At 46.0% G+C, this 72,089-nt stretch overlaps 1 long non-coding RNA gene across 3 annotated transcripts; it reads left to right on the forward strand.

Annotated features, from left to right (window-relative positions):
- Positions 1-40,388: 40,388 nt before the first annotated feature.
- Positions 40,389-43,826, forward strand: LOC119341263. Of its 3 annotated transcripts, XR_005165005.1 has the most exons (6): positions 40,427-40,458; positions 40,533-40,894; positions 40,964-41,080; positions 42,746-42,809; positions 42,882-43,045; positions 43,571-43,826. It is a non-coding gene; the product is annotated as an uncharacterized LOC119341263 (long non-coding RNA). The 3 variants fall into 3 exon arrangements; XR_005165006.1 differs by having other exon boundaries at positions 40,389-40,894; positions 43,568-43,826; XR_005165004.1 differs by having other exon boundaries at positions 40,393-40,894.
- Positions 43,827-72,089: the final 28,263 nt, after the last annotated feature.

Raw genomic sequence — 72,089 nt, forward strand, 5'->3', positions numbered from 1 at the left:
GAGTGGTGTCTCCTAGATTGGCTAGGTGTTAGTTGGGAGCCACCGACAAGATTGTGGAGTTGAACCAAGGAGTTTTTAAGGGCAAGGAGATCGCCTACTTCGTGAATATCTACCGCTAGTGAGGCAAGTCCTTCGCAGGAGACGGCCATGGTGGGATAGACAAGGTTGCTTCTTCGTGGACCCTTCATGGGTGGAGCCCTCCGTGGACTCGCGCAACCATTACCCTTCGTGGGTTGAAGTCTCCATCAACGTGGATGTACGATAGCACCACCTATTGGAACCACGACCAAAACATCCATGTCTCCAATTGCGTTTGAATTCTCCAAACCCTTCCCTTTACATTCTTGCAAGTTGCCTGCTTTACTTTCCGCTGCTCATATACTCTTTGCATGCTTGCTTGAATTGTATTATGATTGCTTGACTTGTGCTAAGATCGCTAAAATCTGCCAAAGACTAAAATTGGGAAAAGGATAAGTTTTTATTTGGTCAAGTAGTCTAATCACCCCCCTCTAGACATACTTTCGATCCTACAAGTGGTATCAGAGCTTTGGTCTCCATTTGCTTTGATTTCCATAGCTTTTGGTGGTCATAGCCTTGGTTTCACAACGTAGGAGAGTATGGCGTCTAGCGAGGGAAATTATCACCGTAGAGGTCCTTACTTTGATGGTACGAATTTTGCTAGTTGCAAGCATAAGATGAAAATGCATATTCTCGGACATAACCCCGTCGTTTGGGCTATTGTGTGTATTGGCTTGCAAGGTGAATTCTTTGATGGGAGAGAACCGAACCGTGAAGCTAGCGCGGATGAGTTGAAGATGCTGCAATACAACGCTCAAGCTTCTGATATCCTCTTCAAAGGATTGTGCCCCGAAGAATTCAACGAAATCAGCCATCTTGGGAATGCAAAGGAAATTGGGATACTTTGATTGATATGCACGAAGGTACCGACTCCATCAAGGAATCCAAGTTGGATGTGCTTCAAAGTCAACTTGACAAGTTCAAAATGAAGGATGGTGAAGGTGTCGCTGAAATGTACTCTAGGATTTCTCTTATCAAAAATGAGATTGCCGGCTTAGGAAGTGAAGAAATGACCGACAAATTCATCATCAAGAAGATCCTAAGAGATTTGGACGGAAAATATGATAGCGTGTGCACATTGATCCAAATGATGCCCAATTACAAAGATCTCAAGCCAACGTAAGTCATTGGAAGAATTGTTGCTCATGAGATATCACTCAAGGATAAGGAGAAACTTCACAACAAGTCAAGTGGTGCTTACAAAGCCTCATATGAAGCCCCCACATCATCAAGTGAGAAACAAACCTTCAATGAAGAATTGAGCTTAATGGTGAAGAACTTCAACAAGTTCTACAAGAGTAGAAGCAAAGAGAAAAGCTCCAAGTCAAGGTCCTACAATGACAAAAGATCTTCTAGTCGAGGGTGTAATTGCTACAATTGTGGAAGACCCGGACACTATTCCAATGAGTGTACGGCACCCTACAAAAGAAGAGAAGAATCACCTAAAAGGAGAAGTAGAAGAGAAGAATCACCACCAAGAGAGAGAAGGAGTAGAGATGATCGTTATGAACGAAGAACATCCCAGAGAAGCAAGGATTCAGAAAGGAAGGACAAGTCATCAAGGAGCTACACAAAATGAAGACATCAAGCTCATGTTGGTGAATGGGTATCCGGCTCTGACTCCGACAATCACTCCGAGAGAAGCTATCACTCTGACTCCGAATATACTCAAGATGAAGGTGTTGCCGGTCTAGCACTTGTGGCAACCAACTCCTACGACATATTTGATTCACCAAATGAAGGACTTGGAAGATGCTTCATGGCTAAAGGCCCAAAGGTAACACACCCCGAGTATGTTGATTTCAATAGTGATGAAGATGACTTGTTAGGTGATGATGATTTACTTGTTGACAAATCTAGTGATGAATACTATGATGAAATGTCAATTAATCATGCTAATCAAGATAAAACGAATGATAATGATAAGGCGAAGATTGAGCTCCTAACTAAAGAACTAAATACTCTTAAGTTAGCTCATGAAACTATCTTAGGAGATCATCGAGAACTTTTAAGGACTCATGAGAAGTTACGCTTTGAAAAGCTCAACCTTGAGCAAGAGCATGAGTTCTTAAAGGCAATCAATGACGATCTTCGTAAGAAAAGTTCTTCTTACATTGCCAAGCATTTACTCTTATCTACTTACATGCCTCAAGTCAAGAGTAGTAACAAGAACAAGAAGGTTTCTTCCTTTAGTAGTAATAATGATCATGCTATATCCAATGTTGTTGCTCCTAGTATTTCTCTTGATTCCACTAATGATTCTCTTAGCCAAGTTACACTTGAGCAAGAAAATAGCTTATTCAAGGTAATTATAGAGAAAGGTGTTTACAAGAGCCTTGCCGAGAGTAAGCAATTTGAGGAAATTGTACGCAAGCAAGGAAGGCACCGGAAGAACCAAGGTGTTTGTTTTGAATGAAAGTTCAATGCCAATGGAGTTGAGTGGGAAGAAGATCAATACCCCAAGACGAAGTTTGTTCCTCAACAAGAGAAATATGATCCTATTTCCTTCAAAGGGACACAAGCTCAAGATGATCTTCCACCCCAAGACCATAAGTAAAAAGGCAAGGATAAGCTTCAAGAGGAGATTGATGCATTTGAAGAAGCTCCTAAGGCCTTGGTCAAGTGGGTTCCCAAGACTACATCAAGTTCTACTTCATCAAGTACAACTAAAACTTCAAGGATTCCCATCAAGATGATGTGGATCCTGAAGAATAAGAACTAGAGAGTTCTTAAGGGTGACTCCGCCAACATATTTCACTGATATCATTTTTGGCAATAACAAGTGCAATCAACTTCCACATCTTGCACTAGTTCAAGGAGTCACAAACCCTCTTGTTGGTAAGACAAGGGACAAGGTAACCTAATGCTTTCATGGACATCATCTTGTGTGTGCATCACTCTATGTCTATGGATATCCTTGTTTGTTCCTTGTGGGACTAACCCATGTAAGTATTGAAAGTGCAACTCACTCCAAAGGATTGCTCCAAAGGATCTACATCAACATTGAGCATCCACGTCTTCAACACCTACTTGAAGTCATCATCGACAAAACCCAAGGTTAGTTCATCCCTCTTAGGGGGGATCTCACATCTAGGGGGAGCTTTACTCTAAGAATTGAGTCAAAGCAACTCTAATGGTGTGAACACATCAATGCATTATGTAAAAGTGGTAACCCCACTTGAGCTTAAACGATGAGTATGACCTATGATCAAATGTTCTCATTTGACTCCTAAGTCAATATACTCATATATAGATGACCTACCATCGCCAATTGCTTGATAGATGCTAGAATTGGTTGTGCATTTCCACATATTTAATTTGCCATTTTTCTTATGTGAGCATGTAGGTTGCTTATTTTATTCATTCGAGGACATCCACTTGTTGTTTTGATTGATTGATTTCTTTTTCATTTGCCAAGTGGATGGACAAGAATGCCTAAGAACCTTCTCTAGCTATCTATGCTTTTCTTGTCTCAAACTCTATTCATGCTACATCACAAAATTTGATCAAGTCAGATTCGAACCACTCTGTGTGAGGAGCACTCGGAGTTCCCGATTCGTCATAGACTTAAACTTCCAAAACTTCTTTGTGCGTTTCGGTCTGACCGATTCTTCCATTTCGGTCATACCGAAATCACTAAGTCGATCTAGGTTTTCAATTTCGGTGCAACTGATTTGAACTCTTCGGTCACACCAAGTTGCTGTAACTATTAGCAGTTATGCATCTCGGTGCCACCGAGTTGTTCCACTCGGTCACACCGACATGGTCGGGCTATATATACTCACGGGCAAAACTTTGGAAATTTTCTCCGAACTCCTTCGCCCGCGCTTAGCCTGCTCTGCCCCCAGGGTCTCTGGATCGTCCTCCTCGTCGCCAGCCGCCTCCTGCCGCTGGTCTTCGCCGCCGTCAATCGAAATCATCCCCGTCGTTGTCGCCGTAGCGAGTTCATTGCCGAACTAGCGTATGGACTCGATCACTGTGCTATCCCCATCTGATTCCTAGCACATTGTGTTCACCATGAATCTTGCCACGATTGAAACTATCTCATCTAGTCAAAACACTCCGTAGATTAGAGATGAATTGAAAATTTAGGGTTAGGTTTCCATCGAAACCATCTCGGACCCACCGAGTTATAGAACTCGGTTCCACCGATTCGGCCAAGGCCATTGCACATGTGATTCTCGGTCTGACCGATAATTGCAAATCGGTGTGACCGAGTTCAGGACTTTGTGAAACCCTAGCAGTCTCGGTGCCACCGAACTATGACTCGGTCTGACCGAGTTCACTAGTTTAGGTTCCAAAAGCTGCTTCGGTATCACCGAGTTTACAAATAGGTAGATCCGAAATGCTTTCTGTGGAAAACTAAAACTAAGGTTTTGACTCATTCTTTTGCAAAAACCTCTGCATTTTGTGATGCTCATCCCCTCTACCTCATCTATATCTATTCACAGGGGCAGATGTCTGTCCTTGCAAGATGTCTGATCAAAGTGACAGCCTGAACCAGTCAGAGGAGCAGATTCACATGAGTGAGGGCACTAGTCCCTCTAGCACCTTAGATGATGGCAGCAGGAGCACCCCAAGCAATTTACCCAAAGCCGCCACCAGGGCCAGAAAGAAGAAAGCCTCAGACTCTGGGGATGAAGATTATGTGGCAGAAGAGAATGAAGCCACTTCCAAAAAAGGTGGTCAAGAAGGAATATGGCACAGCTGCAGCCACTAAGCCTAGTATGAAGACCAAAGCACCTGCAAAGAGAACTCCCATGTCTAAAGCCAGAGCCTCCACTCAAGTACCTTTGGAATCTAAACCCAAAGAGGCTGCTGAAGAAGGGAAGAAAAGAAAGGAAAGGGTCAAGAAGACCATGGCCAGGGTTGTTGGAAAGCCTTCCATGATGGAAGAGGAAGAAGAAGAAGAGGTTACTGCACCAGCACCCAAAGCACAAAAGCTTACGGGTGATGCCATCAGGTCAGGGGCTGCTTCATCAAAGCCCAAGGAAGCACCCAAGGCTGCTTCCAAGCCCAAGACTGTACCTAAGAGGAATACCAGAAACATATCTGCTGCTGAGAAGAACAAGGCCCCAGTGCCTGAAACTGTTGCTGAAGAAGAAGATGATGAAGATCATGTCTTGAGAAAATTGAAGCCTAAAATTCCAGATCATAATGATGCTCATCCTATTGCTGAGAACATGAAGCTAAGAAAGTTTGCAGGACTCAGACAATGGAGGTTGACAGATCCCTATGCTGTCAGGAGAAGGACTATTGTGGACTACAGGTTCCATACAAAGGAACAACAGGATTTCTATGAGGCAGTGCTGCTGGACAAGAAGCCAATAGTATGTGACATGAGGTGGGTGGACTGGAAATACATGAAGGAGAATGAAGAAGACTATCCTGGTGTGTATGATAGCTTCAGTTCTTGTGGAGTGGCAGACTTTGTTGTGCAGAAGCTTACAAAGTGGAACGATGAGCTCATAATGCAATTCTACTCCACAAGACACTTCTATCCAGATGGCAGGATAGTATGGATGTCTGAAGGTACTAGGTACCAATCAACAATTGAAGAATGGGCAAATCTGATCAATGCACCTAAGGAGAAAGAGGATGACTTGGATGTCTATGCCAAGAAGAATATGGATCACAACACTATGGCACATATGCACAAGGAGATCCCAGATGCTGCACTCGAAACACACAAGTTTGGATCAGTACATTACCTTCTGTCAGGACTGCCAACCATCAACTGGATCCTAAGGCACACTCTATTGCCCAAGTCAGGTCATCACAACATGATCAGAGGCCATGCAATAAATCTTCTACACTTATTTGATGTGCCACAAAAGTTCAAGGTCATGAGCCTTATAGTTGAAACCATCAAGAGGATAGCTGCTGACCAAAAGAGAAGTTGTGGGTATGCCCCACAGATCCAGGAGTTGATTAACTCCAAGATGGGCACTGGCACATACTTGTTGGACAAGGATCACATACCTATCTATCCAGACTTTGAGGACAACCAAGTGGTTATGGATGAAGATGAACCATCTTCTGTGAATCACAAGCAAAGAAGGAGAAGGCAAGGACTGAGAAGGCTACCAAGATGCCAACAATGGAAGAGGCATTTTAGTACTTTTTTAAGAGCAAACAGGATCAACTTGGCTACTTGATTGCATCCACTCTGAGGATTGAGAAGGGGCTGGCCACCTTGACTCAAAACCAGGAGAGCCTGGAGAGGATCATGGAGCAGAAGTTCTATGACTTGGATGTGAAGGTAAATGAGATCCAGTCTGTTGTTGAACAATTTCAGGATGATATGCAGGAGAGGAAGGGAAAGACAACCACTGAGGCATTTGCCAGAGTGCCTAGAGCTCAGAGATCAGCTACAGTACCAGTGACAGACACCAGAGCCACTTCATCTGCACCAGCAACAGCCCCAATGCAACCAGCTCCCGCACCTACTCCACCAGCTCCATCCACATCTACTGAAGTCTTCGTCCAAGGAGCCATCTCTACACCACCACCTGAAGATCAAGCCTAAGAGACAATTTAGTGCTATGCATTTTCTATGAACTTTTTGGTAACTTGTTGCCAAAGGGAGAGAAAAATGTATAGATCATAGGCTTCGAGAGAGAGATTTGTTTTCTATTCTCTCTTGCTTTGGTGGTTGAACTTTATTCGCTTGTTTGAGATACTTTATGTTTGTGTGATACTTAGATGATCATGTGTTTGATCATATGCTACATTAATGCGTGTTGGATGACATTATCTTTTTATCTCTATGCGATCATTCACTTTGCTTGGTGCTGAGTGCATGTATTCAATTATTATCATTTTGAGCGCTCCACCAAGATGTATGTGACATGGAAGAGTAACCCATGAGCCTAACTCTTTGTGCATTTGCAGTCCAAAGCAAATATTAAACTATGCAGAAATTTAGGGGGAGCTCTTGCTTATCACATACTTCTCAAAGCGACATTGTTTTCACTCTTATTACCATTTGTCGAAGCTTTGATCTATATGTTGTCATCCATTACCAAAAAGGGGGAGATTGAAAGTGCAACTATCCCTAGGTGGTTTTGGTAATTCCTAACAACATATAGCTCATTGAGCTATCATTATTCCAAGATAAATATTTTAGGAAAAGCTCACTGGATGGCATGGCATGGATGAGAAAAGTGGACCCCTCAAAATACTAAGGACAAAAGGATTGGCTCAAGCTCAAAGATCAAGACTCTACATTTTATATTTTAGTGATCCAAGATCACATTGAGTCTATAGGAAAAGCCAATACTATCAAGGAGGGATGATGTGTTGCTTAATGAGGTTCTTGCTCCATAGTGCTTAGTGATATGCTCCAAAACCCTCAACTACTTTCCCACATCCACATATGACCTAAACCAAAAGTCAAACTCGGCCCCACCGATTTTTACTATCCGGCGCAACCGAGTTCAGATGTCATAGCCACTGCCAAAAACCCTAGGCAAATTGGTCTCACCGATAGGGATCTCGGTCTCACCGAGATGGGATTGTAATCTCTCTGTTTCTTTTTCGTAACATTTGGTCCCACCGAGATGACCGATCGGTCCCACCGAGATTGCAATGTAAACTCTCTATTTCCTTTTTGTAACATTTTGGTCCCACCGAAATGAGCGAATCGGTCCTACCGAGTTTACCTAACCAACTCTCTGGTTAGCTTATTACCAAAACCGGTCTCACCGAGTTTGTGTAATAGGTCTCACCGAGATTTTCTTATGCCCTAACCCTAACCATATAGGTCTTACCGAGTTGCATGTCGGTCCCACCGAAAATCCTAACGGTCACTAGATTTGCTGAATCGGTCTGACTGAGTTTCTCAATTCGGTCCCACCGAGTTTGGCAAGTTGTGTGTAATGGTTAGATTTTGTGTGGAGGCCATATATACCCCTCCACCTCCTCTTCATTTGTGGAGAGAGCCATCAGAACGAAGCTACAATTCGAACTTGATGTTTCTGAGAGAAAACCACCTACTCATGTGTTGAGGCCAAGATATTCCATTCCTACCATATGAATCTTGATCTCTAGCCTTCCCCAAGTTGCTTTCCACTCAAATCTTCTTTCCACCAAATCCAAATCCTGTGAGAGAGAGTTGAGTGTTGGGGAGACTATCATTTGAAGCACAAGAGCAAGGAGTTCATCATCAACACACCATTTGTTACTTCTTGGAGAGTGGTGTCTCCTAGATTGGCTAGGTGTCACTTGGGAGCCTCTGACAAGATTGTGGAGTTGAACCAAGGAGTTTGTAAGGGCAAGGAGATTGCCTACTTCGTGAAGATCTACCGCTAGTGAGGCAAGTCCTTCGTGGGTGACGGTCATGGTGGGATAGAAAAGGTTGCTTCTTCGTGGACCCTTCGTGGGTGGAGCCCTCCGTGGACTCGCGTAGCCGTTACCCTTCGTGGGTTGAAGTCTCCATCAACGTGGATGTACAATAGCACCACCTATCGGAACCACGACAAAAACATCCATGTCTCCAATTGCGTTTGAATTCTCCAAACCCTTCCCTTTACATTCTTCCAAGTTGCATGCTTTACTTTCCGCTGCTCATATACTCTTTGCATGCTTGCTTGAATTGTATTAAGATTGCTTGACTTGTGCTAAGATAGCTAAAATCTGCCAAAGACTAAAACTGGGAAAAGGATAAGTTTTTATTTGGTCAAGTAGTCTAATCACCCCACCTCTAGACATACTTTCGATCCTACAGATGGGTCCGGGCGCATACGGTCTAGAACCTACAGCCGGACACAAGTCCGGGGGTCCGGTAACACATGCCTCCTTAGAGTTGGAGTCTGTGTTCAGCTCTATCACCGATGAGTATGCGGCCTCTGGGGCGAGGTCCACCTGCCCGTCCTCGGACGACGCGATCTGCCCCGGATTTAGGTCCGGAGCTACTGCAGGTGTGATATCCTGAATATTGTCTCACAGCAGATCTATGCCGCGCTCGTCGTGACTGTTCGGCGCTCCTAGCGTGGGCCTGAATCCATCAAGGATCAAGTCTCCGCAGATATCGGCTGTGTAGTTCAAGTTTCTGAACCTGACCTGATGGCCAGGGGCGTAGCTGTCGATCTGCTCTAGATGGCCAAGCGAATTGGCCTGCAAAAAGCCGCTAAACACGAAGATCTGTCCGGGGAGAAAAGTCTCACCCTGGACCGTGTTGTTGATGATTGAAGGGGCCATCGAGCCTTGCTGCAACGACACAGAGGAACTCTCAATGAAAGCACCAATGTCGGTGTCAAAACTGGCGGATCTCGGGTAGGGGGTCCCGAACTGTGCGTCTAAGGCTAATGGTAACAAGAGGCAGGGGACACGATGTTACCCAGGTTTGGGCCCTCTCAATGGAGGTAATACCCTACTTCCTGCTTGGTTGATCTTGATGATATGAGTATTACAAGAGTTGATCTACCATGAGATCGTAGAGGCTAAACCCTAGAAGCTAGCCTATGTGGCAGGGGTAAAACAGGAATATCGCAGGGCTAAACTTTCGGGCGCGTGATATTTCAATGTGAGCGGGAAGTTTGAAAGCTTTTGGCGCCTAAAATTATAAGTATTCTACTCTCATACGGCCGATTATGATATCATGGTCGACGATTTGTTTGTTTTGCACGCAAAAAAAAGTGCAAGTTTTGAAAATCAATGTCTCCAACTCGAAACTTAGATTGTCCATTCAATTCAAATATGGATCATTGAGCTACTACAAGCAAATACCATCATACGGTCCAATTCAAATGAAATTCCAAATGTGTTTATCCTAAATATGATGACAAAAGCAAAAATGTGTATGTGTATGAATAAAGTGGATGATTATAAAGTTTGAACATGCCCGTATGTGTATATCTCTAGGTTTGATATATGAATTTGAAATCACGAAATCCCGGCTTAAAAATGTACCTCTGTTTAAATGAATTACAAAAGCTCATGATGGAGTCGAATTCCAAAATTCCAATCTTAGGTCTGTAATTCTGGTACATCAAGGTATATCACCCATGTTCAAAAGTATCATTATCTCATAGTACAAACTATGAAACAAATTGATCAACCATGAGTGCACAATATCTCAATTACGCTAAAGTCCCTCAAATATAGACACCTCACTCTTTATCTGAAGCCACCCCCCCCCCTCGCCCCCACCACCACCACACACACACACATAGAGAAGTCATTCTCTCCCTCAAACACCAACACACGAGCACATTAACACCCCTCTCTCTTGTAAAGTCCGGACCCCAATATAGGTCTCTATCACTTTGTCTCTCGGGCATGCACACATCTCTTCCCTCACTCCCTAGGTCTCCCGCTACCCAAGCACACACACTATGTAGAGTGTATATTTCCCATATACACAAAACATCGCCCCCAAACGTCTATCTCCCTAGTTATGTGGTTCTCGCGCACTCACCTCACACACCACCCCCACTGCAAACAAGCACACTTTGTCTCCTTGTGCACCACTCTCCTCTTTCTGTCTCTCCCACATGCGGACCAGCCCCAGCTCCTTCCCTATATACATATATGTCGTGACTCTTTCCATAGCTCCCTAATGTATCATCTTTCTCGATTTCGCACATTGTTCCCTACACCATCTATTCTAGATCTCTCATGAAGTCCCTATCACACACACGATGACTCGCTTCCCTTGCGTCTCCATACATAGGCCAGTTTCGGACAACATCAACATTGTCACCCTATCTATACGCCATTTATGGACACAAATGACCCCTCTTGCCCCCTCTCTTCCTCTCTATCTCTCTCTCTCTCTCTCTCTCTCTCTCTCTGTCGCTAGCTCTCTCTCTCTCGCTCGCTCTCACACCCCTCTCCCACACACACACTCGATGTCTCTTCCAAATAGTCTGCTCCCCCCGCTCGCACCCGTGCTATCCCGCTACTACACATGTCACACCATTCCCCCTTCCTTTATACTAGGTTTACATCATCAGTGGTCTCTCTACTCCACATACACACACTTCCTCTCACACACACAAACGCGTGCACAAACACACACAGACATGCACAAACACCCATTTATTTGGATCCTCATCTCTCCCCATGTCCACATGTGTATCTCACACACTCACTCTCTAATTATCTATATGTGTCTCCACGTTACACAACACAAAGCCCCATGTACATGTCTCTCTCTATCCTCCACACACATAGACACAAAGAATCTGTTATCATTGCCTTAGTCTCTAACATATCACACACGCACACTGTCTCTCTCTCTAGCAAACACGCTCAACAAGGGTTTCCCCGTGAATAACTTACCGTCTATTCATCAACAATCGTGGCAGTACGGCGAACACGAGACGTGAAAAAGAATAAATCTACATGTTCTTAGACCACCTAGTATGACAACATGGGCTCCGCACCGCCGGCGGTTTTGACCTCGCCTTCTGCCGGTGGCGGTAGCTGCGTCCCATGGCCGAGGATGACTAGGTGGACGAGCCGGAGGTAGGAAGTCACTCGGGGATTTGTGCAGACTGACATGTAGGTCCCACAAGTCATAACGCACGGTCGAATAGAATGCGTTGACTTAATGGGCGACATGGGCCATGTCAGAGGTTAGAGTTAGATTCTAACCCTGAACTAACTCTAACCAAAGTAGTGTTTGGATAGAAGGGTTAGATTGACAACAAATGTATCCAAACAGGGCCATGGGTTGCAACGTGCCTATAACAGCACTTTGTAGAGTAGTCGTTTCTTGATAGGGCTGGTTGGTAAGAGCATGTACAATGGTTGATAAGGTAGTCTTATCTTAAGTCTGCCACGTATGCAAGTGGTAGTAGTTTCTTGGCATTTTAGTGGTTTCTTGCATTATTAGGGGTTTCTTGTAAGGAACAATGTACGTACTACTAGAGACAAAAGGCGATTCTAGGTTGCTTTGTACTCCAAGGAGTACTACTAGTGGTCACGGGAGTGTATACCTTGTTTTGTGGGTTTGATCCCGGCCGAATGCACGGCGGCCTTTTTTTTTAAGTAGTACTACTACACTTCGCTGAGAGCCAATATTTTACACGGGTACTTTGAGTTTTGAAGTCAAACGGACGTGCAGCCCCACAATCTGGGTGCACTGGATAGCCTAGCCACGTGAACGGGTTTTCCTTCCTAGCATCCCGTGGCTCGCGTGCTCGCCCTAGCCACACCTCGCTTGCAGCTTCCTCATCAGCTAGTAGCATATTTAAAGTAGCGCCTCCCAACTAAGCCCGAGGAGCCGGAAAAGACTGGCGGGGCATTGGCAACTGTGCAATATGGCTCTGTACGTAAAGTGCTCTACTACTGCTCTATAGCTTGTGGCGTTGCACGCATGGACTTCACTCCTTTATCGGCTCTACTATAAAAGAAATTCCTCTTTACGTGTTTTTTTGAAACTCCAATATATATCATTCATAAAGAAGGAACTACTAACAAAGTTTGACGAGATCCATTACACCTCCACAAATGGAAGTGAAAAGCCTAGTCTCGCTGTATCAAATAACTCAAATGTTCTGCCCCCGCAGTAATCATCGTTTATAAACAGGCTGCTAGTGTGTGCGTGAGAGGAGCGGCTGAGTAGGCTAGCTACGTGAGAGGAGCGGCTGAGTAGAGCACCGAGAGTACCCACTAGGCCACTACACAGGTGTACTTTCCCTGCATTGATAGTACAACGATGGTTCTAGAGAATAGTAGTACCCTCCACTTCCAACTGTAGCTCCTTGGCCCTGAGATTCAAGAGTTCAAAACTGGTGCACTAGACTAGACTAGACTAGAAGTACAGTACATTGCACTACTAGTTGAGAAAAAGTGGTACTAATACTGCTACAGTACGAGTACGTACTCCTCTGTCACATAATGTAAGATGTTTTTTGACACTAGTTGGCGTGTACAAAATGGCAAGAACATATCCAAAATTTCTTAATCCACGCCAAAAACTACTACCTAGTGCCAAAAATTTCTTACTAGTGCTATTATTTACAGTATAATGCAATCCCATAACGTTCCATAATGCTAGTACTCGTAGTAGATAATAGCCTCACCCCTTCACTGAGGAACGATCTACAATTGGAAGGGACGAGGCCCTGCGGTTACTACGCTCTTATCTCCTCCTCGCCAGTTCCCCTCCCCCCGAAGAGAAGGAAGTTCGTCGCTGCTCCCATGGATTCGCCAGGCAGTTCTCCTCCTTGTCAGGGCTGGGAGACCTTGGACAACGATCCTCTGGGAGAAATTGCACGCTGCTCCGATGTCCTCACCGCTGTCGGTGTCAAAACCGGCGGATCTCGGGTAGGGGTCCCGATCTGTGCGTCTTAGGCTGATGGTAACAGGAAGCAAGGGACACAATGTTTACCCAGGTTCGGGCCCTCTCGATGGAGGTAAAACCCTACTTCCTACTTGATTAATATTGAAGATATGAGTAGTACAAGAGTAGATCTACCACGAGATCGTGGAGGCTAAACCCTAGGAGCTAGCCTATGATGGTATGATTGTAATTGTGATCGGCCTTCTAAGGACCAACCTCTCCGGTTTATATAGACACCGGAGAGGGCTAGGGTTTACACGGAGTCGGTTACAAGGAAGGAAATATAATATCCATATCACCAAGCTTGTCTTCCACGCAAAGGAGAGTCCCACCCGGACACGGGTCGGTGTCTTGAGTCTTGTATCTTCACGCTTCAATAGTTCGGATGATGCATATAGTCCGGCTGTCCAGATACCCCCTAATCCAGGACTCCCTTAGTAGCCCCTGAACCAGGGTTCAATGATGATGAGTCCGGCACGCAGTCTTGTCTTCGACATTGCAAGGCGGGTTCCTCCTTCCGAATACTCCAAGGTTATTATCGAACACGTAAACCGTGTTCGGATCTGCAAAATGATCTTCATATATCACCATAGAGAGAACGATATTTCACAAACGTACTCCGCTGACAACTTTTTAGACGTAACATGTCAATATGATCGGGTCATTATTCGAACCGTTTTCCTTCAACCAGCCACAACGCATATTGCGAGGCGGTTTCCTTGACACGTCTTGTCAAAGCAGAGATCGTGTCCCCTTATTACAGGATTCTCGTCAATACGGGTATGGGTAATCCAACTGCGCCGCTAATCGCAGCGAGTGGGAGGTGCGCGGGTTCCACCAGGCAAGTGGGGAGGCGCAAAAAGCCTATACCATCTCTATAAAGAGATAAGGTCTCTTCCTCTTTACCCACGCCTTCTATTTCCGCTAGCTCATTCCTCTCTGCTTGAGCCCTAACGCCCAAGCACTCTTCTTTTCCATCGAAGAGAGGTTTTCCAAAGATGTCCGGATCCGGAGCAGGAGGCAGATGGATGGCCTCTACCGTACAGGAGAAGGATATTAAGAAGCTCCGGGAAGCCGGGTATCTGGCCAAGAAAATTGGCCACCGTCTCCCACCGACGGGACAGCTCGTCCTTACTCCAGAGCCTTACGAGAGAGTTGTGTTCCTTCCCCATTTTGTCCATGGGCTCGGGTTTCCCCTTCACCCATTCGTTCATGGAGTCATGTATTACTATGGGATTGATTTTCATGATCTTTCGACCAACTCTTTCCTCAATATCTCGACGTTCATCATCGTGTGCGAGGCCTTCCTCTGGATTCCGCCTCACTTCGGCTTGTGGCTGAAGATTTTCAATGTGAAGCCTAAGGTGGTGAGCGGCGAACATGCCGAATGCGGCGGCACTATGGTGAGTAAGATTGCCAAGGTCGTTTGGCCGAAGGGAGCCTTCAACGACTCCGTCAAGGAGTGGCAGCAGCAGTGGTTCTATATCACCGAACCACGCGGCAAAAAGTGGGTTGCAGCTCTTGAATTCAGATCCAGAGCCCCACTGTGGCTCACGTCCTGGCCCAAGAAGGACCCGAACTGGTCCTCGTCCGATGATCTGTCACTGCTCCAGACGCGCGTTCAGAGCATGATTGACAAGGACGTCAAACTCATCGACGTAGTCCAGGTGATGCTAGTCCGCCTGGTTCTCCCTTGCCGGCACCGAGCCTGCACTTTGTGGGAGTTCGACCCAACCGATCACCAAACCCTTCGGGAGCTCTATGATTCCTCCCACAAGGATATCTGGAAGGTGCTCTTTAAGTCCGACAAATCGTGGCCGTGCTCCGCCAAGGACCGCGGGTATCAATTATCCCATTCTGGAAGCCCGGTAAGTTACAACCACGCTCTGTCCCTCCATGCTTCAGTTGGCATGTCACGAGGGAGACATTTTAATCGTGTTTCGTGACTTCAGGGATGGATAAAGAAGGTGGAGCAAACACATTGTCCGGCCCCGCTGCCGGAGGAACCGGACGGACCTCTTCTGATGAAGATGCTGGTCCCCGCGCCTTATGAGGCGCCAAAAAAGGAGGCCTCCAAGAAGGTCAAGAAGACCTGGAGTGGCCTCCGTCGTCGGGAGGCTTCGGACGCAAAATTCGAAGACTCCAGCGACGCTCCTTCTTCCGAAGACGAAGAGGAGGAAGCAGAGGAGGACGAGCCTCACTCTGAAGGTGGGAAGAAGCGGGCGGCTTCCCCATCCCTGGAGGCCGAATCACCCAAAAGGGGGAGAGGTTCCCATCCAGAGGCATCCACCACGGCTGCCGATAACAGCCCAGAGTGGAAATCCCAGGGCCCAGCCCCTGGAAAAATCATAAGTAACCAAAATTCGAATGCGCCTATGCATCCAGGGTCATCTGGGTACAGTAGTTTTAACTGTTGCCATATCTTGTACAGCCCGGCGAGGTCTCCTGCCAGGCAGTCTTCATCGGAGGATTCGCTAAGCTTGGATGCTGTAGCGAGTGAGACGCCTCCGGGGGCTCCTTCTCCGAAGTCCAGGTGCCACACCGAGGTGTCGTATCAAAGTGGCCCAGAGCAGGGGGCCTGTCTCTGGAGCCGGACACGTGGGGGCAGCGGCCCCACGGTGTGTTGACGATGGGGGCGATCTCGGGTTCGGCCCACAGCCGGATAAGGTCCTGGAGACCTCTAAGGCTCCAGGATCGGGCGAGCGGCCGCCTTCGACGGAGGGAGACTTGCCTACTCTGGCGGTAACCTTTGTCCACGTAGAGCTGTCGGGCAGTCTATCGACAGCGTTGAAGAACGCGTCTATCATCGATGAACATCGGACCCTCATGGGTACGGTGGTTGGGAAGATTTAGTCTGCCGAAAGCGGGCTGAATGAGTCCTGCCTTGTCCTTATAAAGGCTTTTGAGGTATGGTTTCTAAGGAACCTTTGAGGAATCATCATAATATGAGTAGTAGCCCCTGATACACTGTCCGGCGAAAGAGAGAGAGCCGGGCAGGGGATCAAACCATCTTTTGTCGTGGGAACCTTTGTTAATGATGTATACCCCTTTGTTTGAAAACAGGCGTCTGCGGAGAAGACGGCCGCTCATAATGCGGAAGTTTCCGAACTGAAGCAGAGCCTGGAACGGGCCGAGGAAGAACTTGGCTGTGTGAAGAAGCCATTAGAGGATAAGCAAGGTATGTTTAAACATTGTCTTGCATTAGGCACGAATGAGTAATTGTGCCTATTGAGAAGAATTTGTGTTGTATGCCCTAGGAGCGAGTGCCGAATATGAGGCACTGAAGAAGGCTATGGCTGATGCCAATGAGAAGGCTGCCGCCGAACAGGCGCTTCGTGAAAAACACGAGGCCAGGGTCATCACAGCTGAAGGGAGCTCCAGGAGGCTGTGACGAAAAGCGAGAGCTTGGAGCAGAGTCTAGTAGGGAAATAATCCGAACTCGCCCAAGCTCTCCAAGCCGCGGAGGATGCTCGGGAAGAAGCCCGAGGTGCTGTACGGGACATTCAAGAGGCCCGAAAATTTGCGGCTGGTAAGGCCTGTTGTATTCATGGCCATTATTAGATGATAGTGGGGAGAACTCTAAGCGACAAGCTGAATTCTTTATTTTACAGGGCGTTTGCGGATCTGCCTCGCAGCATATCGGATGCCGCACATTTCTATTGGACCGAGGAGAAGAAGTCTGCGGAGAGGAAGTTCTGGTCGCAGTATTTGGCGCCAAACTATCCGATGCCTTTTATCGATCAGCTGAAGCAGCTGGTCGAACTACACCAGGCGGCCAAACTAACCATGAAGGACTTGGTTGTCCGGTTGTAGCCTGCGGAGCCAATTCCAAGCAGTTACTTTGGACTCGTGAAGCGGATTGTGGGCGCCTGTCCTCAGCTTGATGCTATCAAGCAATCAGTCTGTATAGAAGGTGCGCGCATGGCGTTCGCCTGTGCAAAAGTGCATTGGGGGAAGCTTGATGCGGAGAAGCTGATGATTGAGGGGCCACCGGAGGGTAAGGAGCACTGCAAGCCCGAACTGTACTATGAAGGTGTACTGAAGGGGGTCCACCTTGCGGCGGATAAGTGCAACAAAGACATTATATTTCCCTTAGGGCATTCATGCCGCTCCTTGTAATATGGGATAACAACACTTTTATTATAGATTGCCTGTTTTGTTTGAACATATGTTCTTCCTGTGCGGCTGTTTATTGTATGTAAATCCTGAGAGTTGGCCAGTCGTCGGCTTCTGCCCCCACGAGAAAAAAATACGGGGGTGTTCGAGATATATCTGAACACTCTTTATCCCATGGTTGGGTCCTTTTAAGGAGGTGTTTCTCACCACGAACTAGGCAATCAGACTATATGGATTTACTACTCTCACTTAGCCATAGGAATTCGAGTATGGTCGGTGCAGCCCCTAGTGTTCGGAAGGCCGAACTAGGGGCTCTATTGGCGCCTGATCGGAAGACCTATCCGTCGCAATCTGCATTTATAATGGCGTTATGCGGAATAAATCTTTAAGGATTTTACAACCTCTCGAATAGCTGACCAACTCTCGCTGCATCATGACAGTCAGTTTTCGGCTTTCTCTACTGAGGTGCTCGTCCGGCTGAACCGGGACACAATCGCAATAGTTCTCCCAGCGCTACCTTAGCCGATGGAACGGAACGTAAGGTACCAAAACATGGGAGCCGAGCAAACCAACCAATGACCCAAGACATGATTCGGAGCTGATGCATATAGTGCTATAAGTTCGGGGTGCCAAGCGACCGAAAAGGTGGTCGGACTTTATTGCCATACTGTGAAGCCCCTGGCATAACTGGGTGTAACACAAAGCATGGCTGTCGTTTTTTGGCAAAGAGGCGTCGATGATAAACGACGGCTGGTACGTGTTATTTAAGTCTACGCATTGTAGTAGGATGATATGTCTATGCATATGAGTGCGATTTATGATTATGAAAAGAGATGGTTTTTGGCAGAACTTGTGATGGCCGGAATGGAGGGGGCTGTGAGTAGACCGAAAGTGAATCCGAACTGCCTTCTACCTGCATGGTCCTGTCCTTGTGTGTCCGGGCCAATTCCATGCCGCTAATCCTGTTCTGCATCAAACTTAGTTTGTGAAGGCAAATGTTTGGAGGCAGTCGAACGTCCTCTTGTTGTTGGTCTAAGGGTTCCTGATAGGACCCTAGTGACCCCAGCCGCTATACCGTGAAGCAGCGCGGACTCCTCAGTTGGTATCCGGATAGTTGGCTGTCATATCAAAATTTTGATAGGCATGCATGACTTGCTACTCCGGCAGCTGTATGATTTCCGCTCTAAGGGCGGGGTTCGGCCTTGCACGTAGGCGTGAGTATATCACCGGTGTTGGCCTAATGGTTTACCACATGGAATCTAGTCAACGTGGTTCATCCCATTAGCATACAGTGGGTTACCGTATGAGGGGAATGCGCCGATGGCATGGCATTTTTTGGTTATCTGAAAACAACCGTTAGAGCAGTGGGCCAATGAACTTGGCCTTTGCACCTAACATCTCGTAGAAGGTGTTATTTGTGGTTTCATACCCACGGGGGATTTTCTCGGACTACTAGGTCTAAGGGTATGGAAATTGAGTTGTTGTGGTTGGTGTGATAGGGGGCGATCGGCCGTACTGTTGTGCTCTGGGGGGGTCTCTTGACTAGACGCCTCCCTTCATTGTTTCCAGCACATGACCGGTCGCTTTGTTTTGAGGATCCGGCATTCTCTATTGGTATGCTTTGCCGTCCTTCTAGGAGTACCGGGAATTTCACATGGTTGATCAAGTATGTGGCTCGGGCCGGATAGGTTTGAGCTGCTCTTTGTCCGTTGACCGGACTGGGAGTTGCTGGGCTTGGCACCAGCTTCCTTGACTTGACGCTTATGACCGCTGCGCCGAGGCTTTAGGATGCCTCTTCATGTATCCTTCTTACTGTCTTGGACCGTAGTGATGTGTGGACGTTGGGGTGTGTGCCTTGGGTTATCCTGCTTAGGTTGAGGTGGCCAGTTGTGCCGCGCGTGCCCTTTCTTGGGGCGGTTGAGTCCGTATTTTTCGGTGGCCAGGATCTTGGTCCACCTATCCACGAGCAAATCTTGTTCAACTTTAAGTTGTTCTTGCTTCCTTTGCAGGCTCTTCGCCGTGGCCATGAGCCATCGCTTGAAGCGAACTTGTTCCACTTGATATTCAAGCACACCGAATTCGTCATTGCCGAGGCTTACCTCGTCTTCGGAGGGGGGTGTATAGTTGTCCCTCTCCAAGTATCCCATCGTGGCCAGTCCGGTCTGCTTCAAAGGTAGGTTGATCAGGGTTGTATTCATCTTCGGCACCATCCGGATTGTTTTCGTATCCAGTGCCGGTATTGTCGTGGCGGGGCTTGGAGCGGCGCTGGCGACGCCCATGCTTCGCTTTTCTCCCTGAGGGGTTATCCTCCGTTGCCTCGTCGCCATTGGTTTCCTTTGGAATATCCACCATATATATATCGTATAAAGAGGTGGCTGTCCACCGCCCTGTGAGCGGTGGCTCCTGTACTTCTCCTGCATCGTCGTCCATACCGTTGATGTCTTCGGAGTCGAAGTCAAGCACGTCAGTGAAATCATCTACCATGGCAATGAAGTGGCTGGTGGGTGGGCAGCGAATTCCTTCATTGCCTGCTCCCCACTCAAGCCAGACATAGTTTGGCTTCGAGTCTCCTGCCAAAGAGAGAGATTTTAATGAGTTCAGCGTGTCGCCAAAAGGCGAGTGCTGGAAGATATCCGCAGCGGTAAACTCCTCTACCGGAGCCCAACCTGGCTTGGCTGGCTCGAGGGTGTGCGGACCGGAACCAACAGCCCGGTACATGTCTGGGGGTCCGGAGTTACAAGCTTCCTTAGAAGTGAGGCCTGTGTTCGGCTCTACCGCCGATGAATGTGCAGCCTGCGGGGCGGGGCCCATCCCTCCATCCTTAGGCGACGCAGCCTGCTCCGGATTTAGGTCCGGGGATATTGCAGGGGTGATATTCCAAACATTGTCCGATAGCAGGTCTAGGCCATGCTCATCGCGACTGTCCAACGTTCCTGGCACAGGCCCGAATCCATCGAAGATCAAGTCTCCGCGAATATCCGTCGTGTAGTTCAAGTTTCCGAACCTCACCTGGTGGCCAGGGGCGTAGTTGTCGATCTGCTCCAGATGACGAAGCAAATTGCCTCGCAGTGCGAAGCCGTCGAACACAAAGATCTATCCGGGGAGAAAAGTCTTGCCCTGGACCATGTTGTTGACGATTGAAGACGCCATCAAGCCTCTAAGCGACGACACAGAGGAACTCTCAATGAAAGCATCAATGTCGGTGTCAAAACCGGCGGATCTCGGGTAGGGGGTCCCGATCTGTGCGTCTTAGGCTGATGGCAACAGGAAGCAAGGGACACAATGTTTACCCAGGTTCGGGCCCTCTCGATGGAGGTAAAACCCTACTTCCTGCTTGATTAATATTGAAGATATGAGTAGTACAAGAGCAGATCTACTATGAGATCGTGGAGCTAAACCCTAGGAGCTAGCCTATGATGGTATGATTGTAATTGTGATCGGCCTTCTAAGGACCAACCTCTCCGGTTTATATAGACACCGGAGAGGGCTAGGGTTTACACGGAGTCGGTTACAAGGAAGGAAATATAATATCCAGATCACCAAGCTTGTCTTCCACGCAAAGGAGAGTCCCATCCGGACACGGGTCGGAGTCTTGAGTGTTGTATCTTCACGCTTCAATAGTCCGGACGATGCATATAGTCCGGCTGTACGGATACCCCCTAATCCAGGACTCCCTCAACCGCCGCAAGACTCGGTGCTTCCTGCACCAACATTTTCAAGACGCTACTTAAACAGGCTTGGGAAAAGGCCATGCTTGTTGGTCTTCCATGCGTCCTCGAGGAGAAGGTTCTTCTATGGGACAATCCTTCGAACAGTCCACCGCTCCCTGGCCATGGTTGCACGTTGACTCCGCTAGAGTTGCCGACATTAGGAGGTTGTCGGATTTTGTCCGATGAGCAGGTCAGTAATGGAGTTTGATCATGTAGTAATTAGTTATTCCAATTCCATCCCGTAATTTCTCTGCTGCCCACCGTCTTATATATAGGTCTGGGTCGGTGCCAACGAAGATTGGCTTGCATACCTCCGGCCGGATACCACCATCATTTTGCACAACATCCACAGCAGTGTGGCCGTTCCGGTAGACCCCTTCTCCACCATTGGGATCGGCCTTTCGGACTGGCTGGGCCTGAACACGTATGATGATGCCTACATGAGATTGAAGAAGAGAGCAATTGCGGACCCGCCGACAAAGCGACACGGCTACGACAATTATTATCTCATCACGGTGTTCGACATAAGGATTGCCATCAATGCAAGAGGCAGTAACGGCAGAGGCTGCCGCATGTTGGCGGCGGCAGATTTGTACCCCTACATGTTCGAAGACGTCGTGCGCCATCTAGGACGCATCTTCGCGGTGACAAACCAGGGGACTTTTTTCATCTGGTTGCCATCCTATGGTACGGGAGATTTCAAACGGAATGCACAAACCATCATTTGCATCCCTAATGGTACTCCATTATTTTGCAGGGACCAGTCATCCCCTGATCAAAATAAGATCGCCGATCCTGGATGTGCATTTGCATCCGCGGTTCGTTCTAACTTGGAACCTTGTAGCTGACTTTGGCGTATTGGGATCAACTATCTTAGCAGTCATTACCCATGGTACCACTGATGTGGAACATGGTCACACAATCTACCACGATCGGACCATCACCATCTACCCAGGTATTCAATTTTAACCCTCTCGCCTTCTCTTTCATTGTTGTACTAGTAGTATACTTAGTAGTACTGGTAGGAGTACTTCTTACCTTGGAGGACGCGTATAGCTAGCTAGGCCCTTGAAGACTTGAACCCACTAGATGCCACCATTTTTGTTTTTCCATGTCTTACTATCTCATCCATGTAGCCAAGAGTGGCTATATATAATAAGCCGATTATTTTACTTCCTCTATACCGGAGTAGTACTATTTGCTGCACAGTATTACTGACCACCATATTTGAGCACAACATTATTATGCATGGACCTTGACTAGGTACATCACCATGTGTCTAGATCTGAGATGCCGCGTGTACCAGATGAACGGCGCTGAGTTCGACCCCAGTGATGCTACATGGGTGCCGAGGAACACCCTTGGAGAGTACTCGCTTTTCATCGGGGACAGCTACCCCATTGTGAAGCGGATGCCACCTTCCGTGCACGACGCGGAAGGTCTGCTGTTCATGAAGCATGGTTGTGTCTTTAGTGCGCACCGCTGGATGAACGACATGCTGGGACACGCTATCCCTGATTTATGCTGCTTTAGCTTGGATGAGTCTCCATCGTGTGGAACCGGACTAGAAAGCTGCGACAATGATTCCTGTTCCCACCGCTATGGACCGTGCCATCCATGAAGAACACCTAGGACTAGAACCTGGAGGAGGACATGTAGCCCATCTATAACGTGTAAGTGGAGTACGGTAATTGTGAACGGTAGCGCTGTGAATATATGTAGACTAGTCGTGCACAAATTTATCACATGAATTGGAGATGAACTTGTGTGGCATACTGGCATTTGTCCTTTAGAATTTATTACTAGTAAATGTGTTATGTGTACGTGCAACTTGTGTGGTTGTTACACGGGCTCCAACACGCTCTTTGAGAAAAAAAAGGTGGCACAGCTTTGGATATACGTGATGTGGCGGCATCATACAGTAACATCATTCGCTATAGTTGTAGTACACTCCTACTAGGACAACAACTCCTATAAAACCTTGCTCTTGGCTCTTTGCCTCTTCGGGAGGTTCAACAGTTCATACTCGTGTGAACCTTGCACTTGGCTCTTCACCTCTTCGGAAGGTCCAACAAAGATAATACTATAGTACAATATGCTTCTGGCAATCTGACACCGATTGAACTGTTGCACGTCCACCACGAGGGCGAGGGAGAGGGAGAGGGAGAAGGAGAGCATGCTATAGTCAAAACCCTCTCCTCGTCCTGCGAACCACCATGCACGTGGGAGAGGGAGAGGCGTAGTAAGCAAGCTTCTCCTCGTTCAGCGAGTTGACGGGACACATCAAAGCAGTACTTGCACTAGTAGTCCATACTGCGTCCTTTCCGATTAATATGGCTTAATTTGAAACGAGAAAAATACACTGGCGGTCAACGTATGTAACAATACTCTCTTTATGGTCACTATATATAGTTTTGCGGTGACTATATGATCACTAGCTCATCGTAGAGCATCGTATTGCACCCTACTGACTGGCCACATAGTCGACGTGGCACTTTGTTGACTGGTTAAATTATCACCTGGTTTCTGGGTCCCACCTGTCAGTTGGCAGAGCAAAGAAATCAGTTAAACAAAACTTTACGCAGGCGCGACATGAGTCCAACCCTTGCGCGCGAACCGCCCTGGCTGTGTATGTGAGTGCATGCACGTGTACTCCCTCGGTCTTCCAACAAAGAGTGTACATCGGCTATAAAACAAAGAGTGTAGTACATGATGTACATCTACACTTCCAATGCATTTAGCCTTTAATCTAAATCGATATTGATTGACTAATGCACCAACTTGTGTTGTAGGTATAGGCTACATGTCTATCCTTAATTGCAGCATGCAACAGCCTTCATTTAATCTTCTACTCTCAATGGTCGCATGCACACATAAGTCTGCTACTTTTGGGCGTTAATTATGCCCTGGCCAATGTGTAAATCTCTAAATGTACAGTCTTTCACAGACGTAGGGAGTAGGTTGGGCACTTGAGCGTGAGCGTGTATGTTGCCTCGTGTGCCGTGTGCCGCATGGGTGCGTGAGTGTTGCGTGCGTCCATGTGTACGTGTGAGTGTTGCATGTTGCATGCATGCATGCATGGGGCTTACTCCCTCCCATTGACATGTTCATATTTCAAGCTTCCTCTGTTCCCTCCATATGGTGATACTCCCTCTGTTCCCAAATACGGAGTAAATGCCTCCCTCTGTTCCCAAATACGGAGTATTTATCTTTCTACAGATTTCAACAAGTGACTAGGTACGGAGCAAAATGAGTGAAGTAAGCGTAGAGGCATAGGGATACTGTAGAAAGGAAGTCCTCACGAGCCATTATTCCCCATCTCAGTCAGAGAGAACTATTCAACTAGTCTTCGCAGCGAAGTGACAATACACGCTGCAGCAGATGGGACACATAATTAATAAGTTGAACCAGCGTGTTGGTGTTACTAAATTAGCCTTACCCAGTACTGCCATCATGTTTGCCAGTAGAGCACGCTTCCGCAAATACGCCTACGCACCTCTGTCCTCCATTAACTGACATATGGGCCCTCTTGTGGTAGACCCACATGTCATCGGTGTAACTATTTACACTCCAAAGGACGGTATATCCTGGTAGTAGTACTAGTAGAATTGAGATTTAATGCACTTTCTTCCCCGTCTTCCACTCTTCTTCCTCCTCTCTTCTTCTTCCTCCTCTCTTCCCCATTGTCGGCTGCATTCCATTTACCCCCGCTCACTGCTCGCCCGCCCGCGCCATCTTCCTTGGTAGCTCGCGCGTACCATATCCCCCCGCTCACTGCTCGGCCACATGAGGAGAAGCTTCTTCTCTCGCCCGCCCGAATCCACTTCCCCGCTGGCTCGCAGGCACCGATAACCCCAATGGCAGAACCGACTGACACGCAGAGCCGCGATTGGAATTCCCTCCCAGATGTTCTCTTGGAGCAGATCTGTAATCATATGGACCTACTAAGCACTGTCCGTCTGGCCGCATGCTCGGTGTCTTTGTACCATCTACTCGTCTGCAACCGGACGTCTCTTTTCAAGACACCCTGCTTGTTGATGCCCGATCCTCGCAGGTGGCCCAGACACCGACTTGACGATCCTACGGAGGTTGCCGTGGTGCCCCTCGACATGCTACCACTACCCGTCCACCTGTCCTTCATGCGCGGCCACTACTGGGCAGGCGTGAAGGCCAACTAGATCATCCTCATCCACCAATCCGGTAGTCTGTGGCGTCTCGTGGATATCTACACCCAGCGAGAGTTCACCCTTCCATCGTTGGATACCGTCGCCATCGAGCCTCGCGGCCCGCCGGACACTCCTGCCTACTATGCATAAGACGCGTCAAGCTTTTGGCTCGACCTCTGTTTGCTGAAAGTTGTAATCTGCGAAGTGCCCACACCATCAGAAGACTACATGGAGTACAAGCTCATTGCCTTGTTCAACATGGGATTAGTCTATCTGGAATCCGGTCGCCATACATGGTTATGGCTCATCATCAATCCTGTTGAGGCAACATTTGTGTCTGATGCTATAGTGCATGACGGCATTGTTTACGCGGTTGATACGTCTCCAACGTATCTATAATTTTTGATTGCTCCATGCTACTTTATCTACTGTTTTGGACTATATTGGGCTTTATTTTCCAATTTTATATTATTTTTGGGACTAACCTATTAACCGGAGGCCCGACCCAGAATTGCTATTTTTTGCCTATTTCAGTATTTTGAAGAAACGGAATATCAAACGGAGTCCAAACGGAATGAAACCTTCGGGAATGTGATTTTTTCACCGAACGTGATCCAGGAGACTTGGACCCTGCTCCAAGGAACGAAAGAGGCGGTCACGAGGGTGGAGGGCGCCCCCTGGGCGCGCCCCCTACCTCGTGGGCCCACCGCTGCTCCACCGACGTACTCCTTCCTCCTATATATACCTACATACCCCCGACAGATCAGAAGGGGAGCCAAAAACCTAATTACACCGCTGCAACTTTTTGTATCCACGAGATCCCATCTTGGGGCCTGTTCCGGAGCTCCGCCGGAGGGGGCATCTACCACGGAGTGCTTGTACATCAACACCATAGCCCCTCCGATGAAGTGTGAGTAGTTTACTTCAGACCTTCGGGTCCATAGCTAGTAGCTAGCTGGCTTCTTCTCTCTTTTTGGATCTCAATAAAATGTTCTCCCCCTCTCTTGTGGAGAACTATTCGATGTAATCTTCTTTTTGCGGTGTGTTTGTTGAGACCGATGAATTGTGGGTTTATGATTCAGATTATCTATGGAAAATATTTGATTCTTCTCTGAATTCTTTTATGTATGATTGAGTTATCTTTGCAAGTCTCTTTGAATTATCCGTTTGGTTTGGCCAACTAGATTGGTAGTTCTTGCAAAGGGAGAAGTGCTTAGCTTTGGGTTCGATCTTGCGGTGTCCTTACCCAGTGATAGAAAGGGTTGCAAGGCACGTATTGTATTGTTGCCATCAAGGATAACAAGATGGGGTTTTTATAATATTGCATGAATTTATCCCTCTACATCATGTTATCTTGCTTAAGGCATTACTCCGTTTTTAACTTAATACTCTAGATGCATGCTGGATAGCGGTCGATGAGTGGAGTAATAGTAGTAGATGCAGAATCGTTTCGATCTACTTGTCTTGGACGTGATGCCTATATACATGATCATTGCCTAGATATGTTCATAACTATACTCAATTCTGTCAATTGCTCAACAGTAATTTGTTCACCCACCGTAGAATACTTATGCTCTTGAGAGAAGCCACTAGTGAAACCTATGGCCCCCGGGTCTATTCTCATCATATCAATCTCTATCGCTTTATTACTTGCTTTGTTTTTACTTTGCCTTTTACTTTTCACTTTGCATCTATCTATCAAAAACACCAAAAATATTATTTATCATCTCTATCAGATCTCACCCTCGTAAGTGACCGCGAAGGGATTGACAACCCCTCATCGCGTTGGTTGCGAGTAGCTATCATTTTGTGTAGGTACGAGGGACTTGTGTGTGGTCTCCTACTGGATTGATACCTTGGTTCTCAAAAACTGAGGGAAATACTTACGCTACTTTACTGCATCATCCTCTCCTCTTCGGGGAAATCCAACGCAGTGCTCAAGAGGTAGCAAGAAGAATTTCTGGCGCCGTTGCCGGGGAGGCTTACGCAAGCAAGTCAACAATACCAAGTACCAATCACAATCCCTATCTCTCGCATTACATTATTTGCCTCTCGTTTTCCTCTCCCCCACTTCACCCTTGCCGTTTTATTCGCCCTCTCTTTCCCAATCTCCTCCTCTCTTTCCCGTTTGCCTTTTTCCCTTTGCCTTTCTGTTTGCTCGTGTGCTAGTTTGCTTGCTTGTCATTATGACTAGTCTCTTATCTTCTCCGTTATCTCCCGAGAATGAAGTTCTAAATTTTAAGCAAAGGGAGGGAGAAAAACTGAAAGACGCTTGGTATAGAATTTGCAATGCTCAAAATAGATCTACCAGGAAGCAATCTACTTCAGTTCTTCTTCAAAAATTTTACATAGGTGCTAATCCTTGGTATAGATATATCCTTGATACCATTACCAGAGGGAATTTCGTGGGTAGCCATACTTTTGATTCTTATAATGCTTTAATAGATTTATTTGGCACACCACCTCTTTTGATTAATGGAACTACGTTAACTTTGGAGCATGTTATGCAAAGACTTGAAATTATTCAGAACAAAGTTGCTACCATTGAATCAATCAAAAATCTTGATAAAAAGATCCACAATCAAATTACCCAATATGGATCTAAGGTAGGAATAACTTTGAAAAATATTAAAGAAAAAGAACCCATGGTTAATGAGAAAATAAATCTAGATTCCACAAGAATCGATAAACTTGAGGGTATCATTACCAACTTGGGAACCACTTTTTCTTCCGTTCAAAACACTCCAAGTTCTTCTACTAAAAATACTAAGCTCATTTATGTTCCTAAGAATATGGGTGAATTATCTAGTAAGGAAACTGCGGATCTTAAATCTATAAGTGTTCATCCCAATCTTTTTACTATCATTAAGGAACCTTTTGCCATGAATGAATTTTTTGATCTTTTGCCTAAAAATTGAAAATTACTAGAAAGAAAGAAAAAATTCTAAAGGAAGTAGATGCCTCATTGAAGAATTTCCTACCAAAGATGGCAATACCTAGATCTATCCTTGCTTTTATGCCTAGCTAGGGGCGTTAAACGATAGCGCTTGTTGGGAGGCAACCCAATTTTATTTTGTGTTTTTTGTTTTTGCTTATGTTTAGGAATAAATAATCCATCTAGCCTCTGTTTAGATGTGGTTTTGTCTTTTAATTAGTGTTTGTGCCAAGTAGAACCTATAGGATAACATACGATGATAGTTGATTTGATTCTGCTGAAAAACAGAAACTTTGCACGTACGAATATAATTTTTTTAAATCACAGGAACGTGCTTTTGCGTTGATTCGTTCCGCTGCTGTTCAATAAATAACTTGTCCAGGACTTCCTATTTTGGTAGAATTTTTAGAGTTACAGAAGTTTGCGTTAGTTACAGATTGATACAGACTGTTCTGTTTTTGACAGATTCTGTTTTACGTGTGTTGTTTGCTTATTTTGATGAATCTATGGCTAGTAAAATAGTTTATTATCCATAGGGAAGTTGGAATACAATAGGTTTAACACCAATATAAATAAATAATGAGTTCATTACAGTACCTTGAAGTAGTCTTTTGTTTTCTTTCTCTAACGGAGCTCACGAGATTTCTGTTGAGTTTTGTGTTGTGAAGTTTTCAAGTTTTGGGTGAATTCTTTTGATGGATTATGGAACAAGGAGTGGCAAGAGCCTAAGCTTGGGGATGCCCATGGTACCACCAATATAATCCAAGGACACCAAAAAGTCAAAGCTTGGGGATGCCCCGGAAGGCATCCCCTCTTTTGTCCACTTCCATCGGTAATTTACTTGGAGCTATATTTTTATTCTCCACATGTTATGTGTTTTGCTTGGAGCGTCTTGTATTATTTGTGTCTTTGCTTGTTAGTTTACCACAATCATCCTTGCTTTACACCCATTTTGAGAGATCCATACATGATTTGGAATTTGTTAGAATACTCTATGTGCTTCACTTATATCTTTTGAGCTTGATAGTTTTGCTCATAGTGCTTCACTTATATCTTTTGAGCGTGATAATTTTTGCTCTAGTGCTTCACTTATATCTTTTAGAGCACGGTGGTGGATTTTTTTTAAAGAAACTATTGATCTCTCATGCTTCACTTAGATTATTTTGTGAGTCGTTAATAGCATGGTAATTTGCTTAATGTTAATATACTTGGTATTCAAGATATGTGAAACTTTCTTTTGAGCGCGTTGAATACTAAGATAAGTTTGATGCTTGATAATTGTTTTGAGATATGGAGGTGATAATATCAAAGTCGTGCTAGTTGAGTAATTATGAATTTGAGAAATGCTTGTGTTGAAGTTTGCAAGTCCCGTAGCATGCACGTATGGTTAAAGTTGTGTAACAAATTTGAAACATGAAGTGTACCTGACTTGTGCATCCTTATGAGTGGCGGTCGGGGACGAGCGATGGTCTTTTCCTACCAATCTATCGCCCTAGGAGCATGCGCGTAGTACTTGATTTTTGATGACTTCTAAATTTTTGCAATAAGTATATGAGTTCTTTTGACTAATGTTGAGTCCATAGATTATACGCTCTCTCACCTTTCCGACTTTGCTAGCCTCTTCGGTACCGTGCATTGCCCTTTCTCACCTTGAGAGTTGGTGCAAACTTCGCCGGTGCATCCAAACCCCGTGATACGATACGCTCTATCACACATAAACCTCCTTATATATTCCTCAAAACAGCCACCATACCTACCTATTATGGCATTTCCATAGCCATTCCGAGATATATTGCCATGCAACTTCCACCACCATCATCATGACATACATTACTTTTGTCATATTGCCATTGCATGATCATGTAGTTGACATCGTATTTGTGGCAAAGCCACCTTGCATTATTTTTCATACATGTCACTCTTGATTCATTGCACCATCCCGGTACACCGCCGGAGGCATTCATATAGAGTCATATCTTGTTCTAAGTTTCGAGTTGTAATCTTTATGTTGTAATCAATAGAAGTGTGATGATCATCATTATTAGAGCATTGCCCAAAGAAAAAAAAGAAAAAAAAAGAAAGGCCCAAAAAAAGAAGAAAAAAAAGAAAAGAAAAAGGGCAATGCTACTATCTTTTTTCCACACTTGTGCTTCAAAGTAGCACCTTGTTCTTCATGTAGTGAGTCTCATATATTGTGCTTCAAAGTAGCACCTTGTTCTTCATGTAGCACTACAAGGATTCCAGTCTATTGCAACAAAAATTATTGCTACAACTATCTTTTGTTGCAATAAAATGCTATATCACCACGAAATTCCAGTTTGTGGTAATAGGATCAACATATTGCCACAATTTCATTTCATCGCGCTAAGTACTCGTTTTGTTGCAATAGAAGCCATGTATTACCACAAGCTGCATCGACATTGTAATATGGTAGTGATATTGCGACAATTTCGTTCCGTTGCATGAATTGGTCATTTTGTTGCAATAAAGGTTAGGTATTGCAACAAAGTACATCTTTGTGGTAATATTCAGACATATATTGCAACAACTCTGACATGTGGCACTAGTCATGGATACTATTGCAACAAAGCATGTATTGGTCGTAATAGGGTAACTTTTTGCCTCACCTTTGTTGAGTTGCAATAACTATTACATATTGCGACAAATTGAGCATTCATGGTAATACGTACAACATAATGCAACAATCCTCTTGTGTTGCCAAAAAAAGGAGCAGGATATTGCAACGGTATTCTCTACAGTGCTCCTGGTTTTTTCCTTTATTTACTATACTTTTTCGCATGATCTGATTAAAGGGGCGTACTAGTTTACAGAGGTATTAAGACATTAGGTACCACAACTTGCACCTAAGTTGCATTTTAGTCGCATATCTTGCAAAGTGGACATTGGTGGTACCACAACTTGGAGGAACGCTCGCTTACGCGCGTGCGAAGCATTGCACACTCGTGGACACCCTTCACTTTAGGGTTTCTTGCACCGCCAGGGTCTCCACCACTCGCCCTACTGACCTCCGGTAGTAAGGTCGTCCTCGGCACCGGAAAGACAGCAAGCTCAGTGCCCTTCTCACAATGGTGAGTCGTGAAAACTAAGCAACAAATCCTCACATTCTCTTCCTAATTTTTTTGTATCTTGCTTGATGTGATTGTCTGTATTTATATGTGCTTTTAATAAAAAAAGGAGATTCAATATAAAATTATGTGTTAAACAGAGAAATAGGCTGCATACTAGCAATTTTTAAACACTCCCAGGTTCCATTTAAACAGCTCTTCAACCACCAATTGAGCAGCATAACAATTGTATCCCAGCCTAATTTCCAGCAAGAATTCATCAGCAGACCAGCAAGAATTCCATCAAGACATATAAGGACATATGACACAAGATTTTAGTAGGATATAACAAACCATCTCAGTGAGATATATAACACATGTTTTAAAATTACAACACACAAGTTTCAGCAAACGTACTTGTATAGATTGTATCTCGTGTTTCAAAATGACAGCACACGCGTGTATCTTCTTGTAGTCGAGCCCAAGATCTCGGATCACCTTCCTTACTATTCCAGGATTTGTAGGAATGCAATGACCCTTTGGCAACACCTGCGTGAACATCTGCCGAACTAAGTCACATGCTCTATTGGCCATCCCAGACATGCACTTGATTTGGTAAAGCTTCACAATGAAAGATAGCTTCGTGAAATCCTTGCAACCTGGGTACAACTCTTTTTTTGCCTCTTTCAATAGTTCGAAGAAGACCTTGGCTGTTGCATTTGGCTCCTGGTTCCTTTCATCACCACTGGAATCATCCACAAGAATGTCTCCCACACCTTCACCAATGTTTGCATTGCTTTGCATGTTTGTGCCCCTTATGAGAGTATTGAGCATGTCACATACCCCAGCACCATCATCTACAGCGTCTTCATTATCAGAATCTTCAGACATGCTTCTCTCATCCGATTTTTCACCATGGTATATCCAGTGAGTGTAGGTTGGATCCATCCCATTGAACAGCAAGTCACTATGAACATCCCTTTTCTTTTTCTGAACAATACTAAGACATCTCCTACATGAGCATGGGACTGTTGAGTCTGGGTGAGCACCATCGAAGGCAAAATTCAAGAAATCCTTCATGCCAGTTTGCCACTCAACAGAATCTCTTTCCCTGTCCATCCAACTCTTATCTCGTGTCATTTTTGCCTTATCTCCGTAAAGCCAGTCCTGTTAAACAAACATAACAGCTGCTTTAGTAGCTGCATTACAGTCAATAGCATGACTAGATGCATTACAAGACAAGACAACAGGGGTACATACATACCAGTATTAATGTCACATGGTAAAGCAAAATTTATCTATACATTGTAAAGCAAAATTTGGTTGATGGAAGAAGAAGTAGTATTACTGTCACATGGTAGTATATGTACATGAGGGTAAATAAATTCAGTTTAGTAGTTGGCTGGATAATGCAAAAACAGAAAATCAGAGAGAGACAGTGAAGATATCAGGCTCAAAAGTTTTAACTGCTATTAACTTTGGCAATAACCTTACTTTAAATGATGGGGTTATATCTGATTATCACATCTTTAACCATTTGCAGGGTCATGTATCAGTAGAAGAGCACAAAAAGTATATTATCTCTTATGACAGTCATAGTAATTAGTAACTTCAAAATAATTTTCAGTAATTAACACATGTTGGTTTCCAGAGCTGCAATGCTCTATGTTGCATTGCAATTTCAGTATATAAAAGTTTAGTGGCATAAACAACCTGCATACCAAGGACCCAAAACTAATTTTGTAGTATCAGTTTCATATACTCAAACATAATTGTTCTACATATATGCACTGACATGACCTTCCAAGTGTCTTGATTATTTGCGGAACTTCTTTTTTTCTCACAGTTGGTGTTTTCCTGGGTTTTTTTAGTTGACAGCTAGTTGTGATGTTATATGTTGTTAAGAACTATCAACCCAGGAATGGCACTGTCTTTGAGAAGAGTACTGAAGCCTGGAATTATTACAAGAGATGCAGCAGCTCAATTCGTTTGGGTTCAGAATCATTGCGGTTGATGCAGAAAAGAATGGCGGAACAGGTGGCGCGGCTGATGGTAGACCTCCTGTGCTCAACAAAGAAGTGAATAGTACAGCTATGTTTGGGACCAATCCTGAAGGAGGGTTCTAATCAAGATTCTGAGTGCCCGGCTGTAGGACTTGGTTGGCAAGCGTCTCATACTAACTACTGAGCGAGGTTCGGAGGAAAGATGCCAAGGTACTGCCTTGCAAAGACCTGAGGTGTTCCATCAAGTTGGACAACTGGGATCGTATCAAGGGAGACTAGCTCTCGCTGCCAAGAACTAACTGGTCAGGACATATCAGTTATTTGTTTTGCAGTAATGTATTAGGTGGAGCAATTTAATTAGCTTGGCTAACATGGTACAATACGTTGCCTAGGCCACAAGTATGTTGATTAGTGTTTCATGTTAAGATGCCCATTTATAGCGTTGTCGATTTAAGTGTAAATCATGAAAGGGAAAATTTGCCATTTGCTTTGTTTGTTGACCACCTGCATCATGATCTGCTCTTCTGCTCAAGAACATAGCATACCTTTATGCTACTGACCTCCACGAATGTGCGGTTCTACATACCAATAAAACAGTAAGCAAGGGAAAATCAGTCTGCTACTTTCAACCAAAAATCAGCATCCTTATGTTGTACTCCCTCCGTTCGGAATTACTTGTAATAAAATGGATAAATATGGATGTATCTACAACTAAAATACATGTAGATACATTCATTTCTTGGACGAGTAATTCCGAACGGAGGGAATACTATGTATAGCACAGTACTAATGCCCATGTGATGTATTTTGAATCTAAATTTGCTGCACTTTGCTGCACTTGCAATAAAAAATACAGAGGGAAACATGAGGGGATAATCATACTATTGTTGTTCTGGAGGTAGTAGCCGCAAGTCAGTCGAGCTCGTTGGTCGCAAGGGAGGCAGGCAAGCCAGTCCGGGCGGCGCTGAGCAAAGGGGCGGTTAACCAGGGGAGAGCTACTGCAGGGCGTCTGGTCCAGCCGAGATCCAGCGAGAGCTGCTGCAGGATCAACCAGCCGAGATCCAGGGAGGAGGAGGCCGACGGGCGGAAGGCGCCGAGCGGCAGGTGGCGGAGCAAGGTTAGAGGGAGAGGGGAGCGGCAGGGAGGCGCTGGCGTGGGCTGCTCGTCGTGCCGCCATGATGTGGCTGCTGGATCATGGGAAAAAAGGAGCGAACGAAACAGAAAAAATGATCAAAGGAAAAGAGGAGGAGATCTCGCGCGGCGCAACCCACGTCTGATCCATCGCGTGGACGCGGACGCGCTCCACCAGATAGCGTATATTACTGAAATATGTCCATGCAAAAACATTACTAAAATATGTGATCGACGTAGCCCTTCTTTTTTTGTTTGAAAAAAGATACTAATTCTATTGACCAAACTTTGATTATCTGCAACTTGTAAACCACAAATCCAAATGACCGCATTATTTTTGATTTTTTTTAAATTAAACTAATTTTTATATAGTAATTTGGTTGCATACTTTTACCTACTTACTTCCTGTATCACCCATGTGATCACTAATGTCGCTTCCGATGATCGGGTTGCCCTTGACGACCGAGTCGACTTTGGTCATGGCTCCGTCGAAAGCTTCCAAGACTGTGCGCTCCATTCCTGAGCCCTCCGTCCATCTACCCGGGAGTCGTTGCAATAAATCAGTATAAATAAGAATATAAGAAGGTGACATATCCCAACCTAAGGTGACAGGGCTCATTCGACCCTTGCGTGTGGATCCGATGTAGGACAGATCCGACAGGGAAAGACGTCGGGATGCAGGGTTGTTTAATTTACATAGGTGAATCTCTATGCTTATCATTTGAACAAAAGCAGCATAATTATGTTGGACCTGCTCTAGTGTGGACAAACCCTCGACGGATTATCCGATAAAATGAAAGATGCTGAGATCACCCATCTCAAGATCGGAATGTAAGATCGAGACTGACATAGATCGACCGTCTCATCAACCCATCCCATCAGTACTTATCTTTCGAGAAATGAGTATAACCTAATAGTTTTAAAGTGAGGGTCGGATGAGGTTTCTGTGACATGTAGTTTAGAACTGGCCAAAATTTTCCTACTTTGACCGACAGTTGACCAAGGCATAAATTTTTGACATATCCCAACCTAAGTGTAGATCCATGATTAAACAACACATTCCTAATTGGCTGGGGGTGGTTGGCGGACCGGGGTTGGGGCGGAGGGGTTGAACCACCGTGGTACATCACCTACCCAGTCCATTCACTGGTTGACGGTGAAGGTGTCCGTGGACGTCGTGTTCCTCCCACTCCTTCCATCTTACTCTGGGTGAAAACTTGATCTTCGGATCAAACGGTGGCGACGTTCATGGTCGTGCCCTTCCTGGAGGCGTCGTCTTGGAGTCCTCGGTACGGCATGTTCGTCGCACATCTTCCAGGTTGATCTCTCCTCGTGCTGGTGGTCTTTGTCAGCTCTAAACGGATCCCTATTTTGCACATCTTATAAGTGCTTGGTAGTCGTTGAGGTTGTGTGTCGGTGCCCGTCATTCATGTATCTTGCCTTGGGTGTGTGTGGCGTCCGTTTGTATCGGTTGCTTCGATGTATGTGATGGTTGTTTTACAAAATAAACATGGTCTTCCTTGGATTGGATTATATTGGATTGATGTTGTCCTCGCACTAGAAGCACCAGTGAGTTGGTAGTGTTGGAAATATGCCCTAGAGACAATAATAAATTAGTTATTATTATTATATTTCCTTGTTCATGATAATCGTTTATTATCCATGCTATAATTGTATTGATAGGAAACTCAGATACATGTGTGGGTACATAGACAACACCATGTCCCTAGTAAACCTATGATTGACTAGCTCGTTGATCAATAGATGGTTACGGTTTCCTGACCATGGACATTGGATGTCATTGATAACGGGATCACATCATTAGGAGAATGATGTGATGGACAAGACCCAATCCTAAGCCTAGCACAAAGATTGTAGTTCGTATGCTAAAGCTTTTCTAATGTCAAGTATCATTTCCTTAGACCATGAGATTGTGCAACTCCCAGATACCGTAGGAATGCTTTGGGTGCACCAAACATCACAACGTAACTCGGTGGCTATAAAGGTGCACTATGGGTATCTCCGGAAGTGTCTGTTGGGTTGGCACGAATCAAGACTGGGATTTGTCACTCCGTGTAAATGGAGAGGTATCTCTGGGCCCACTCGGTAGGACATCATCATAATGTGCACAATGTGACCAAGGGGTTGATCACGGGATGATGTTTTATGGAACGAGTAAAGAGACTTGCCGGTAACGAGATTGAACAAGGTATCGGCATACCGACGATCGAATCTCGGGCAAGTACAATACCGCTAGACAAAGGGAATTGTATACGGGATTGATTGAGTCCTTGACATCGTGGTTCATCCGATGAGATCATCGTGGAACATGTTGGAGCCAACATGGGTATCCAGATCCCGCTATTGGTTATTGACCAGAGAATGTCTCGGTCATGTCTGCATGGTTCCCGAACCCGTAGGGTCTACACACTTAAGGTTCGATGAAGCTAGGGTTATAAAGGAAGTTTGTATGTGGTTACCGAATGTTGTTCGGAGTCCCGGATGAGATCCCGAACGTCACGAGGAGTTCCGGAATGGTCCGGAGGTAAATATTTATATATGGAAAGTCCTGTTTTGGTCACCGGAAAAGTTTCGGGTTTTATCGGTAATGTACCGGGACCACCGGGAGGGTCCCGGGGGTCCACCAAGTGGGGCCACCATCCCCAGAGGGCTGCATTGGCCAAGTGTGGGAGGGGACCAGCCCCAGGTGGGCTGGTGCGCCCCCACAAGGGCCCAAAGGCGCCCAGGGTTTGGGGAGGGGGGCGCACCCACCTAACTTGGGGGGCAAGTTTCCCCTCTCCCCCCCCTTGGCCGCACCCTAGATGGGTTTTGGGCTGGCCGCCGCCCCTAGGGGTGAAACCCTAGGTGGGTGCGCAGCCCTCCCTCTCCCCCTATATATACTTGAGGACTTTGGGGCTGCCAACACATGAGTTTCACCTCTCCCTGGCGCAGCCCTACCTCTCTCCCTCCTCCTCTCCCGCGGTGCTTGGCAAAGCCCTGCAGGATTGCCAGGCTCCTCCATCACCACCACGCCGTTGTGCTGCTGCTGGACGGAGTCTTCCTCAACCTCTCCCTCTCTCCTTGCTGGATCAAGGCATGGGAGACGTCACCGGGCTGTACGTGTGTTGAACGCGGAGGTGCCGTCCGTTCGGCACTAGGATCTCCGGTGATTTGGATCACGACGAGTACGACTCCTTCAACCCCGTTCTCTTGAACGCTTCCGCTTAGCAATCTACAAGGGTATGCAGATGCACTCTCCTTCCCCTTGTTGCCGGTTTCTCCATAGATAGATCTTGGTGACACGTAGGAAAATTTTGAATTTCTGCTACGTTCCCCAACAGGTAGCTCGGGAAAGCTAGTAATGCTTAGATAGCTAGATCAGTTAGCTAGGATTTGCTAGTTGGAAAATGCCGAATATATGTGGTGGCATTGGATTATGTTGGATCGGCATCGTCCTCACACTAGAAGCCCCAGTGAGTTGGTAGCCCAAGAGCGCTGGTTACAGTTAGCTAGGTTTTGCTCATTGGGAAATGCCAAATATATTGGCGTGAAGACCTCAAGGCAGCGGTGTAGACCATGTGCCCCACGCAGTATGACTCGAAGGGGCGATGCAGCGGTAGCACGAGGATCGATGCAGTCGTCGGGCCAGTGGCGAAGCCACGCTTGACCTGTGAGGTCAATTGACTACACAGATTTTTGTAAATACATCATACAACAAGTAGAAATCAGGCAAGAAAATCTTATAAATTCATACATTTGACTACACAACATCCAATTGACTACACATGATGTGATTCCTGGCACTGCCACTGCGTCGGGACCATGTGTCGCGAGGCTACGACCCGAAGTGGTGATGCAATGGCGGCGGGCGAGCCGGTGCAGTCGTGGGGGAACCACGGGGCGGTGTGAGCCTGATGCTCGACCGATGGAGGGGCGCACTGTACTCGGGAGAGTCTTTACGGGACCTGCGGAGGCGTGCAACATCGACGGGCCAGAACGGTTGCACTACATAGATGAGGCGGATCGTGGGCAGGCGGGCCCGCGCGAGGTCGACGCCGCTGCTTGGTGGAGGAGGGGTGGCGGCGGAGTCCAACATGAAGCCGGCTATGATTGATGGCATTAGACGACGTGCAGACGAGCGTGTCAGCCCGGGCAGCAAGGCTCGAGTGACCAACGCAGCAGTCACGCCCGAGCTAAGGCAGCTGGCGAGCACGACACAGCCGGCGAGCCCAATGCATTCGGCTATCTTGTATTTCCAATCCAATCATGATACTTAACATGTTTAACATGATGACCCCCTATCTATGTGTGTATAAACTACTTGATCTAGGACACAGATGATGATGAGATAGATGAGCTATGACAATATTCTCCCCATATGTGTGGAAACCACAACACTTTCGATGGAGACGATCTATATGTTCTTGGTGTAGGTATTTTCATGCGAGGTTCTAGTATGCCCTGATAGCTACTATTTCTGCCATGTGATTCTCAAAACGCCAATCTTTCCCTTGCGAGGTTCTACTTTGGCGTGGTCATCGGGTCTTCCTTGGATTGGATTATATGGATCGGCGTTGTCCTCGCACTAGAAGCCCGGGTGAGTTGGCAGCCCGGGAGCGACGGTTACGGTTAGCTAGCTAGATCAGTTACCTAGGGTTTGCTAGTTGGAAAATGCCGAATATATGTGGTGGCATTGGATTTTGGTTGTATGATTAACATGATGATCCCCTATATATGTATGTATGTATGTATGTATGTATGTATAAATTACTTGTTGATCTTGTGTCGACTACGTACTCTCCCCACCATCACAACCGTCATGTATGATTGGCAGTGACGCGGACATCTATCTCGGCTAGTCAATGAAATAACCTTTTATGAACAAATTTTAGTAATATCATTTTCAGCAGCAGATATATTTCATATTGATTCAAAATATACTTTTTCCAATTTATTTCATTATTCTAAATGTTTCCTTCAAAAATTTGATTTCCAAACAAATAATTAAGCGTGTACTCTGCTTTAGGGAAGTACTCCCTCCGTCCCATAATATAAGAGTGTTTTCTACACTACACTAGTGTAGAAAACGCTCTTATATTATGGGACGGAGGGAGTAATTTTTAATTAAGCTTCCTGCTAAAGCCTTCAGTCTCCCTCCAATTCTTTTTGTAATTTCCCAACTAAACACCCCTCACAGATACTCCTAATTATTTCTCTTCACCAAATTGTCAAGATTGGATCTGAGCTCTCTCGTTCGGGTTCCTCCATCCTCACGGCGTCATGTCAGTGTCGAGACAACGAACCACACCGACCGGAGTCCATCGAACGAACACTGCCTTAGGTTATTCCTTTCTCCCAAATCTCCTCCTTATAGATGTGCAGCGTAGCACCTACAGGTGGGCAAAAGCTGCGTGAGGAGGAGGCACTCGGAGAGGCCGGGGATGAAACCGGCTAGGCCCTTGTAGTCGGTGAGCATGGCCCAAACGGCTTCGAGTGACGCACCTACCGGCACCCGCGTGCGCACCAGCTGCTGGTTCTTCTTCCCTGACAGCTTCTGCACCTTCTCTCGAACCCGTACCTCTCATCCGGTCATCCCATTACAAAAAAAACATGTTAATCCATGATGAAATTGTGATGACATTGCCAGAAACTGTCATAATTTATGACGATTTTTCTGGTTCGTCGCAAAATCCGTCATATATAAGCAACATGATGATGGCACCCCAAATCGGTAGACCCATCATGACAAACAAAGAGGGACAATCACCATACCCATCATGGTTCGAACAATTAGGTCCGTTCTCATACACCATTTGGACCGTGATGGATGGATGGTGCTGATGTGGCATTTCAGCATGAGGAAGAACTTGCGATGTGATTGGTTGAGCGAACCAACCCACAGATCGCAAATCCAGACCGCCTACTCTTCCGTGATCCAACAGCAAGCAGTCAACTCCTATGTAGATCTCCGTCAGCTTCTTCCTTCCCCTTTGTCCGCCCCGACTCCCCTGATCTCGCCGTCCTCCTCTTTCAGATCCTCCCCTCCCCATCCACGGTCGCCGCCACCTCCCCGTCCATGGCCATCTGCCCCTATGCGTCCCGCAACCGCCGCGATGACAACCTCGTCCCCAGAGGCGGGGACTTCCCTTAAGGCGAACCTTGTGCACGCGGCGCCGGTACCGTTGATGCCGGTCGGGCAGCGGTCAGATCTGCCACGGCCAAAACTGGCGTCCTCTTCCTCCCTATCCAGCTTCCTCCCATGGATGAGGAGAGGGCTTCGTCAAGGATCCCATGATGGAGGTCAACATGGGAGGCTGCTTCCTCTGATCCCAGATCGACCATCCGGCGATGGAGGCCATGAGAGCCACTTGGGCACAAACATGGCTGCGCTTCAAGGTCAACCCTCGCCCATCCTTTCTCTTCGATTTGATTTGATCTCCTCCCCTGATTTCCTTCCCCACGCAGTTGCAGCTTGATAGATGCAGGGACGCCGCCATGGAACAGTCAGGGCCTCCCTTCTCCTCCTGCTTCGTTCGATCTGCCACTGCCAGCCATTTCCGGCGCCCCTGCACCACGGCGGTGGTAAGGCCACGACCCTTCCTTCCTCCTTGCAGCGTTTTAGTTTCCCTCCCCCTTCCTATAGGTAACAAACTAGTTTGCTTTGCTCCAAGACGATCCTATCATATCCTATCCATGGAGTAGCTTGGATTTGGTTTCAGTTTACTATGTACATGTAGGGATGGTTGGTTTCAGAGATGGTCTAGGCCCTATTTTTTTCAGCTGTAACAAATTCATCAACTGAGCTAGCTTTCAACCCTTTTTTGCCATGGTTTTGGGTTGGTCCTGCTTACGCCAAATTGATTCATTGGCTTGGTTCAATTTATATAGAGCTCTCCATGCCCAAGAATAAGAAAATCTTGCTGCCAATCTGATGCTACAATTGTGTCTTTTTTACTGTTATATTATGTGTGCACTGAACATTCAACCTTTAACCTTTTCTTGTGTAAAATCAAACTTTCTTCTATTGTTAATGTAGTGTTTGCTTGTTGTGCTGGAAAAGTAGTTCATTCATCGCTCATTTGACACGTGCAAGCAATGTGTACAGACTGCATTTAGAGATTCCAGCCCAACTAGATTATAGTTTAAGCATTTTAGACCAAACCATCTTGGTTTGGCGGCCATGGGGAGACAAGGAGGAGGGGCAGCAGGAGGCGGTGGACGACATGGCCATGGCAGTGCCCCCTTTCCGTCGTAGAACTACCACGCTGAGTGCCGCCGTGCATCACATTTGTATGTAACCAAGTCTATACTCCTGTGAGGCATATCTAGTCACTCTCGCCTCCGGCAGGGAGGCAATAGCCTCACCTTCCTACTACAGCAACCCAGGGGCGGATCCAGCATAGGTACATGACAAAAAGTACTGCATACATGCTTGAGTTCAGACTTCAGAGAGTACGAAGAGTGAGTTAATCAACTCAGCTTCAGTCCAGATAAACTAGTCTAAGCAAGCCAAGAGTTCACCAATCCCCTCCAAAGTTCCAATTTGAAATTGCATTCATGTGTAGCTTCTGTTTGGATTTAGAGATGTATCTTTGTACATAGAACAGTCCTGATGTGACTGATTCCATTAGTAAAAGAATAACAAATGATTTTTTTAAAGCAAATGTAGGCTGAAACGGAAAAAAGAGAGTTGATGTTAGGGTATTTTTTTAACACCCAAAGTTGAATTCTTGGATCCACCACTACAACAACCCCGGGGATGCAGTATGCCCCCTCGCCAGCGGTGGCGGCGGGACTCACGCCGAGCTGAGAGACGGTCGACCTGCTGTCGTCAATGCCATCACGGAATCGGCCATGGTTACCACAGCCATGGCGGCCACGACCACGACCACGACTAATTTATTTTTGTATTTTGGAGTGTCCCACATTTGGTGTAAATAGTCCCAAGTTTTCCTTTTCACTATGTAAAATATTACCAAGCTAATACCAGAACCACTGTCCGGACTTCTTAAAAGCGTATGTACCTATACTAAAGCATACTACCATATTCAGCTTATTTAACCTTGGTAGTTTGCTTACCACATTCGGGCTAGGTTACTGCATGTGTAATCTTTGAAGCCTAGCTTATTTTTTCTTACAATAGCTTCAGTATAGACTTGAATAGATATTTTTCTGGTTACTTTTTTATGCTTGCTTTAAGTATCGCATTTCTTCTAAAATTGACTCAAATTATGATATTAAGTACAGAAGGACACAATGATGAATTGAACGCAAGATCCTGCTGGTGATCCAACAGACGCAAACGCATCAGGTGGTCTATGCTTGCGAACTTGTTAGATTTATTTGCTTACTTGCGTTGCTAAAAGTGCACTTCTACTTGCAGATGCCTAATAAAGGACTGGCAAATAAAATAGGAATCCAAACTTGCAAAATTCTCTTTTACAAACCGCTAGTACTACTGGGACTCTAGGTACAACGCATAATGTAATTGCTCCAAATACGCTCATACAAGTTGCAACAATGAATTCTCGAATGTTTCGAGTAATGGTAAGTCACAAGCTTGGTTTGTCTTCATGTTGGCCTTTATTTGATACGTAAATGGCCTTCATAATGTGCAACCATCTACTTGCTTGCACTATTGTACTTTTTTTGTTGCTGAAGCACATACAGTAGGGAAGCCAGAAATAGAACAGTTTTCTCACCATTAGAAATTGTGAACTTGTGCCAGCATGTAGTTGTTTTGGAGAAATTTAGTTTGATTAATTTAGGTAATTATTCTTGTGTTTGAACTATAAAATCTTTTGTGAAATTATCCAATTCTTTTTGCATAGCACCTAATTGTTGATGGAGTAGTACAACAGGCACAAGAATTTGCTTGCTAGCTGTTATGGTCATGACAATTTGTCAAGAAGATACCCATGCATGCCCGAATATAGTAATTATACAATTGTCATGATAGTGGTTATATCTTTCTGCTAATTAGTCGTTGTGTTGTTTCTTTATTTTCTTGACTAAGTATTTTTTATTTTCAATTAACTAGAGCTAAATAAATTTCTAATTTCTTCATAGCAGGATCCAAAGATTTAGCTGGAATGGACTCTAGACAACGGACAATTTATATCTTCGCTCTTAATTAGGATGGCACATTGTATTTTGATGGATATTGGCTATGAAAACTTTGATGTTTGATGAATCTATGTCATATATGCATTATTTGAATCATGTAATTGAATGCATGTATATTTTTTTTCTGGTTACAGTAGGCTATTACCACAAGCTACGTTTGGTTGCAACATGTTGGCACCACGAAAATTAGGGTTGTATCAAATCTTAGTCGCCACGCTGGCCTGTTTTGTAGCACTAGGTTGTGGCGATGAAACACTTCATATAGTCACAATAACTTGTCACAACAAAAACTCAGTCCGTTGAGATAACTACTTGTTGCCACGGAATTCAGTTTTGCTAAAATAGGCCTTTCGCCATGAAACGTTCATATTGTCTCTACAACCTCTCACCACAAATAGTCTGTCCGTTGTGATATATTTATCACCACCAAAACGAGTATGTTGCAATTTTAGTATTACCACGTCTAAAGAGTCGTTGCCATACTTTACTGCCACAAACATAGGGTTCATGGCGAAAGGACTATGCCCACACAAACAAGAGTTGTTGCCATAGGGTATTGCCACAATTGACTATTGCCACGAAAGAGCACGTGCCATGAAAAAGAGTTGTTGGTATAGGTTATTGCCACAAATGTCTATCGCCACAAATAGCTAAATCGCCACGGTTCGCTATGTGTTGCATTAAGCTATTGCGACAAACCAAATTGTGGCATCAAGTGCACGATGCCACGAGAAAAAATGTGGCAACTTGCAACATGGTTGTTGCAATAGCACGCTTTCTTGCCACATTTACTTTTTTGTGGCAATAACCTATTACCATGTGTCCTGTCGCAACGGCTGGCAACGAACACCATGTCGTGGCAATAGGTACCTGTTGCGACAATTGGGTACTTATTGCGACAAATACTTTTGTTGCAATAGACCCGGATCCTTGTAGTGTAGTGAGTCTCATATGTTGTCTTTTTATACTAGTGGGAATTTTTCATTATAAGAACTTGGCTTGTATATTTCTACGATGGGCTTCCTCAAATGCCCTAGGTATTCGTGAGCAAGCAAGTTGGATGCACACCCACTAGTTTTCTTTTGTTGAGCATTCATTTATAGCTCTAGTGCATCCGTTGCACGGCAATCCCTACTCCTCATGTTGACATCAATTGATCGGCATCCATAGCCCGTTGATTATCCTCGTCAATGTGAGACTTTCTCTTTTTTGTCTTCTCCACACAATCCCCATCATCATGTTCTATTCCACCCATAGTGCTATATCCATGGCTCACGCTCATGTATTGCGTGAAGGTTGAAAAAGGTTGAGATTATTTAAGTATGAAACAATTTCTTGGCTTGTCATCGGGGGTATAGAAGTTGGGAACATCTTTGTGTGACAAAAATGAAGCATAGCCTAACTATATGGTTTTGTAGGTATGAACTTTCTTTTGCCATGTTATTTTGAGAAGACATGATTGCTTTGATTAGTATGCTTGAAATATTATTATTTTTGTGTCAATATGAACTTTTGTCTTGAATCTTTCGGATCTGAATATTCATGTCACAATTAAGAAGATTTACATTGAAATTATGCCAAAGTATCACTCCGCATTAAAAATTCTCTTTTTATCATTTACCTACTCGAGGACGAGCAGGAATTAAGCTTGGGGATGCTTGATACGTCTCCAACGTATCTATAATTTTTGATTGCTCCATGCTACTTTATTTACTGTTTTGGACTATATTGGGCTTTATTTTTCACTTTTATATTATTTTTTGGACTAACCTATTAACCGGAGGCCCAGCCCAGAATTGCTGTTTTTTGCCTATTTCAGTATTTCAAAGAAACGGAATATCAAACGGAGTCCAAACGGAATGAAACCTTCGGGAACGTGATTTTCTCACCAAACGTGATCCAGGAGACTTGGACCCTGCTCCAAGGAACAAAAGAGGCGGTCACGAGGGTGGAGGGCGCGCCCCCCTGGGCTCGCCCCCTACCTCGTGGGCCCCCTGCTGCTCCACCGACGTAGTCCTTCCATCTATATATACCTACGTACCCCCGACAGATCAGAAGGGGAGCCAAAAACCTAATTCCACCGCCGCAACTTTCTGTATGCATGAGATCCCATCTTGGGGCCTGTTCCGGAGCTCCGCCGGAGGGGGCATCTACCATGGAGGGCTTCTACATCAACACCATAGCCCCTCCGATGAAGTGTGAGTAGTTTACTTCAGACCTTCGGGTCCATAGCTAGTAGCTAGATGGCTTCTTCTCTCTTTTTGGATCTCAATACAATGTTCTCCCCCTCTCTTGTGGAGAACTATTCGATGTAATCTTCTTTTTGCGGTGTGTTTGTTGAGACCGATGAATTGTGGGTTTATGATTCAGATTATCTATGGAAAATATTTGATTCTTCTCTGAATTCTTTTATGTATGATTGAGTTATCTTTGCAAGTCTCTTTGAATTATCCGTTTGGTTTGGCCAACTAGATTGGTAGTTCTTGCAAAGGGAGAAGTGCTTAGCTTTGGGTTCGATCTTGCGGTGTCCTTACCCAGTAATAGAAAGGGTTGCAAGGCACGTATTGTATTGTTGCCATCAAGGATAACAAGATGGGGTTTTTATAATATTGCATGAATTTATCCCTCTACATCATGTTATCTTGCTTAAGGCATTACTCTGTTTTTAACTTAATACTCTAGATGCATGCTGGATAGCGGTCGATGAGTGGAGTAATAGTAGTAGATGCAGAATCGTTTCGATCTACTTGTCTTGGACGTGATGCCTATATACAGGATTATTGCCTAGATATGTTCATAACTATGCTCAATTCTGTCAATTGCTCAACAGTAATTTGTTCACCCACCGTAGAATACTTATGCTCTTGAGAGAAGCCACTAGTGAAACCTATGGCCCCCGGGTCTATTCTCATCATATCAATCTCTATCGCTTTATTACTTGCTTTGTTTTTACTTTGCCTTTTACTTTTCACTTTGCATCTATCTATCAAAAACACTAAAAATATTATTTATCATCTCTATCAGATCTCACCCTCGTAAGTGACCGTGAAGGGATTGACAACCCCTAATCGCGTTGGTTGCGAGTAGCTATTGTTTTGTGTAGGTACGAGGGACTTGTGCGTGGTTTCCTACTGGATTGATACCTTGGTTCTCAAAAACTGAGGGAAATACTTACGCTGCTTTACTGCATCATCCTCTCCTCTTCGGGGAAATCCAACGCAGTGCTCAAGAGGTAGCAGCGGTCGACGCACAGATTGGCAACCTATACTGGTGGAATCTATCATCGTGTAATTGTTCTATCTCATCTCATCTTTACCTTATAAATACGACCGCCTGTTCATTGTTACAAATTTAGAATAGATAGGATGTCTATAACCACATCATTGCTACTCCCTCCGTCCCAAAATAAGTGTCTCAAATTTGTACTAGCTCTAGTACAAAGTTGCACTAAGCTTAAGATAGTTATTTTCGGACAGAGGGAGTATATGTTCCTCTCATTTCCTAGATTTTTATGACCACACATGTTATTGTTAGAGTTGATATGAGAACAATTGGCATCTAATGATTATTAGAATACATATTAAGAGCATAACATCATGATTGCTATATGTTACTCTCGTTTACAAGATTGTTATAACAACGCATGTTATTGCTTAGAGTTGATATGAGAAAAGTAGTAGTAAGTGCTATGGTAGAATATGAGTAGGCTCTGTCATAGCTGTTTTCCTCTCATTGTTACATGATGTTTGAACCATGTCATATTGCTAGAATATGAAAGCCATTGGCTTTTTTTTAACTTGGGGTATGATTATGACCACGGCATTGCAATTCTCTGTCTATGATATGTGTCACTGTTATAATAATCTTAATTCCACACATACTCTGAACATGATTGTTTATTTTTGTCCTTTTGGTCTCCAATTTGAATTGTTGCAGCAGACGCAAATGTGTTGGCCTTCATGATTCTAGGACCTGGAATCATACCAGCCGATGGGTGGTGGTTTATCGCTCGTTCAGCTGACGGCAGTCATTTGATGCTCATTCGTACATACCAAATTAACCAAACCATTACATCAAACCACATGCATTACAATGCGTGGGGCGTTCGTGACATTGATGGCTATGGCTGCTTCGTGTTAGAGAAAGATCTCAGCTCCGTTGGGCCAGGCATATTCAACTGGAGGCGGGTTTACAACCTCGGCAACCACTCCTTGTTCCCCGGGCTCAATTATCCGATCATCCAACCAATCATCGATCATATCACCGGCGATGATTACTGTGCTATGCAACTTCCATTCGCGAGGGGGGACTGTGTTTACACATCATACCATGGGTTTCATGAATCACCATATCCAGAGATTCATCGACACAGCTTGTTGCCAGATAATCTTCATTGTGCGAAAGGCATCAAGCTTCCATGCGATGGATGGCTTTTGCAAACCCGACATGCAGCGATGTGGTTCATGCCAATAGCAAATATGCACAACTTGATTCGTGCTGATATCTAGACTGAGCCATGTATTCTGCTGCTGTAGCACGACTCTCTTTTGTTGGATATTATGTAATGTTGTTAGTTTGAAGCACTCCTCTGGTTTGAAGGATAGATACCTTCCTGGGATAAAGTGCATCCTAACTCACCTGCGTAGGATGTACTGATAATGATGATGGAGATGTTGTGCAGAAGTCATATATATATTAGTTAGGCTTCAAGTGCGTACTTGTTAGTTAAACCTATGTATAAATTGTGACACTAAATACAACTAGTAAGTAGTACAGTAAAAGTACTAGTATACGTCGGTCAAATTATTCATCATGTCCACACATTGAATTGACGTGACAACACGCTGCGCGTGAGGTGACACAAGTATCCTGGCGGCGTGTTCGGGTATTCTGGACTTCAGATTTGGAGTACCACTTATCTGTCGAAATCTTTCATCATTCACTTAAAACAGTCGATTGATCATACATTGAGTACCATATAAATGGAATTACAGATGCAAGTAGAAGAAGGATTGGTCGGTGCTGTCGGCTGGCGTCAAGTTCAATCCCACGGATCAGGAGCTGATCGAGCACCTTGAGGCCAAAGTGAGTGCTGACTACGCGAGATTTCAGTCTCTCATCGATTTGTTCATACCAACCATCGACAGTGAGCATGACATATGCTACACCCAACCTGAGAAACTTCTAGGTAACACACCGATCAGCCATCTACTTGCACAAACATATTCCTTTGTTTATAGCTCTATTTTTATTTTTAGACGCAGACCTGGTGAAGCAATTACAATTTGACAGTTAATAAAAAGTGAAACAAGTGACTGCAACATGCCAAAGATGTTATGAAAATGCCAACTACGTACACTAAAGCCTGTATTCCACAATATTGCAGGTATCACACTGAGTGGCCTAAGGAAGCATTTCTTCCAGCGCAATTTCAGGGCATTCAAAAGGGGCACGTGGATGCGTCGCAAGATACAGTCGGAGTGCGGCATGCACGCGATGTGGCACAAGACCGGCAATACCTTGCCGGTGATGGTCAACGGCCAGCAGATGGGCAGCAAAAAAGGTTCTGGTGCTGCACACCAACAAGAACTTCGACCAGCAGAGGACCAACTGGGTGATGCACCAGTACCACCTCGGGGACCTGGAGCAAGGTAAGGAGCGGGAGCTGGTCCTCTGCAAGATTTTCTAGCAGACGAGCACTAGGGCCAGGAGTAAAAAGATTATAAGTTAGTTTGGTATTGGTAGTTGTACTACCTTGTCGTCCGCAAGTTGGTATTGTTATTAACAATCTTTTGGTATGAACTTGTATTTGCTTCCAACCATCATGCCGAGGGTCGACGTGGATATAAAGCTGAATCATTTGTTTCGAAACAAATTTTTAGGCACCTGATTTTTATTTGATGGGTAGCATAAGCACCTGCCATTCGAATTCCCAGTTCTCCAATTTTTTCGAAACAAGTGCATGCACTTATTATCACGATGAAAAAACAATATCCCTGCTGCATCCCAGTTATCAGTGTGTACTTGCAGAATTCTCTTGTTTATTGAGCACGTATATTGTTTTTTCAGGTCGAGCAAGTTTCAACTGGGTTGTAGATTTCCCAAGGTTGGTTTTGTTTTTAACAGGCCCAGCCCATGACAACAACGGGGCACAAAGATCCAGCAGGTATCTACTGGCCTCTGGCCCGTCAGCGTTAGTTATATTTTGTCTTACATCATCCACAGGCAGTTTTTTTAACGGAATCAAACACACAACCCAGTTCTATTTTCCTCTTGAAACGCATCTCCTACATCCATTTTCTAATCTCTACGTATAGTTTTACTAGTTCATATACACGTATCGTTATATTGAAAACACATAAAATTCCCTTTTCATATTTACACAGAAAATGGGCTGTAATAATTTACTTAAGAATTAGCAAAATGGGCTGCAAATTATAAAAAATAGCAAATGGGCTTTATGTTGTCTGCCACAGATTTGGAGGCTGACTTGTGGGCCTACTAAGTTCATGCATACACAAGGTTTCTCAAAAAAGGAACTTAGTCAACAATCAACTCTACCAACGTCAGACCATTAGATGTCAATCTAACGGCAATCATGCTTCTTCAGTCTCTGATCTTCCTACCCCAGCCGCGCAAACCAGCGCCGTCGGAACCGCCTGCTCCCACCTCCCGTGGCTCGCTGTGCTGTCGGGCAGGCCTCACAGCCCCATCATACTCGCATCCCTGGCCTGTCTATCCCTCTACTCACCCACACCTCCTGTTATTTTCCGGTGACGGCAGCCGAACCAGTCAACCCTCATACTCTCCACCGCGTGGGCAGCCATTGTCGTGTCTTCCCCGGCTCCGTGTCATTCCCTTTGTTGGCCTCGCTGTCGTCCACCGCCCTGGTGCTCTCGGTGCGGCGTGGTCAATGATGTACATCCAACGGCCATAGTGCTTCTTCAACCTCTGGTCTTCTTACCCCAGCCGCCCAAAGCAGCACCGGTCGTGTCGCATGCTCCTGCCTCCCGTGGCCGGCTGTGCTGCCGTGGAGGCCTCACCGCCCCCATACTACTCCCACCGCTGGCCAAGCCATCCCTCCACTCACCCACTCCCCCTGTTATTCTGCAGCGACGGCAACCTCACACCGCAGCTGAACCAGTGAACCCTCGTACTCCTCTCCGCGTGGGCATCCATTGTCGCGTCTTCCCCGGCTCCGCGTCATCCCCTTCCTAGGCCTCGCCGTCGTCCACCGCTGTGGTGCTCTCGGCGCGGCATGGTCAATGTGGTCAACGACCGACTTCCATCGGAAGAGTACTGTACGTGGAGAGGATGACAGCTAGGTCCATGACAGCCGCAAGGAAGTGCCTCCTTATTACGCGCAAAAAAATTATTCCTCCACCTGACAGCAGGGACCCACCGGACGGGCCACCAGTATTTCGCGAAAAAAATGTTTCCCCCTAATTGCTGGGACCCACCGGACGGGCTACCGTATTTCGTGAAAAAAAATCATTTCCCCCTGACTGCTGGGACCCACCGGACGGACCACCGTATTTCGTGAAAAAAAAAATGTTCCCCATGCTGTCAGCTCGGACCCACCGGAAGTGCCTCCTTATTACGCACAAAAAAATGAATACTCCCCCTGCTAGCTGGGACCCACCATGGTGGGAGGCTGACTTGTGGGCCTACTAAGTTGACGGAGACAGAGGGCTTTGTCAACTTAGTCAATATGAACGATTCTAGCTCTACTGACCGTACGATGTCCATCCAACCGCCATCGTGCTTCTTCAATCTCTGCTCTTCCTACTCTAGCCACTCAAACAAGTGCCGGCGGGACTGCCTGCTCCCTCTTCCCCATGGCCGGCTGTGCTGCCGCGTAGGCCTCACCGCCCCACCGTACTCCCATCACTGGCCTAGCCATCCCTCTACTCACCCACACCTGTTGTTATTCTCCGACGATGGCAGCCGAACCAGTAAACCCTCATACAGTCGTGCTCCCCTCTGCGTGGGAAACAACTACCGAGTCTTCCCTGCCTCCATGTCATTCCCTTCCTAGGCCTTGTCGTCGTCCACCGCCCTGGTGCTCTCGGTGCGGCCTGGTCAACGTGGTCAATGACCGACATACATCTGAAGTGGACTGTACGTGGAGAGGCCGACAGCTGGGTCCACGGCCGCACGCAAGGAAATGCCTCCTTATTACACGCAAAATAATGATTCCTCCACCTGACATCAGGGACCAACCAAAAGGGCCTCTATATTTCGCAAAAAAAATGTTACCGCCACTGACTGCTCGGACCCACCAGCTATATCTTCACACGCAAGGAAGTGCCTCCTTATTACGCAAAAAAATGAATACTCCCCCTGTTAGCTGGGACCCAGTATAGTGGCAGGCTGACTTGTTGGCCTACTAAGTTGACGGGGACGGAGGGCTTTATCAGCTTAGTCAATATGCACGATTCTAGCTCCAGTGATCGTACGATGTCCATCCAACGGCCGTAGTGCTTCTTCAACCTCTGGTCTTCTTGCTCCAGCCGCCCAAGCCAGCGCCGGTCATGCCTCATGCTCCTGCCTCCTGTGGCCGGCTGCGATGCGGCGGAGGCCTCACCGCCCCCTACTACTCCCACCGCTGGCCAGGCCATCCCTCTACTCACCCACACCCCCTATTATTCTGCGGCGATGGTAGCTTCACACCGCAGCGAACAAGTGAACCCTCGTACTCCTCTACGTATGGGCATCCACTGCTGTGTCTTCCCCGGCTCCGCATCGTCCCCTTCCTAGGACTCGCCTTCGTCCACCGCCCTGGTGCTCTCGGCGCGGCATGGTCAACATGGTCAAGGAACGGCTTCCATCGGACGTGGACTGTATGTGGAGAGGCTGACAGCTGGGTCCACGACCGCAGCAAGGAAGTGCCTCCTTCTTACGCGCAAAATAATTATTCCTCCACCTGACAGCGGGGACCCACCGGATAGGCCACCGTATTTTGCAAAAAAAATGTTTCCCCCTGACTGCTGGGACCCACCAGCTACATCTTCGCACGCAAGGAAGTGCATCCGAAAAAAAAACGATTTGCTCCCCTGACTGTTGGGACCCACCAGCTACATCTTCACAGGCAAGGAAGTGCCTGACAGTCGGGACCCACCTAGTCGAAGCGTACGTAGCATTGTCATTCTGGTCGCGAACGTGTACTTACATACTGGTCGATGTAGAGGCGTGCACGTGTTGTAGTAGAGGCACACACGTGTCGTAGTAGAGGCGCGCACGTAGCATGTACACGTACGTACAACGGCCAGGGTGCAAGAAAGAAAATACGGCCACGTACGTACATATGGGCGGGGTCTCGAACGCATACTCACGCATATGTACAGCCAGGGCTCATGTACATGGCTGGGTCGGAACGGAGAAACAACGTCGTCGTCGTGTTCATGGGGAGCCAACCGGCTGTGTCGGAACGGAATGCGTCATTGTGTTCATCGGGAGGGCTTGGAGGGAACATGTGATGGAAACGAGGCCTGGCGTAGCGCAGAACGGAGGAAACGGCCTTGTGTTCGACCAGCCACGTTCGAAACGGGATCCTGTTCATCGGGAGGGGTCTGGCATACCGCAAAACGGAGGAAACGGACCTCCTACGGTCGAAACGAGGGTCCTGTTGATCAGGAGGGGTCTGGCATACCGCAAAATGGACGAAACAGACTTGTGTTGGAGTGCTACGGTCGAAACGAGGGTCCTATTCATCGGGAGGGGTATGGTGTACCGCAAAACGGGACTCCATGGGATACTATTCATCTCCACCGTCGACCTCCTCCAGCCTCCACGGGCTACCATCGACCTCCTCCAGCCTCCACGGGCTCCTGTTCATCCAGCCTCCACCGCGCGCTACTCCACCAGCTACTATTCAACCACCCCTCCACGGGCACCCCTCCACCGGCTACTGTTCATCGAGCCCTCCATGGGGTCATCCTATTCATCCAGCCCTCCACGGGGTCCTGTTCATCCAGCCCCAACCGGCTCGATCGATCGGGGTCCTATGCATCCAGAGGCAACGCCGCGGGGTCCTGTTCATCCACCTCCACCGCTCACTATTCATCCACCCCCCTCCCCCGCAACACTCACTATTCATCCAGAGAGGCAGCATCCATCGGCTTCAGTTAGCAGTAGTAGCGAAGGAATCGCTCGATTTGGTTCAGTTAATAGCCATTGATCGATAGCTCGGGTTCAGTAACGCGTAGCCTGCAGTGCAATCGCTCGGGTTCAGTTAGAGCCCAACGCATCCCTCGGGTTCAGTTAGAGCCAACGCCTCGCACACATGCGCGTACGTGTATGAGAGAAACGCGCATCGCTCGGACCCCGACCTCCCACTGTAACCGGGAACTCGCCAAAATTTTCCTCTCCCTCGCTTCTACCACGGTTTTTTCCGTCATGGACGGCCCAAAGAATGTCATGCAGCTGCGTCTCCGGCCCACCCAGGACAAAAAGCCAATTTTCTGTCATGATTTTTTGTCATAGAAGTAGGAGCCCACCACATCTATGATGATACCGGGTTTTGTCACAACTATCGTCATAGAAGTGTCATATGTATGACAGAAAAAATTCGTTCGGCCCAAAATGCCACGGATGTGTCTTTTTTTGTAGTGATACCTTGACAAAGTTTTGAAGGAGTTCAAAATGGATCAGTCAAAAAAAGGGTTCTTGCATGTGTTACAATGTGTGAAGTTGAGTAAGACTCAAAGACCGACCACGGCAAAAGATAGAAAGAGAATGAAAGTCATTCCCTATGCCTCAGCCATAGGTTCTATAAAGTATGCCATACTATGTACCAGACCTATTGTGTACCTTGCCATGAGTTTGGAAGGGGGTACAATAGTGATCCAGGTGCTGATCACTAGACAACGGTCAAAATTATCCTTAGTTATCTAAGAGGACTAAGAAATATTTATTTGTTATGGAGGTGATAAAGAGTTTGTCATAAAGGGTTACGTAGATGCAAGCTTTGACACCGATTCATAAGACTCTAAGTCTCAATCTAGATACGTATTGAAAGTGGGAGCAATTAGCTAGAGTAGCCCCATGCATAACATTGTAGACATAGAAATTTGCAAAATACATACATATCTGAATGTTGCAGACCCATTGACTAAACCTCTTTGACAAGCAAAACATGATCACACCATAATACTCTTTAGGTATTAATCACATGGCGATGTGAACTAGATTATTGACTCTAGTAAACTCTTTGGGTGTTAGTCACATAGTGATGTGAACTATGGGTGTTAATCGCATGGCGATGTGAACTTGATTATTGACTCTAGTGCAAGTGGGAAACTGAAGGGAATATGCCCTAGTGGCAATAATAAAGTTGTTATTTTCTATTTCTGTCAGGACCCCGACTCAATGCCACATCGATCTAGCATGTAACACCCCATATCACTTTGCGGCCTCACGCACGGTATTCCCACGGGTGTCGGCTTACCTTTGCCCGGGACCGTTTGCGTCTTTTGGCACACGTATATGATAGTGTCGCTAGCATCCATATGGTAAGGAGCCCGGGCTGACATGGCTAGTCGTAAACCCAAAGTGGCACAAACTTACAGGGACAGGCATCCATGACCCAACATCGAACGTGTCGGTCATCAGCGAGTGAATCCAGGCTGTAGCACTGGGCTAGCAGGACTCCGGTGAACCGGGCTGTAGCGGGCTAACAGGACTCCGGTACTCATCGCGTGACATTTCCCCGAAGGGACAGACACAGGAACGAAGAAGGACACATGCCGGCCAGCCTAAGTGTTCCGGAGCAGTAGCAAGCTACCAAGGCTCAATGGAAACACTAGGAGACATTTCCCGGTAAGAGAGGCTACTAAAGATAAACAACTAGATAGTCAGATCCCACACATACCAAGCATTTCAATAACATACACACAATATGCTCGATATGTGCAATACAACATGGCATCACAAAATGACTCTACGACTCAAGTATTTATTCAATAGGCTCCGAGGAGCGAGATATTACAAACAGGGGTCTCACGACCCAACATTCAGAGCATACAAGTCAAAGCACATGCGGAAGCTATCATGTCTGAGTACAGACATCTATAAATGAAAAAGGCTGAGAAGCCTGACTATCTACCAGATCCTGCCGAGGGCACAAGATCGTAGCTGAGGTAACAAGCTAAACGTCGAAGTCCACGCGGAACTACTAGTGAGACTGAAGTCTCTCTGCAAAACATAAAATAGGCAAACGTGAGTACAAATGTACCCAGCAAGACTTACATCAGATCTATCTACATATGCATCATTATCAACAAGGGGGTGGAGGGGTTTGACTGCAGCAAGCCAGCTTTGACTCGGTGGCTATCCTGAACTACGACTGCAAGTAACTCTTTTGAAGTGGCGCACACGAGTCCACATATTCACCATATCAATACACCACTATGGATCCGCTCCCGTCTCCCTACGAGAACGCCATCCATAGCACTCACGCTTATCTTGCGCATTTTAGAGTATCCACTTTCACTTGTCTATGAACTATGCAAGGGGTCCAAGTTTCCATATCCGAGGAATCCGGCTATTCGAATAGATGATGTTAACCCTGCAGGGGTGTACTTCTTCACACACGCTTTCGCCACTTATCGCCCTGTACACGTCATGTACCTCGACAACCTTCAAGCGGAAGCCGGGCGAGGGAATCGGCCACGACCTGACTAACCGAACAAGTCTCTAGTCCAGGTTTATCGCCTATTCGGGTTCCATCCGCAAGGAGATCCGGCCGGGGTGTCGCTTACGGCCCCAAACGATGTGTGCAGGGTTCCCAAGCCCACCAACCGGGTGCCACTTGGTACACCGTGCCACTGTGCCTAGTCTGTCCCAAGCCCACCTGTACCGGGTGCCACTTGGTAGACTACTAACACTACCTACAAACACCAGAAACTAGTTGCAACTCCTGGACAGAGATCATGTTGATTAATAAGTCGAGAGAGCTTGGAGCGCCCGGAGCCCAATGTGTGGTAGTAACTGATCATGGATCACAAACACGGAACTCAGTTCCTGAGGACGGCTGCAATGAGACAACCCACCATGTACTCCTACATGGCCTCTCACCGCTACCTTTACCAAATCGTGTTCACACACTTAGCTCACACACGGTAGGACATGTTCACACGCCTCTGATTCATCCCCGATGAATCAGACCTGACTCAACTCTAAGCAATAGCAGGCATGACAACAAACATGAATGAGTAGGCACAACAGGGCTCAAACAACTCCTACTCATGCTAGTGGGTTTCATCTATTTACTGTGGAATGACAGGTCATGCAAAGGATAAAGGGGTTCAGCTACCGCAGCAAGTAACAGATGAATCGGTATTGTCCTAATGCAGAAAAAGAGGGCAGGAGCGAGAGAGTGGGATTTTATCGGAATGAACAAGGGGGTTTTGCTTGCCTGGCACTTCTGAAGATAACATTGAGTCTTCATCAGTGTCAACGATCACATCGTCGATACAACGTCTACCGAGGGGGAACAACACCGGCAAACACAGAAGAAACACAATCAATGCAATGCACAATATGATGCATGCTATTACATGGCAATATGAATGTGTTTTGGGCTAATGCACCTAAAACCAGGTTAAATGAAGTTGGTTTGAATCCACGATTCAAATTCAAACTCCATATGTGGTTATTAAATGTCATTCACTTCATTTGTCCTAAACAGTAGTGATAAGTTGTTCTAACATGCATGAAAATGGTATAGATGGATAGATTGGATTTTTCTGATAATTTTTCATATATAAATTATTTAATTTGGAGTTACGGTTGAATTACTATGAATTTTTGAAGTTTTGAACATTTCTGGAATTTCCTGATTATTTACTAAATTCCAGAAAAGGAATATTGCGTCAGCATGACGCCGGGGTGACGTCAGCAGGTCAAAGGCGTCGACCAGGTCAAACCTGACCAGTGGGGTCCACTGGTCAGTGACCTAGTCAACTAACCAAGTTAGTTAGCCCTAACTAACTTAGTTAGCCGGGCGGGGCCCGCATGTCAGTGGCCTATCTAATTAGCTAAGTTAATTAGCGCTAACTAATCTAACACTAAACAAGCAGGCGCCTGGGCCCACACGTCAGGGGGGGTCAAACCCCGGGTCAACTCGCCGGAGTTGACCCGCGGCTCGTCGCCGGCGGAGCCAGAGACGGCGGAGGGGGTCGGAATTCCTCCTCCGGCGACCAAATCGGAGATGGAGGGGCTCTACGCGTAGCTGGTGTGTGCGCACATCGAATCGTGGCATCCGTTCGTGCTGGGGAGGTCGGATTTGGCGACGGCGGCGAGCGGGGCGGCGGCCGGAGCACGGCGAGGTCGGGGTTGGCGCTAGGGGGCACGGCAGGTCGCACGGGTGGGCGCGCTCGGCTCCTGGAAGGGTGCTGAGCACGTTGCCGTGCTCGGGGGTTAGCTACGGTGGCTCTAGCCCCGTCTGTGTCATCGCCGGCGGCGAGGAACTGTCGGCTCCGACAGCCGGGGTGGTTAGAAGGCGCGGACGGCACGGGGAGAGAGGGGAAATGGACAGGGGCTCAGGAGGGGTCGGGAGAGAAGCTCGGTGGGCTCGGGGAAGCCTCTACAACGGCGAATTGACGACGGCGATCTCCGGGCACCGGAGATGACGACGGCGATCTCTGGGCACCGGAGATGAAGACGGCGACGCTCCGGTCGACTGCGACCTCCTCTGGCCGCGTGCGTCGCGTGTGTAGCTCCACGGGGTCAGGGCGGAGCTCAGGGATGCATAGAGGGAGCGAGGGGGTGGCTGTGGCCCCGGTAAACGGCGTCGGCGGCGATGGGCGCGCTCGGCTGTGGTGGGGAACGGCGATAGAGGAGCGAAGAGGGGAGAGTGCGGTGTCCAGGGGTCGAGGGGAGGCCGGGGAGGCGGTTCAGGCGCCGCGGTGGCGTGGGATGCAGGCAGGCAGGGAGGTGGCGTGTCGCCACGGCGCGCGCGTGCGCTGTCTCCCTCCTCTGCCTACTGGCATAGGTAGAGGATGACTGGCATGGGCCTTGGTGGGCTAGGCCACCAGCTGGGCCAGCTAGGTGGGCTGCCAGGTAGGTCCAGGTGAGATTTCTCTCCTCTGTCTTTTATTTATTGTTTTCTATTTTGTTCTGTTTTGTTTTGGTTTAGAAAAAAATACTAAACCATTTTATAAAATCCTGAAAATAATTATGTGGCTAGAACTAAAATATACCAAACCACATAAAATGTTCCAGTAATTATTGGACATATATTATTTATATATAATATATATATCCAATGCAAATAGCTATTTATTTAATTCAAAGGCCCAAAATAATTAACTCTGAGATACCAAAAATATTGTTTTGAGTTTTACCTCTTTGCAATATTTTCAGAGACTAAGAGGAGCATTTTCTTGGACTTCTTTGAGGAGATTTTAATGTTGATCATTTTTAGAAGGTTTCTGAGGCTTTGAAAATTCCTCAATTCAAATTTCATTTGAAATAAAACATGATGCTCACACCAGGCAGCACCAGAAGCTAGGGATGTGACAACTCACCCCCACTAAACAAGAATCTCGTCTCGAGATTCAAGCGTAGGGTAGGATGAAGGGGAAACGCAAACTAGTACAATCTTCATGATCCAGGTTGCACTTCAAATGAACGTTGATTTGAACACCATCTTTGTCTTGTCGTCTTGCTCTGAGAACTCCAGCTAATCATGACAAGAAGAGGAAAGGAAAACTCTGGAAGGATCGGTCTTCTCGAAGGTCGAACAACTCAGGATTAACTCCCGGAATGTGACATAGCAACATCTCTCGAGCTGAGAGACGAAGCATACCTCTAGAGGGATGGAGTGGAGCAGGTGACGAGGTTCACTAGGTAGACAACAATTCCAGACTTAAGAATGTGGCGATCGGTTGTCAACGTAGCGAGGAGTTGAATTGCCATGATACCACGACGAAACATCCTGGAGAAGGGTGATTCGTAGATTATTATCTTAAGTGGCAAAAGAATTACCTTTGATATAGAGATCATTGAGACTCTCTATATCAGCCTAAGGCAAATCACAGCAATCGATTGGCGGGGGTCGGTAGAATGGCATACTCGGACTTGGATGATGTGGATTACCTTGTTGAAGACAACGTAATGGATGAATTTGCTTATCACCGGAGATGGAAGAGACCCATGGTAGAATGGCACATTGGCGGTGCAAGCTAGGAACAAAATGCAAATGCTGGGAATGATTCTGGTAACTGGGGAGGAACCCAACAATAGAGAGTGAATTCACTGTTTGAGTAGGTCATAGCATTGCCGAGGAAACTGAGAGCAAACCCAGTTAGTGCCGATGATAACACCTAGCGCTTGTGCGTGCTCTCAAGAACTTGAGCATTTCCATAATCATCAAGGTTTTACCAACATCCGTGTCAAGGATCCTGGCAACACAACTTGCTACCATGATGAATGATGATGGATGATGCAGATGCAAAGGAAGATAACACTTTCTCAGATTTCACCTTAGCGAGGCCAAGGAAACAAAATCTGGATGATCGACCGAGAGACATTTAGCACTCCGCTTCTAATGTTCTCCTTGACGTGCTAGTGTAACCCATTCATAGATATGGTTTGATAACTAGAACATCAAGTAAAGGTCGGACTTCGGGAGCAATAGAATCCATAAGGAACAGTTACGGAGGTAAATCCTACGAAATCCTTATGGGGAGGTGGCCAACTTCTTCAAACGAGATACTACAATAATTGATCTTCCGGCTGGGTGTGTTGGCCATGACATCCACTTTACCGGCTATCGAGGGACCAATATTATAGTTCTTGGGAAATATTCCAACCATCATATCTGCCTGAGACTCAGATCTAGTTGGTGTCAGAATATTCCAGACTCATCGAGTCTAGGAAGAAAAATGAAAGTTTGCAACACAAATTGACGAGATGACGTTGCGAGATTCTCAGGAAATGAACTACGATAGCAAGCTCCAAAACATGAGCTGGTTCTGCTACAAACATGTGAACACGTTGTTCCAGACAAGCATGCCCACATGGTAGTCTTACAATAAAACACTACCGAGTTCTGGTTGGGAGCCATCATCGAGGATATCGAAGTCTTTACGCAAGTCCATGGATTAGATCCCAAGCATAGACTTCTTTTCCTTGAACAAGTCAATCAGTGGCTTGGTGTGCTAGGATATACATATGGAATGAAGATGATCAGTCTAACAGACCACAGAATTCTTCGCACGTGCATGACCGACTTGGGATGATTCCAAAGGAGCAAAAACAAACTTTCTCGAATTCACGACGGCAACTTACATCAAAATGCACGTGAATCAAAGGAAGTCACTCCTTTCATCAAACAAGTACTTCATGAGCTAGCTTGAAGAAAATGCTTTCAAAAGTTTCCAACACTAACTTAATGTTCAACAACATCATGGAGGAGATAAGGATGTTGTCAATGGGCTCAACAACAACTCATCGGAATTTCCATATCACTGGACTTCCACCATCATGTGAACACGGTGATAGCATTGGTCAGACCCAAAAGATATAATGGTGTATGCTCGAGGGATCAACCACGAGTAAGACAACATTACGAACATCGTTGGTTCTGACTTGATTTGACGATAGCCCACACTCAAATCAAAGGGTTGATAAGACAATAGGTCCAGCAACTGATCACAGGGACCAATCGATGAAGATATCATCTTTCTTCAACACACACTACACAAGAATATCCCTTTGGAACGAACTAAGTCAGGCAAGCTTTTATCTTCCAACCCTCCAAGTTGTCGTTTAGCTTAACCAACTAGCTCAGGGATATCTAACACCGATTCTTGGAGAGAAGGTGGTTCACAGAAGACCATCTTGATCACGAACTCAACATAGCGGTCAGGTGACAACCTGGTAATACTTCCGAGAAGATATACGGAAAATCACGGACCACCGATATGTTACTAAGCTCGGGAACAATCTTGCTTTTCAGGGCAAGACGATATGATCAATAGAGCAAGGATTTGAAATAATCCTAACTCATCGATCGAGGAGTGAACCAGGTGAATGGACTAGGTAGCACGATCAATCTTAGAATGATGATTCAATAACCAACACACTAAGAATGAAATTATTGTCCTTTAAATACCCAGCAACGAGGTTGCTAGGCGTATTGATTTCACACATCACAATTCATTTGTCGGTATTCCGGTTGCATCAACACGAAGACCGAGGAATGACTAATGATGGCAAGAAGTATCACTGTACCAAGAGTTCATAGGATGGTGTGCAATTTCTATAACAATCTCGATATAAAATATGTAATACTCCAAGGTAGAGCAGAACAAAAGCTGGATTAGCAATTTGATCTGCGGAGCACAACTTCTTTGACCCAATCCTGGATAGGGAAGAGGTACTGGAGTTTGTTTCTCCTAGTCATTCAGGACAGAATGGCTTGACGGACCACAAGGGTAATAGGCATCGATAAACGAACGCACGCATACTCTTGACTATCAATTGATAGACGAAGGTCAGTAGACAACTAAAAAGGGACAACTCAAGGAACATACAATTTTCTAAGTTGTGGATGCATGGATTAGCATGTTGAACCAAGTTCAACATATTTCTTCCGGATAACCCATGCAGAAAGGTAGAACTGGCAGAGTCACGATTTATGAATGGAGAACTCCTCAAGAATAATCCTGTTGTGATATTTCAGTTCAACGAGGAACTTCTGCCATAAGTAGTTCATGGTATTTGGAAGAAGAAGATACCACGGACTTCAAGGACTATCGCAAAGGTTACTAATATCCTAAAGGCACTAGCAACACTATCAACATGATGTAAGTAGGATGAATCTCGGGTTCAAGAACCCAGGAACAGAATACCTATTACTAAGTAGCATCACGGAATGCTTTCGAGAATAAAGGCCAGAATCTCACACTGGGAACACAAAACGTTGCTAGATTACTAGGTGACTCCCTAAATACCTAGGGTCATAATAGTAACTCCAACATAAATGTCAAGGCAATAGAATACCTCAACTTAACAATTAGTGTGATTGAGCTGGCATAAAGGAACATCGAAACCAGAGGGAAAGGATTTTGCAAATGCATCAGACTATTTAGAAACCTGGAATGACTCGGACAGCATAACGGCTGTAAATGCTCAGAAAAGATTTGAGACATTCACAAAATGGTGGCATAACCACTCAGAAGCACAATATCAAGGTTTCGAGATCATCAGTTAACATACAGAAGTAGTAGGAACTGGACTCAAGCTTAAATTGAACAATCTTATAAGTCTACGGACTAGTAATACGTGATCCTGATAGAAAGAAGAGAAAGCCTAGTTTCTTAACCCCGTAGGAAAGATAAGATGACTCAGATCAGAAGGGCATGAGGTATAAGGAGTAAAAAGAGCCTTACGTTCCATCCCACAATCAATTCCCTTATATAACTAAAGAATTTCTAGACTCAACTTCGACCAGTTTGGCTTGATAATCCTACAGGCAGTCAAGCTCTGATACCAACGCTGTCAGGACCCCGACTCAATGCCACATCGATCTAGCATGTAACACCCCATATCACTTTGCGGCCTCACGCACGGTATTCCCACGGGTGTCGGCTTACCTTTGCCCGGGACCGTTTGCGTCTTTTGGCACACGTATATGATAGTGTCGCTAGCATCCATATGGTAAGGAGCCCGGGCTGACATGGCTAGTCGTAAACCCAAAGTGGCACAAACTTACAGGGACATGCATCCATGACCCAACATCGAACGTGTCGGTCATCAGCGAGTGAATCCAGGCTGTAGCACTGGGCTAGCAGGACTCCGGTGAACCGGGCTGTAGCGGGCTAACAGGACTCCGGTACTCATCGCGTGACATTTCCCCGAAGGGACAGACACAGGAACGAAGAAGGACACATGCCGGCCAGCCTAAGTGTTCCGGAGCAGTAGCAAGCTACCAAGGCTCAATGGAAACACTAGGAGACATTTCCCGGTAAGAGAGGCTACTAAAGATAAACAACTAGATAGTCAGATCCCACACATACCAAGCATTTCAATAACATACACACAATATGCTCGATATGTGCAATACAACATGGCATCACAAAATGACTCTACGACTCAAGTATTTATTCAATAGGCTCCGAGGAGCGAGATATTACAAACAGGGGTCTCACGACCCAACATTCAGAGCATACAAGTCAAAGCACATGCGGAAGCTATCATGTCTGAGTACAGACATCTATAAATGAAAAAGGCTGAGAAGCCTGACTATCTACCAGATCCTGCCGAGGGCACAAGATCGTAGCTGAGGTAACAAGCTAAACGTCGAAGTCCACGCGGAACTACTAGTGAGACTGAAGTCTCTCTGCAAAACATAAAATAGGCAAACGTGAGTACAAATGTACCCAGCAAGACTTACATCAGATCTATCTACATATGCATCATTATCAACAAGGGGGTGGAGGGGTTTGACTGCAGCAAGCCAGCTTTGACTCGGTGGCTATCCTGAACTACGACTGCAAGTAACTCTTTTGAAGTGGCGCACACGAGTCCACATATTCACCATATCAATACACCACTATGGATCCGCTCCCGTCTCCCTACGAGAACGCCATCCATAGCACTCACGCTTATCTTGCGCATTTTAGAGTATCCACTTTCACTTGTCTATGAACTATGCAAGGGGTCCAAGTTTCCATATTCGAGGAATCCGGCTATTCGAATAGATGATGTTAACCCTGCAGGGGTGTACTTCTTCACACACGCTTTCGCCACTTATCGCCCTGTACACGTCATGTACCTCGGCAACCTTCAAGCGGAAGCCGGGCGAGGGAATCGGCCACGACCTGACTAACCGAACAAGTCTCTAGTCCAGGTTTATCGCCTATTCGGGTTCCATCCGCAAGGAGATCCGGCCGGGGTGTCGCTTACGGCCCCAAACGATGTGTGCAGGGTTCCCAAGCCCACCAACCGGGTGCCACTTGGTACACCGTGCCACTGTGCCTAGTCTGTCCCAAGCCCACCTGTACCGGGTGCCACTTGGTAGACTACTAACACTACCTACAAACACCAGAAACTAGTTGCAACTCCTGGACAGAGATCATGTTGATTAATAAGTCGAGAGAGCTTGGAGCGCCCGGAGCCCAATGTGTGGTAGTAACTGATCATGGATCACAAACACGGAACTCAGTTCCTGAGGACGGCTGCAATGAGACAACCCACCATGTACTCCTACATGGCCTCTCACCGCTACCTTTACCAAATCGTGTTCACACACTTAGCTCACACACGGTAGGACATGTTCACACGCCTCTGATTCATCCCCGATGAATCAGACCTGACTCAACTCTAAGCAATAGCAGGCATGACAACAAACATGAATGAGTAGGCACAACAGGGCTCAAACAACTCCTACTCATGCTAGTGGGTTTCATCTATTTACTGTGGAATGACATGTCATGCAAAGGATAAAGGGGTTCAGCTACCGCAGCAAGTAACAGATGAATCGGTATTGTCCTAATGCAGTAAAAGAGGGCAGGAGCGAGAGAGTGGGATTTTATCGGAATGAACAAGGGGGTTTTGCTTGTCTAGCACTTCTGAAGATAACATTGAGTCTTCATCAGTGTCAACGATCACATCGTCGATACAACGTCTACCGAGGGGGAACAACACCGGCAAACACAGAAGAAACACAATCAATGCAATGCACAATATGATGCATGCTATGACATGGCAATATGAATGTGTTTTGGGCTAATGCACCTAAAACCAGGTTAAATGAAGTTGGTTTGAATCCAAGATTCAAATTCAAACTCCATATGTGGTTATTTAAATGTCATTCACTTCATTTGTCCTAAACAGTAGTGATAAGTTGTTCTAACATGCATGAAAATGGTACAGATGGATAGATTGGATTTTTCTGATAATTTTTCATATATAAATTATTTAATTTGGAGTTACGGTTGAATTACTATGAATTTTTGAAGTTTTGAACATTTCTGGAATTTCCTGATTATTTACTAAATTCCAGAAAAGGAATATTGCGTCAGCATGACGCCGGGGTGACGTCAGCAGGTCAAAGGCGTCGACCAGGTCAAACCTGACCAGTGGGATCCACTGGTCAGTGACCCAGTCAACTAACCAAGTTAGTTAGCCCTAACTAACTTAGTTAGCCGGGCGGGGCCCGCATGTCAGTGGCCTATCTAATTAGCTAAGTTAATTAGCGCTAACTAATCTAACACTAAACAAGTAGGCGCCTGGGCCCACACGTCAGGGGGGGTCAAACCCCGGGTCAACTCGCCGGAGTTGACCCGCGGCTCGTCGCCGGCGGAGCCAGAGACGGCGGAGGGGGTCGGAATTCCTCCTCCGGCGACCAAATCGGAGACGGAGGGGCTCTATGCGTAGCTGGTGTGTGCGCACATCGAATCGTGGCATCCGTTCGTGCTGGGGAGGTCGGATTTGGCGACGGCGGCGAGCGGGGCGGCGGCCGGAGCACGGCGAGGTCGGGGTTGGCGCTAGGGGGCACGGCAGGTCGCACGGGTGGGCGCGCTCGGCTCCTGGAAGGGTGCTGAGCATGTTGCCGTGCTCGGGGGTTAGCTACGGTGGCTCTAGCCCCGTCTGTGTCATCGCCGGCGGCGAGGAACTGTCGGCTCCGACAGCCGGGGTTGTTAGAAGGCGCGGACGGCACGGGGAGAGAGGGGAAATGGACAGGGGCTCACGAGGGGTCGGGAGAGAAGCTCGGTGGGCTCGGGGAAGCCTCTGCAACGGCGAATTGACGACGGCGATCTCCGGGCACCGGAGATGAAGACGGCGACACTCCGGTCGACTGCGACCTCCTCTGGCCGCGTGCGTCGCGTGTGTAGCTCCACGGGGTCAGGGCGGAGCTCAGGGATGCATAGAGGGAGCGAGGGGGTGGCTGTGGCCCCGGTAAACGGCGTCGGCGGCGATGGGCGCGCTCGGCTGTGGTGGGGAACGGCGATAGAGGAGCGAAGAGGGGAGAGTGCGGTGTCCAGGGGTCGAGGGGAGGCCGGGGAGGCGGTTCAGGCGCCGCGGTGGCGTGGGATGCAGGCAGGCAGGGAGGTGGCGTGTCGCCACGGCGCGCGCGTGCGCTGTCTCCCTCCTCTGCCTACTGCCTACTGGCAGAGGTAGAGGATGACTGGCATGGGCCTTGGTGGGCTAGGCCACCAGCTGGGCCAGCTAGGTGGGCTGCCAGGTAGGTCCAGGTGAGATTTCTCTCCTCTGTCTTTTATTTATTGTTTTCTATTTTGTTCTGTTTTGTTTTGGTTTAGAAAAAAATACTAAACCATTTTATAAAATCCTGAAAATAATTATGTGGCTAGAACTAAAATATACCAAACCACATAAAATGTTCCAGTAATTATTGGACATATATTATTTATATATAATATATATATCCAATGCAAATAGCTATTTATTTAATTCAAAGGCCCAAAATAATTAACTCTGAGATACCAAAAATATTGTTTTGAGTTTTACCTCTTTGCAATATTTTCAGAGACTAAGAGGAGCATTTTCTTGGACTTCTTTGAGGAGATTTTAATGTTGATCATTTTTAGAAGGTTTCTGAGGCTTTGAAAATTCCTCAATTCAAATTTCATTTGAAATAAAACATGATGCTCACACCAGGCAGCACCAGAAGCTAGGGATGTGACAATTTCCTTATTCATGATAAAGGTTTATTATTCATGCTACAATTGTATTGATCGGAAACTTAAATACCTATGTGAATACATAAAAAAATACCGTGTCCCTAGTAAGCCTCTACTAGACTAGCTCGTTGATCAAAGATGGTCAAGGTTTCCTAACCATATACATGTGTTGTCATTTGATAATGGTATCATATCATTAGGAGAATGATGTGATGGACAAGACCCATCCGTTAGCTTAGCATATTGATCATTCAATTTATTGCTATTGCTTTCTTCATGTCAAATACATATTCCTACTATGAGATTATGCAACTCCCAGATGCTGGAGGAATACCTTGTGTGCTATCAAACGTCACAACGTAACTGGGTGATCATAAATATTCTCTACAGGTATCTTCGAAGGTGTTTGTTGAGTTGGCATAGATCGAGATTAGGATCTGTCACTGTGAGTATCGAAGAGGTATCTTTGGGCCCTCTCGGTAATACACATCATAAGCTTGCAAGCAATTGACTAAGGAGTTAGTTACGAGATGATGTATTATAGAATGAGTGAAGGGACTTGCCAGTAACGAGATTGAACTAGGTATAGAGATACCGACGATCGAATCTCGGGCAAGTAACATACCGATGGACAAAGGGAATTACGTATGTTATCATAACGGTTCGACCGATAAAGATCTTCGTAGAATATGTAGGAGCCAATATGGGCATCCAGGTTCCGCTATTGTTTATTCACCGGAGAGGTGTCTCGGTCATGTCTACATAGTTCTCGAACCCGTAGTGTCTGCACGTTTGACATTTGTTGACGATATAATATTATATGAGTTATATGATTTGGTGACCGAATGTTATTCGGAGTCCCGGATGAGATCACGACATGATGAGGAGTCTCGAAATGGTTGAGAGGTAAAGATTGATATATAGGACGATGGTATTCGGACGTCAGAAGGGTTTTGGGATGCACCGGGTAGTCATCGGGTCACTGGAATGGGTTCCGGACAACCCCCGGTAGGTATATGGGCTTAATGGGCCAAGGGAGGGACAGACCAGCCCACAGGGGGCTGGTGCGCCCCTTTCCCTGGCCGGCTAGCCCTTGGGAAGGAAAGGGGGAGGGCTAGCCCCTCCTTCCTTTCTCTCTCATGGGAGAAAGGAAAGGTGGGGGGGGGGGCTCCCTCCCCTGCCTTTCCCCTGCACCTATACAAGGAAAAGGGGGCGCCACTTGGGGAGGACTGATGTTTGCTTGAACTACGTCAGTATTTCCCCAAAGAGGAAGGGATGATGCAGCACAACCTCAGTAGGTATTTCCCTCAGTGATGAGACCAAGGTTATCAAACTAGTAGGAGAACCAAGCAACACTACATAAACGGTACATTCACACAAAGATCAAACACTTGCAACCCGACGTGTAAAGGCGTTATCAATCCCTTTCGGGTAGCGGAGCCAGAAATTGGCACGTGGACGGGAGAAAGTTGTAATAGATTGATAGATGCAAATAAAATTCAGCGAGGTATTTTTGGGTTTTTGGATTAATAGATCTAAAAATAAAAGCAAATAAAAATAGATCTCAAAGGCAAATATAATAAAGAAGAGACCCGAGGCCCGTAGATTTCACTAGTGGCTTCTCTCAAGAAAAATAGCGTACGGTGGGTAAACAAATTACTGTTGGGCAGTTGATAGAACTTCAAATAATCATGACGATATCCAATGATCATTATATAGGCATCACGTCCAAGATTAGTAGACCGACTCCTGGCTGCATCTACTACTATTACTCCACACATCGACCGCTATCCAGCATGCATCTAGTGTATTAAGTTCATGGAAAAATGGAGTAATGCAATAAGAACGATGACATGATGTAGACAAGCACTATTTATGTAGAAATAGAGCCCATCTTGTTATCCTTAATAGCAACGATACATACGTGTCGGTTCCCCTTCTTTCACTGCGATCAAGCACCGCAAGATCGAACCCATCACAAAGCACCTCTTCCCTTGGCAAGAAAAATCGATCTAGTTGGCCTAACTAAACCAAAGATTCAAAGAAGAAATATGTGGCTATAAGTAATCATGCATATAAGAGATCAAAAGACTCAAATAACTTGCATGGATAAAAACATAGATCTGATCATAAACTCAAAGTTCATCGGATCCCAACAAACACACAGCAAAAAAGAGTTACATCAAATAGTTCTCCAAGAGACCATTGTATTGATAATCAAGAGAGAGAGAGAGAGAGAGAACCATCTAGCTACTAACTACGGACCCGAAGGTCTACAATGAACTACTCATGCATCATCAAAGAGGCACCAATGAGGATGATGAACCCCTCCATGATGGTGTCTAGATTGGATATGTGGTTTCTGGAACTTGCGGCGGCTGGAATTGATTTTCGTCGACTCTCCTAGGGTTTCTGGAATATTGGGGTATTTATAGAGCAAAGAGGTGGTGCGGGAGGCCACCAAGGTGGGCACAACCCACCTGGGCGCGCCTGGGCCCCCAGGCATGCCCTAGTGGGTTGTGCTCCCCTCGGAGCTCCCCTCGTGTGCTTTCTTGGCCCAATAGGTGTCTTCTGGTCTAGAAAAAATCACCAAAAAGTTTTGCTGCGTTTGGACTCGGTTTGGTATCGATTTCCTGTGAAGTAAAAAACCAAGCAAAAACACCAACTGACAATGGGCACTATGTCAATAGGTTAGTCCCAAAAAATGATATAAAGTTGTTATAAAATGATTGTAAAACATCCAAGAATGATAATATAACAGCATGAAACAATAAAAAATTATAGATATGTTGGAGACGTATCAAGGACCGCAGGTAGGATTCGGTCTACTTGGGGGGCCCTCCTGGTTGCTCCCTCCTCCCCCCACCTATATATATATATATGTGGGAGGGGTTCGCCTAGCACACAACAGACAATTTCCTAGCCGTGTGTGGTGCCCCCTCCACCGTTTACACCCCCGATCATATTTTTGTAGTGCTTAGCGAAGCCCTATGGAGATAGCTTCACCATTACTGTCACCACGCCGTCGTGCTGCCAGAACTCATCCACTACCTCGCCGTCTTGCTGGATGAAGAAGGCGGAAGACGTCATCGAGCTGAATGTATGTTGAATGTGGAGGTGTCGTATGTTCGGTGCTCGATCGGTTGGAATGCGAAAAAGTTCGACTACATCAACCACGTTGTCAAACGCTTCCGCTTACGGTCTACGAGGGTACGTAGACACACTCTCCCCTCTCGTTGATATGCATCTCCTTGATAGATCTTGCATGTGCGTAGAATTTTTTTTGTTTTCCATGCAACGTTTCCAAACACTTCTGTCACTGGGAAAGAACGCCGCAAAATTGAACCCATCACAAAGCACCTCTTCCCATGGAAAGAAAAACTGATTTAGTTGGCCTAACTAAACCAAAGATTCGAAGAAGAAATACGAGGCTATAAGTAATCATGAATATAAGATATCAAATAAGATTCAAATAATCTTCATGGATAAAATTCTGATCATAAACTCAAACTTCGTCAGATCCCAACAAACTCACCGCAAAAATTCATTACATCAAATAGATCTCCAAGAGAGCATTGTATTGAGAATCAAAAGAGAGAGAGAGGAATCCTCTAGCTACTGCCTACAGACCCGTAGGTCTATGGTGGAGTACTCACGCATTATCAGAGAGGCACCAATGAGGATGATGAACCCCTCCATGATGGTGTAGATTGGATCTCGTGGTTCTGCAACTTGCGGCGACTGTAATTGTGTTTCGTCGACTCCCTTTCTGGAATATTTGGTAATTTATAGGGCGAAGAGGCGATGGAGGAGACCCCCGTGGGCCGCACAACCCCCTAGGCGTGCCCTGGTGGGTTGTGCTCCCCATGGGCCTCCCCCCAGGTGCTTTCTTTGTCCCCAAGGTGTCTTCTGGTCCAAAAAAATCTCCAAAAAGTTTTGCCGTGTTTGGACTCCATTTGATATGGATATTCTGCAAAGTAAAAAACAAGCAAAAAAACAGCAACCAGCATTGGGCACTATGTCAATAGGTTAGTCCCAAAATATGATATAAAGTTGCTATAAAATGAATATAAAACATCCAAGAATGATAATATGACGGCATGGAATAGGCAAAAATTATAGATATGTTGGAGATGTATCACTATCCAGCACACATCTAGTGTATTAAGTTCATGGAGAAACAGAGTAATGCAATAAGAACGATGCCATGATGTAGACAAGATCTATTCATGTAGGAATGGACCTCATTTTTATCCTTAATAGAAATAATACATGTGTGCCTCGCTACCCCTTCTATCATTGGGTGAGAACACCACAAGATCGAACCCATCACAAAGCACCTCATCCCATTGCAATAAAAATCAATCTAGTTGGCCAAACCAAACCAAAATTTTGGAGAAGAAATACGAGGCTATAAAGATCATGCATATAAGAGATCAAAGAAGACTCAAATAATATTCATAGATAGAACTGATCATAAACTCGCAATTCATCGGATCCCAACAAACACACCACAAAAGTTACATCAATAAGATCTCATAGAGGAGAACATTGTATTGAAGATCAAAGAGAGAAGAAGTCATCTAGCTACTGCCTATGGACCTGTATGTCTGTGGTAAACTACTCACGCTTCATCGGAGGAGTATCAATGAGGATGATGAACCCCTCCGTGACCGTGTTCCCCTCCGGCAAGGTGCCAGAATAGGGCTCTAGATTGGATCTCATGGTTGTGGAACTTTCGGCGGCTGGAATTGTGTTTCGTCGACTCCCCTAGGGTTTCTAGAAAATCTGAGTATTTATAGAGCTGAGAG

The sequence above is a fragment of the Triticum dicoccoides genome, chromosome 7B (assembly GCF_002162155.2).
Source record: "Triticum dicoccoides isolate Atlit2015 ecotype Zavitan chromosome 7B, WEW_v2.0, whole genome shotgun sequence".
NCBI classification, from domain to species: Eukaryota; Viridiplantae; Streptophyta; class Magnoliopsida; order Poales; family Poaceae; genus Triticum; species Triticum dicoccoides.